The sequence below is a fragment of the Herpailurus yagouaroundi genome, unplaced genomic scaffold (genome assembly GCF_014898765.1).
Source record: "Herpailurus yagouaroundi ecotype Mexico unplaced genomic scaffold, PumYag 199, whole genome shotgun sequence".
Lineage (NCBI taxonomy): Eukaryota > Metazoa > Chordata > Mammalia > Carnivora > Felidae > Herpailurus > Herpailurus yagouaroundi.
Window position 1 is genome coordinate 23,253,200 of NW_024412430.1, and position 72,089 is coordinate 23,325,288.

Here is a 72,089-nt window from a genome sequence, read left to right on the forward strand (position 1 = left end):
AGTAATATTCCATTGTATGAATATACCACATCTTCTTTGGTCATTGGCCTCTTTGTCAATCTGTCAATGGTCATTTGGCCTCTTTGCATAATGTAGCTATTGTTGACAATGCTGCTATAAACATTGGAGTTCATGTGCCACTTCGACTCAGCGTTAGTGTATCCTTTGTGTAAATACCTAGTAGTGCAATTGCTGGGTCCTAGTTCAGTTCTATTTTTGGTTTTTGTAACGAATCTCCATACTATTTTCCAGAGTGGCTACACCATTTTGCATTCCCACCAGCATTGCAAAACCTTTGCCTTTGCATCCTTGCCAACATCTGTCATTTCCTGAGATGTTAATTTTAGCCATTCTGATAGGCGTGAGGGGATATCTCATTATGGTTTTGATGTGTATTTCACTTATGAGGAATGAGGTTAAGCATCTTTTCAAGTGTGACCAATCTGGATGTCATGTTTGTTAAAGTGTCTCTTCATGTCTTTTGCCCATTTCTTCACTAGATTATTTGGTTTTTGGGTGTTGAGTGTGATAATTTTTTATAGATTTTGGATACTAACCCTTTATCTGATATGTCACCTGCAAATATCTTCTCCCATCCCATTCACTTGCCTTTTAGTTTTGCTGATTGTGTCCTGTGCTGTGCAGAAGGTTTTTATCTTGATGTCCCAATAGTTTATTTTGGTTTTTATTGCCCTTGCTTCTGGAGACATGACAAGCAAGAAGTTGTTGCGGTCAGGATCAAAGAGGTAGGTTGCCTGTTTTCTCCTCTAGGATTTTGATGGTTTCCTTGCTTACATTTAGATCTTTCATCCATTTTGAGGTGTGTGTGTGTGTGTGTGTGTGTGTGTGTGTGTGTGTATGTGTGTGTGTGTTTGTGTGTGAGTGAGAGAGGGAGAGAGAGAGAGAGAGAGAGAGAGGGAGAGAGAGAGAGAAGTTTAAGAACATAGTCCAGGTTCATACGTCTCACTGTCCAGTTTTCCCAGTACCATTTGCTGAAGAGACTTCTTTTTCCTTTGGATATTCTTTCCTGCTTTGTGAAAGATTATTTAGCCATATGTTTGAGGCTCTATTTCTGGGTTCCCTATTCTGGTCCTTTGATCTATGTGTCCGTTTTTGTGCCCATACCATACTGTCTTGATTGCGGCTTTCTAATGCACCATAAAGTCCAGAATTGTAATGTCTCCATCTTTGTTTTTCTTTTTCAACATTACTTTGGCTCTTTGGGGTCTTTTCTGGTTCCATACAATTTTAGGATTGTTGTTTCTAGCTTTGTGAAAAATGCTGGTGTTATTTTGATAGGAATTGCATTGAATTTGTCGATTGCTTTGGGTAGTATTGACATTTTAACAATATTTGTTCTTCTAATCCATGTGCATGTGATTTTTTTTTCATTTTTTTTGTGTCTTCTTCAACTTCTTTTATAGACGTTGTATGGTTCTTTTAATTTTAAAAAAAAAATTTTTTTTTTAACGTTTATTTATTTTTGGAACAGAGAGAGACAGAGCATGAACGGGGGGCGGGGGCAGAGAAAGAGGGAGACACAGAATCGGAAACAGGCTCCAGGCTCTGAGTCATCAGCCCAGAGCCCGACGCGGGGCTCGAACTCACGGACTGCGAGATCGTGACCTGGCTGAAGTCGGACGCTTAACCGACTGCGCCACCCAGGCGCCCCTCTTTTAATTTTTTTAAATGTTTATTTATTTTTGAGAGAGAGTGAGCGAGCAAGCGAGAGCGCATGACCAGGGGAGGGGTAGAGAGAGAGAGGGAGACACAGACTCTGAGGCAGGCCCCAGACTCTGAGCTGTCAGCACAGATCCCATCGAGGGACTCAATCCCACAAATGCAGAATCATGTCCAGAACTGACGTTCTTAACGCACTTAACCAACTGAGCCACCCAGGAGACCCTCTATTGTTTTAACTGTATTGATCTTTTCCCTCTTTTGTTGGGTTTATCGCTGGGTATTTTATGGTTTTCAGTGTAGTTATAAATGACATCAATTCCTTGATTTCTCTTTCTGTTGATTCATTACTGGTGTATAGAAATGCAATCAACTTCTGCATATTGATCTTATATTCTGATACTTTCCTGAATTCCTGTATGAATCCTAGAAGTTTTTTGGTGGAGTCGTTTGGATTTTCCATGGAGAGTATCGTGTCTGTGAGCAGGGAAAGATTGACTCATCCTTGCCAACTTGGACACCTTGTATTCTTTTTGAGGTCTGATTGCTGAGGCTAGGACTTCCAACAGTATGGTGAATAATAGTGCTGAGAGTGGACATCCCTGTCGTGTTCCTGATCTTAGGGGGAAAGGTCTCAGTTTTTCGCGATTGAAGATGATATTAGCTGTGGGACTTTCGTATCTGGATATTCTCATGTTGAGGCACCATACTTCTATCCCTCCTTTCATGAGGTTTTTTTTTTCCAGCAAGAAAGGATGCTGCTGCATTTTGTCAAACATTTATTCTGCATCTATTGAGGAGATCATGTGGTTGTTATCCTTTCTTTTATCAATGTGATGTATTACATCAGTTGATTTGCAGATATTGAATCTATTCTGCATCCCAGGAATAAAATCCACCTCATTGTGCTGAATAATTCTTTTTATGTATTGTTGGATCCGGTTTGCTACTTTTTGTTGAGAATTTTTGCATCCAGGGTCATCAGGGAAATTGGCCTGTAGTTTTCCTTTCTGGTGGGGTCTTTGTCCAGTTTGGACTCAAGGCCATGCCAGCCTCATAGAATGAGTTTGGAAGTGTTCCTTCCATTTCTCTGGCCATGACCTTATCTTGTTCTTTCATTTGGGATGCATTCCTCTTGTCTTGGCATTTTGGATGAGTATTTGCCTTCTCTGTTACCAAAGCTCATTATGTTCCCTCCTCTGAGATGAATGGCTTTATGAAGAGGAGATCATCTAGCGTCCAAGGCCTGGCACGTCACGGATTGTCTTTGGTGTGTGTTGCATGCACTGTTTTGTGTTCTGGCTGCACTATCCTTCAAGCCAGTTGTATGAGCAATGTATGGTCCTTGGCGAGAATGTGGTAAGAATTACCTAGGTCTGCTCCGATTTGCTTGTTAAATGAGACTTGAAACGATTTCCACTAGAAGTGAAGCAGAACTGTCTGGTCAAGGGAGGTGGTGTGGTCATGGGCTTCCACTGGTGTTCTGGGGAATGGGCCAGCTCCATTGGGACTGAGGCAAGATTCAATGACCTAGGCCATTCTCTCCAAAACACAGGAATGTGGGGCTGGTGTAAGCATCTTAGGCACCCAGTGTGGGGATTGCCTTGTTTCCAGCAGACGGCTCTGTGTTTTTTTTGCTGGGGGGGGGGGGTGTGCAGAGCAGGGAAATGGCGCCAGGCAGCTCTTCTGTCCTAACTCTTTGTCCCCTCATTGTGAACACTGCTTCTCAGGGATGTTCTCCACGATGAGTGTATAATCTCCCCAATGTGTGCACCAGGCGTTGTACAGATCACTGTTTCAATGCCATCTGCCTGCAAGTTGTTTGCGCCTTCTCTTCAGGAGTAGGCCAGTGTCCTCAGGGCTGTATCCCAGCCAAGACTGCTAACCTTTGAAACTCCACATTCTCGGGGTGCCTGGATGGCTTGGTTAAGTGTCTGATTCTTGATCCTGGCTCAGATCATGACCTCTTGGTTGTGGGATTCTCTTTCCCTGTTGTCTTGCCCCTCCCTTGCATGTGCTCTCTTTGTCTCTAACTTGAATAAACTTAAAAAAAAAAATAGTGGCATGGAATACCTTATTTAGGCAAGACTGCCTCTGAGGGGAATCGCAGGGATCTATCAGTTAAATTTCCAGCATTGACTAGGAAATTCTTTGCTGACTGGTTAAAGGTTACATTCCTGCAGGAATGAAATTAGGTTTAGTGACATGTGGCCTTAATGTAAGTAACTCCATGATGGGCCTGTGATTTTTCTTAACATTCCAAACCCAAATTTTTACACATACATTTTTTTCATTAAATGTATAGCCCTAAATAAGATTTTAGCCATCTACTGCCAGCCCAAAGATCATATCCTGTGAAACTGTGACTATCTCCTAATCATAGGTGAAGATCGACTCTGTGGCTCTAAGATCTTTGTGACTCTAAGTTACTTTGATCTATGTTACTAAGATCTTTGTGAGTATAGGTTACTGCTGGCCTTTTGAAGTCTTTGATGCAGGGACTCCCAGTCAGGTTGCTGAGCCATCACTTAGGCACAGAAGCACGCTTTCCAAGTCACCCCACCCTAAAGCGTTGTCTTTCCCTCTGGTACTTCTGGGACGTACCCTTTGGCAAGTCACATATCCTCATGCAAACATGTCAAATGGGCACAGAGAAAGCTGCTTGCCTGTGACTCCCCCTTCATGGTCACATCTTATCCTTCTGAAACTCTTTGAACTCCCTATCGTTCTTCCAGTCTTTGAATAGCTCTTTGATTTGGAAATATTTGATTCTCTTGTATTCCTGCTAAAAATATGCGTGAAAATATTAAAGCAAGGGTTCTTAACAATAAGTGAGCCAGTCACAATGCTTCACCTGGCCGCGTGTATGTTTTTATTTTTGACAATGTTCAGGCATGATGTGACATACATCCTGTAAAATCTGAGTATCATTCATTATCTAGCATAACCACCTTTATTGAAAGCCATTCAATGACATGCTCGTTCGAGATCAGAAAAACACTTAATTTACATACCACATAATAGAGTGGTATATACATACGTTATTATCTTAAAATATGTAAAGTAGATGTTTCTATGAAGTGTTTATCATGCATTCAGTTTTATGTACCATGAATGCTATTATTTAAATTAAACAATAGTAAGAACAACAAGAGTAGGTACATGTCCATCATTAGTAACCAATACTGGAACTAGTTATATAATCTTATGTGTTGAAAAACCATGGTTACTAATAATATTTTCTTTCATGATGGGTTTCTAGTTACCAAAAAAAATTGGGAAGATAATACTGAGTATCCACATACATCAGACTGTTTTCTCACTATTGATGTCATAATGGTTGGTACATGATCACAATCAAGGTATCAAAGAGATATGGTAGTATGAAGTAAAGTTTATATTTGTATTCAGATTGCTTTGGTTTTAAACTCTCCTAGCCCAGGCTCATCCCACCTGGCACATTACAGTCATCCTGTCTCCTTAGGCTCCACTTGGCCATGACAATTTTTAGATTTTTCCATATATTTCATAATCTGCAAAGTTTTGAGGGTACGTTTGTAGAATGTATTTTGTAGAATGATCCTTGGTTGGGATATGTCTAACGTTTGTTCAAATGCTTAAGCCAGAGTTATTGTGTTTTGGAGCAGAAGATCCAGAGGCATAGTGCTGATATGCCCAAATTTGAAAGACCCCCAAGAACAAACCACCAGAGTCCAGAGTCAAAGCCAAGAGGCAAGGGTCGTTTATTGCAGGTTCGAACCCGGACCTCTGCGCACTCGTTACCGGTGATGCTAAGAGGTCCCGAGCAAGGATCTTACAGCTTCTTTTATAGACAGGCACAAACAAGTTAGGGATTTTTTTTTTGGTGGTTACAGAGCTGTTATTGGTTGACATTTAAATTTGAACACTCAGCAGAACTTGATTGGTTCTGCCTTTTTTTCAAACCACTCAGCAGAACTTGATTGGTTCCCACCTTTAGGTCAGACCACAACCGGGCACACCCTGGCTGGTTCTGGGAACGGCGGGGGGAGGGGGGGAGGTCTTTTCTTTGCAGTTGTGAGTACACCTGGTAATTTTTCTCTTAGACTCACATTCCCCCCTTTCTTTGGTGCCTTAAGAGCCAATCTTGGATCTTATGTGTCTGACTCAAATGTTTCGGTAATGATACGTTGGTACTGGGTCCTAAGGACCATCAGTTGGATCGTGTTAACTCAGTCTTTGATAAAGGCAACTAGTTTATTAATAATAAAAGGCCCAAAGGTGAGGAGGAGAAGGAGGAGTATAAGGGGCCCAGCTAGAGCAGAAAGCAGGGTGGCTAGCCATGGGGACTGATTGAACCAAGACTCAAACCAGCCTTGTTGTTGTTCTCATTCATGCTTCCGTTTGGCCAGGCCTTCTCTAACTTTAGCCATGGACTCTCGGACTACTCCGGTGTGGTCAGCATAAAAACAACATTCTTCTCTTAAGGCTGCACATAAACCTCCCTGTTGGAGGAAGACTAGATCTAGTCCCCTTCGGTTCTGTAGGACCACTTCAGAAAGGGAGGTGAGAGATTTTTCGAGGTGCGAGATTGAGTCCTCAAGTCTGGCTATATCCTCATCAATGGTTGCCCTTAGGCTAATGAACCCCCGGTGCTGGATGGCTAGTGATGAGATCCCTGTTCCTGCCCCTATGGTACCAAGGCCAAATAAGGTGGCCAAGGTTATGGCCATAAAGGGTTCCCGTTTTGTTCTTATTGACTCTCTTGCTTCTGTCCCTTCTGTCCACAGATCATAAACAACATTTTCTCGGTGGTAAATAACCTTTGGAAATACTGATACCATGATACAACATTCGGTTGACGAATTAAAAACATTTCTGCTAACACATGGGGTGAGCCCTGTCTTAGAACAAATCCACCAACTGTCAGGAGCTGGAATTATCCATTTAGATTCATCTATAGAGTAATTAGTCAGGGCACAGAGCTGGATATGGCTAGAGGGGACCTTTCCTATACAAGTCCCATTGCCAGTGACTGCTTGCAGTGTGAGGCCGGGGCCCTTTCGATTCCACTTGCAAGCTGCTGGCGACTCTTCTCCTGATTGTGAAAAAGGGGCAGCTAGACCTATGGCTTCATAGAAGGGGGGTTTTATATCATAACATAGCCAGCAGGCCCTTGTTGCCTCAGGGTCCGATTGGTTTAAGGCCTCATACGCTGCTGTTAGCAATTTCCATAGGGAGTCTATGCCTTCTGGGTTCTGATTTTCTTGGACAGCTTGTGCATTTACTCCTGGGGTAAGGATGGGGGTCTTGCTGGAGGGAGTAGTGGAGATCTGCCCGGGGATAAGCTTATCTGTTTTTTTTTTCTCCAATACCTGATTTGGCCCCACTGGTTGTACAAGAGGGGAGACTTTTAATTGTATTTGAATGGCAGTCCCAAAGAGGGGATATTTATATAAGTAGAGTCTCCAAGTGAGTCCTGAGACCCGTCGCCTGTCTTTTTTTCCTTCCTCTGTAAATCTTACATGAATAAGGTTACAGTTTTCATCATACCTGGTACAGGTACATGGTCGGACATAGGACATTTCAATAAATTGGGGTTTTACTTCCCACTTCCATTCTCCATCATTGGAGGTGACCCAACCCCAGGCTGCACGATAGAGGGTTTCAAACCCTCCACATGTGCACCTCATCGCCCCCGTCCTAAATCCCAGACATGCATAAAATCCATTTCTACTTATTGATACCCTCCTTTGCAGTTGCCTCCATTTACCTCCTTCCATTTCTTCTAATGGACTAACTTTTTCTAAATTAAAATATAAATCTGGCCACCAGGTATTTAATGGGGCAGTTCCTAGGGTTTTGTTGTAGATTTCACGAGTCTCTAAGTTAGTAATTTCCCATGTCAAATTATAGGGGGTGTGGGGGTTTGGATTTACAGACAGAATTTGCAGAACAATCAAGAGAAGGGCAAGTACCATAGTTATGGCTCAGTCCATTGGCGGCGTAGGGTCAATTTTAAAGGATTGTTCTTAGTCTGATCAACAGTCCAGGTTGTCTTTGAAGGTCTGATGAGGTCTGAGAACGGGTCCACTGGTTTGGCGTGGGCAAAATGGATCCAGGTGGTGATTCCGTCTATTTTGATGGCAGTAGGCATTGTCAGGATGACCTGGAAGGGTCCTTTCCACCTGGGCTCCAGAGTTCCCTGCCGATGACGTTTGACGAGGACCCAATCCCCTGGCTGGAATTGATGTGGAATAGGCAGGGGTCCAGTCTCATAGAGTTCCTTTAATTTGGGCCATACATCTTCATGGACCCTCTGCAAGGCTTGTAGGGAGAACAAGAATTCAAGACTATTATCGTTCTCAGCTTTGACAAGGTTATCTTTTAGGTTAGGGATGATGGGGGGTGGTCTACCATGTATTATTTCCTAGGGCGTGAGTCCCAGTCTGTATGGGGTATTACGCACCCTGAACAGAGCGTAGGGGAGAAGGACCACCCAATTAGCGCCAGTCTCCATGGTCAATTTGGTTAGGGTCTCATTTAATATTCTGTTCATTCTCTCTATCTGTCCTGAGCTTTGGGGTCGGTATGCACAATGTAATTTCCAATCAGCCCCAAGTATGGAAGCCAGTCCCTGACTTACCTTAGAGACGAATGCAGGTCCATTGTCTGACCCTATCATTACTGGAAAACCATACCTGGGCAGGATTTCTTCTAGGATCTTTTTGGCTACAATCTACGCTGTTTCATTCTTGGTTGGAAAGGCTTCAGTCCATCCTGAAAAGGTATCTACAAAAACTAGCAAATACTTATATCCATATTTTCCTGGTTTTACCTCAGTGAAATCTACTTCCCAATAGGTCCCCAGTCTGCTCCCTCTTTGTCTTACCCCTGTTGTCTGAGGATTGCTACTCGCATTGTTGAGTTGGCACACTGTACATTTAGTGACTACTTGATCGACCTTATCAGAGACATTTCTGATTTTTAGTCCAGTCTGTCTCAGTAAGTCCAACATTCGCTGGGAACCTAAGTGGGTGCTGCGATGGATCCGCTCTAGATCTTGCCATCCTAGTTTATCTGGGAGTATAATGCTGCTTTTGGAGTCTCTCCACCAGCCATCTTTGATTCGGGTCATAGGAAGTTTACTCATCCATTGAATGTCGCTTTCTGAATACTCAGGGCTGGGGGGCAATTCCCGGGGTCTGGGGTCTGGCAGCTGTAGGGTCAGTAATTGCGCAGGGGGCCGAGCTATGTTTTTTTGCAGTCTGATTGGCCAAATTGTTGCCCCAGGAAACTGGATTGGTTGTCTTCTGGTGTCCTGGGCAATGCACAATCGCTAGCTTTTTGGGTTCCCATAGGGCTGCTAGCAGGGCTAGAATCTCTTCCTTATTTTTGATGTCTTTCCCTTCGGCTGTGAGGAGCCCCCGTTCTCTGTATATCGCCCCATGTACATGAGCGGTGGCAAAGGCATATCGGCTATCAGTGTACACGGTTAGCTTGTTGTCTCTTCCTAATTTTAGGGCCTGGGTTAAGGCTATTAGTTCAGCCTTCTGGGCCGAGGTTCTGGGGGGTAGGGCTTCTGCCCAAACCACCTTGGTTTCTGAAGTTACGGCCACCCCCACATACCTTTGTCCTTGGTGAATGAAGCTGCTTCCGTCGGTAAACCAGATGGCGTCCGCATCCAATAATGGTTGGTCTTGCAAGTCCTCCCGGACCCCATAAACTTGAGCCAGTATGTCGGCACAGTCATGAAGTGGGGTTCCCATGTCTGGGTCTGGCAGCAGTGATGCTGGCTTCAGGGCCATTGGGGGGAGGTGAAGATGACCCTCTGACTTGCAGATCTGAGCCTTCTTTGCTGAGGCGCGGTAGCCTAAGATTCCCAGAATTCGCAGGAGACCTTTGGTTCCCTGGATGCAGGCTTTGGGCGTCTCAGCAGCTATTAAGAGATCATCAACATACTGTAGGTGAGTTATATTAGGGTGTTGTTGTCTGTACTCACTTAAATCTTCGTGTAGAGCCTCGTCGAACAGGGTCGGAGAGTTTTTGAATCCTTGTGGCGGTCTGGTCCAAGTGAGCTGGCCATTTATGTCCCTGTCTGGATCTGTCCACTTGAATGCAAATAGCTCTTGACTTTTAGGCACTAGTGGTAGGCTGAAAAAAGCATCTTTTAGATCCAGAACAGTATACCATTGTTTTTCTGGGCTGAGGGCGCTCAAGAGAGTATAGGGGTTAGGAACGGTTGGATGTATGTCCATCACCCGCTTATTGACTTCTCTCAGGTCCTGCACTGGTCTGTATTCCCCGCTGTTGGGTTTGCGCACGGGCAGCAGGGGGGTATTCCATGCTGAGTGGCAGGTGTGTAGGACCCTGAAGTCAAGGAGGCAGCGGATATGCAGTGTGATGCCATTTTTGGCTTCTGCGGGCATGGGGTATTGGCGCACATGGACGGGGTCCATCCTGGGCTTGACCTCTATAAATAGGGCTGGGCGATGTTTTACTAGCCCCATACCACCCGTTTCTGCCCACGCATCTGGGAAGCGTTGAAGCCAGGGCTCGATGCCCTGATCCAGAGGAGTGGGTTCCTAATGGAGCCTATATTCATCTTCTAGTTTCACAGTGAGTACAGATATGGGTTGGTTGTGGAAGTCAGTCACTGTGGGTCCCCCCGGTTGGAAATGAATTTGGGCCCCCATTTTGGTAAGCAAATCCCTCCCCAACAGGGGGCAGGGGCTGTCGGGAATGACCAGGAAGGAGTGGGTTACCTTCCCAGTTCCTAAGTCCACAGTCTTCTGAGTTGTCCAGGGGTACTTCTTTATTCCAGTGGCCCCTTGTATGATTTTTCAGATAACTCTTCCATGTGGCTTGACCAGAACTGAGTGCTGTGCCCCGGTATCAACTAGGAACTGGACCAGGGTCCCCTCCACTTGCAATGTTACCCTAGGTTTGGGGAGGGGATCCGAACCCCGTCCTCCCTATTCTGTGTCTTGGGTAAACAGTATGGGGGCTATTTTAGGCTGCCATTGTCCTTGGCTGGGGCGGGGTTGTTTCTTCTTGGGGCATTCTCGTATCCAATGGCCTTTTTCTTTACAATAGGTGCATTGATCTTTATCTAAGTGCCGCCTGGTAGGGCGTGTTGTTTGAGTGCCTTCTGGGGGTGGCTGCTCTTTCTGGACTGTAGCGGCCAGGACTTTAGTCATTTTCTCTGTGGCCTTGATCTGTCTCTCTTCTGGGGCGTCCCTGTTGTTGTAGACCCGTTGTGCTATATGGAGCAGATCCTGGATCTGTTTACCTTCTAAATCCTCTAGACTTTGGAGTTTTTTCTTAATGTCAGGAGCTGCTTGATTTACAAAGGACATAATGACAGCAGCCTGGTTCTCAGGGACTTCTGGATCCATGGGGGTAAACTGCCTAAAGGCTTCCATTAATCTCTCTAAGTAAGCAGCTGGACTCTCTGCCTTTCCCTGTATGACCAAATATACCTTAGCCAAATTGGTGGGCTTGCGAGCTGCAGCCTGGAGACCCGCCATCAGAGTCTGGTGATAAGTGAGTAGCCTTCCCCTACCTTCTGCCGTGTTGTAGTCCCATTCATCCTATGGAGGTCTGGTTAGGGGGAAAGCCACATTAATGAGGTCAGTGTTAGATGTCGGCTGACCATCGTCTCCGGGAACCAGCTTTCTTGCTTCTAATTGGATCCTCTCTCACTCCTCTGTAGTGAACAGGATGCAGAGGAGCTGCTGACAGTTGTCCCAGGTGGGCTGGTGGGTGAACATGACACTGTCTAAAAGAGCTATTAGGTCTTTAGGGTTATCAGAGAATCGAGCGTTCTGTGTTTTCCAGTTGTGAAGGTCACTGGTGGAAAAGGGCCAATACTGGAGTTGGGGGTTGCCTGTTTCATTGAGGGGTCCTATTTCCCGCAGGGGTAGGGCCACAGTGGAGTCGGGGAGGCGAGGGTTTGGCTCACACTGGGTGCAACCGCGGGTTCAGCCAGCTGGCCCCTCGTGGTTGGTTTCATTTTCAATGGGGCCCAGCACAGCTGCTGCCTCCCGTCCTACTGGTCCCGGCGCAGCTGCCGCTTCCCGTCCTCCCAGTTCCTCTAGGGGGGCAACTAGTGGGGCGACTGGCGGGGCAGCTGCTGTGGGCAGGGCCTGGGGTACGAGGGGAGGGGGATGATAGGGTGGAGGGTCTAGGGATAGTAGGTCCTGACTATTGGGCAATATGGGATACAAGGGCGCGGCTGGTGTCCTTGATTTTGGGGGATCTGCAGGCCGCATGGCAAGGACCTTACACATTCCCGAGGATAGGAAGGGGGCCAACCAAGGGGGTGGATTTTCCACTAAATTCTGCCATACAAGAATGTAGGGAATCTGATCCGGGTGTCCCTCGCGACCCGGTAGAAAAATCTTTGATTTCACCCTAGCAATTATAGGGAGGCAGAAAGTTCCTTCGGTTGGCCATCCAACGCCGAAGGTTGGCCATTCGGAGCGGCAGAGGGTTATTAATTTTCCCAGCCAGATGTCTAAACTCAAATTCTGTCCTCTGGTTCTAAAATCCCTGAAGTTAGCAACGAGGAGAGAAAGAGGAGAGCTTTGAGATTGGCCCATCTGTATCCTGGAGGTGGAGGAAAGGATTAAAAGGAGAAACAGTAAAGTTATGAGGATTTCTGGCTGGGCCAGGCCAGGTCACCTGTGAAAGAGAAGGAGTTTAACACTTAAAGGTTATAGAATAGAGAACACAACACTTAGATCGCTAGCGTGTTTCAGGTGTCTGCCACCCGAACAGAAGAATTCCGATGGGCCCAAAAAGGTGCCCCAGATGGGCGCCAGTGGATGTCTCCTACTGGACCTGACCGACTGCCCTATAGCGCGTCCGCCAGGGCTGTGTCAGTCACCAATATAGATCCCGCGCGGGAGAGCCAGAAAGAACAAACAGAAACGGACAGAGCCGGCTCACTTACCGATTGGTTTCAGGGACGACCTGTTGACTTGGGGTCTGGTGGGCTTGGGGGGATCCCGGACGAGCCCCCAAATGATATGCCCAAATTCAAAAGACCCCCAAGAACAAACCACCAGAATCCAGAGTCAAAGCCAAGAGGCAAGGGTCGTTTATTGCAGGTTCGAACCCGGACCTCTGTGCACTCATTACCGGTGATGCTAAGAGGTCCCGAGCAAGGATCTTACAGCTTCTTTTATAGACAGGCACAAACAAGTTAGGGATTTTTTTTGTGGTTACAGAGCTGTTATTGGTTGACATTTAAATTTGAACACTCAGCAGAACTTGATTGGTTCCCGCCTTTTTTTCAAATCACTCAGCAGAACCTGATTGGTTCCCGCCTTTAGGTCAGACCAAAACCGGGCTTGCCCTGGCTGGTTCTGGGAACGGTGAGGGGTGGGGGGAGGTCTTGTCTTTGCAGTTGTGAGTACACCTGGTAATTTTTCTCTTAGTCTCTCAGTGCCATCCATAATTATCACTTCACATAAAGTTTGTTTACTCTGAAGATTGGGCTCTTTTTTGGTTCCATAAAAATTTTAGGACTGTTCTCGTTCTGTGAAAACTGCTGTTGGTATTTTGATGGAAATTGCATTAATTCTGTCAATTGCTTTGGGAAGTATAGACATTTTCACTATATTTGTACTTCTGATCTGTGAGTATGGAATGTCCTTCCATTTCTTTGTGTCATCTTGAATTTCTTTCATCACTGTTTTATGCTTTTCAGAGTATAGGTTGCTCACCACTTTGGTTAGATTTATTCATAGATAGCTTATTTTTGGTGTACGACTGTAAATGGGACTGTTTTCTTAATGTCTCTTTCTACTGCTTCTGTATTGTCTAGAAATGCAACAGATTTCTGTACAATGATGTTGTATCCTGTGACATTGCTGAATTCATTTATCAGTTCTAGCAGTTATTGGGTGGACTCTTTAGGGTTTTCTATATACAGTGTCGTGTAATCTGCAAATCGTTTTGTTTCGTTTGTCTGCTGGCTGTGGTTGGACTTCCAGTAATTTGTTTACTAAAAGTGGTAAGAGTAAACATCCTTGTCTTCTTCATGAACTTACAGGAAAAGCTCTCAGATTTTTCCCCATTAAGGTTGATTATAACTGCAGGGTTTTCATAGATAACCTTTATTATGTTAATGTATGTTTCCTGTAAACCTACTTTAGGGGGCTACATGCATGAATGGATGTTGTACTTTGTCAAATGTTCCTTTCTGCATGTATTGAAATGACAGTATGCTTCTTTTCTTTTAACGTTTATTAATTTTGAGAGAGAGCGTGAGCAGGGGAGGGGCAGAGAGAGAGGGAGACATAGAATTCGAAGGAGGCTCTTGGATCTGAGCTTTCAGCACAGAGTCTGACGCGGGACTTGAACTCAGGAATCATGAAGTCATGACCTCAGCTGATGTCAGACTGTTAAAGGATGAGCCACCCAGATGCCCCGATCATCTGGTTCTTATCCTTTCTCCTGTTTATGTATTGTATCACATTAATTGATTTGCGAATATTGAACCACTTTTGTAGCTTGGGAATAAATCCCACTTAATTGTGGGATATATTTACAGTTGTTATATCTTCTTTTTGGATTGTACCATTTACTGTTATATACTGTCCTCCTCTGTCTCTTGTTATGTGCTTTTCTTAAGTGTATTTTTTCTGATACAAGTATTGTTACTCCAGCTTTCTTTTGACATTCATTTGTGTGATGTTTCTCTATCCTCACTATCATTCTTGAGGTGTAAAGTGGGTCACTTGTAGGCATCTGAATCTGTTTTGTTTTTTCATCCATTCTTACTCCCTACATCTCTAGATTGGAGTATTCACTCCATTTCCCTCAAAATTGATTGATATGTATATATGTATTGCCATTTTACTGCCTGTTTTGTTGTGGTTTCTAATGATTTTCTCTGATCCTTTCTTGCCTTTCTTTCACGTATTGCTTATTTTCTTTAGTGGTATATTTTGATTTATCTCTATTCTTAGCATATTTATGACTGGTTTTAGTATATGGCTACTGTTAGGTGTTTATATAACCTCTTCTGCATTTAGCAGTCTGTATTAAGTTGATGGTCATTTACCTTTTAACCCATTACTTTCTCCTCCCTAGGTTTTTGGTAGATGTTATTATATTTCAAATCCATTTCTCTGAGTTCTTTAACTGATTTTTTCCAGAAATGTTCATCTTTTACTTGAATTGTGTCTTCTACCTCTATACTGTCACTGTTGGTCTCTCCTTTCCACTCAAAGAATCCCTCTTAATATTTCTTGCAGGACTGGTTTAGTGGTACAAACTCCTTTAGGTTTTGTTTGGGAAAGTCTGTGTCTCCTTCATCCTGAAAGATAGCCTTGCTGAATAGAGTATTCTTGGCCGCTGATGTTTCCATTCAGCACTTTGAATATGTGATGTCACTCACTTCTGGCTTGCCAAGTTTCTGTTCAGAAATATGTAGCTAGCCTCATGGGTCTTCCCTTGTAAGTTAAGGACTGTTTTGATGCTTTTACGAGTTTTTCTTTATTCTCACCCTAATTTGTAAATTTGTTTACAATAGGTTTGTGTGTTGGCCTGATTTTGTTGATTTTGATGGGAGTTCTCTAGTCTCCCGGATGTGGATGTTTGTTTCCCTCCCTCAATTAGGGACGTTTTCAGCTATTATTTCCTCAAATAAATTATCTGCCTCATTCTCTCTTCCTTCTGGGACCCCTACAATATGAATACTATTATCTTTCCTGTAGTCACTGAGTTCCTTTAGTATCATCTCATGTTGCAGAATTCTGTTCTCTCTCTTTGGTTTAGTGTGATTAATTTCCATCACTCAGTCTTCGAGGTCACTAGTTTGTTCCACTGCTTCTTCCATCACTCTGTTCATTCCAGCAAGCATGTTTCTCCTTTATTGTGTCCTCAGTGTCTGTGTTATATCTTATCTCTGTCAGGGGTCTCACTCTTCTACTCATTTTGCAACTCCAATGAGTATCCTTATGATCATTGCTTTAAATTCTGTATCAGGTATGTTATTTGTATCTCTTTGGCTTACATCTCTGGCTGTGGCTTTGACTAGGTCTTTCATTGTAGATAAACGTCTCTGTGTGTCCATTTTGTTTGTCTCCCTGTCTCTATTTCTCTGTGTTAAGAAAGTCAGCTGTGCCTTCTGATCTTGAAATTAATGCCGTTATGAAGAAGAGGTCCTGGAGTCCTCAGCAGTGCACGTCTCCATTTATAGGACCTGGACCTTCAGGAGGATATCATATGGGTATTGCTCACTCCCTGCTGTTGTGTCTGGGTTACTTTTCCTTTCAGTGCAGGGGTCTGCACTGATTGCATGCCTGTTGCGGGCTGTGCTTGCTCTCAGTGGTGTCAGTGGGACCCAGGCAGGCCAGCTGAGTCAAAAATCAAGAATCAGCATGAATACATGTGTCTCCTGTGGCCTGGGCATTGTGTAAAATGCCATGTTTATGTTGCCTCTCTACACAGGCAGGGACCTGGCTGTCACTCATCCTTCTGGATCACCCAGTGCTGGGTCAGCTGACCTCCAAAGCGCCAGGATCTAAACTCAAGGGAATTCAGCACCCCTTGGTTTTAATGCCAAATGTTATGGAGATTAGTCTTCCCTGTGTCTGCTCCCTGGTGTGAGGGCTCACTTTCTTTGCTCCTTCTGCAGGCATCCAACCTCCACCTTTCTGACCTTCCTAACCTTCCTGATGCAGCTTCTATTTATGTGTGGAGTTTGTTGTGCCAGTCTTGGATCCCTCTCTGGTTCATGGACTTGGATGTGGAAGTTATATAGTTGAAAACATGGGACAGGGTGAGCTCAGGGTCTGCTTACTCTGCTATTATTAATTTTTTAAATGTCTTATTATTTTGGATTTTTGAGACATGGGCAGACAGACTCATCTCACCCATGCACTTCAGGATTTGAAAGGAACATTCCCACATTTGCTTCTAGTATTTTGTGCTTTGAAACTCTCTTTAATGAGGTATAATTTACATATAACAAATAGCCTCAAATTAAAAGCTATTAAAGGCATTATAATTTGATGAGACTTGATCTCATGGATACAGCACCATGAAGTCATATGGTTGCTCTCTAAACCTTAAATCATGATCCCTTTGTGTCTAGCGCTAATGTTGCTTTTGAAGTAAGGACTTTTTTTTTTTTTTTTTTTTTTTTTTTTACGTTTTCAGATATTGCCCAGGTGTCTGAATACCTGCACTAGGGTACCTACCTCCTTTTCTGATAGACTGTATTCCCGTAAGTATTGCAGTCAGTCTACCTTTGGACTTTATCCTATGTTGTATCTTTCAGTCTGTTCACGTAATTTTGTTGCAGTACTTTAATGCTGAGGGATGCATAATTGGATTGATTTTCACTAAATGGTACAAGCTGCAGTTCCAATCATGACGGAAAGCACATGCTTCCTGTGTTAGGTACTCAAGAGTAAGGCAGATACCCTGGGCACTTGAGCTGAGTATATCACTCTGTGTTTTTGCCAGCCCTCTTCCCTTCCCTGGTCTCGTTTTGGTCACACAGAAATGTAGGTGAAGTCAGCAGAGAAGGGTCCCTTCTCTTCCGTTTGTCTCTCAAACACCCTGTCACTACCTTCTGCCTGTCCCTTTCCCTGACTCAATTCTCCAGGCCCACTGCTCCACTCTAGCCATGATCAGGGTGTCCTCCAGCTGCTGGCCTCTGCTCTGGCCATCGCTCAGTGAGGAAACTACAGGAGGATTATGTAGTTCATGGGTCTGATCAAGAAATCTCTGTTCCTCAGAGTCCTCCTACACGTGGTGCTGTCTGTGGAGACCTGGCATCCTGGGCGTGGGTCTGACCCTCACTCCTCTCTACAGTCACTGCTGGTCCCTCATCCTTCTCCACCATTAGAATTCAGCCATTTCCTAAAGACAGATACCTCTCTGTCTGACCCCAAGACACCATGGAGTCAGGGGATATTTCCAAAATAATTGAGCATAAGCACCCCATCAATCTAGATATAGGAAGTTCCCATCACCCCGGAAAACTCCCTCAGGCTCCTTTGAAGAAAGGGTGATCTTGCTTCTATCCTCCATCACCACCATTTCTGCCACTTTGTTACCTGTGTGTATAGGAACCCCACTGTGTGCACTCAATGGGGAGTGAGAGTAGATGGCCCTAGAAGCAGACGCTGACACAGAGACAAAACGATGAAAGGTAGATTAGGGGACAGTAGGAAGGAGAAAGTGGAGGGGACAGGATGGGCAGGGAAAGCATTCAGGTAGATCTGACACCTTCTTAAAATGTGTATACAAACACGATTGTCTGTCACCGTGAACAGTCCTCTTCAAATTTCAAAAGAGTTGTCCTATAAGGCAAAGAGATTTTGGTTTATTTCCCTGTGGTCTTATGTTTTCCTACATGCATTCTGTCTTCTGTAGTTTATCTGTGGCCTCAGATGAACACTGTAGTGTGTGGCTGCATCTGTGAGATTATGTGTAATAGAAAATGATTGTCTTCAGATCTAGGTCTCTGAATGTACACATTCTCATAATTATCTTTTCTTTCATTGTGTGGCAGGGCCCGAATTATAATAGAAAAACGAGGGACATTGTCTTATTTTTTAAAACAGTGATTCCCACTCCCTGGGCTGAGTTGTTAGCAGTCTTAGTTTAACGAACTCCCGTGACCATCTTTTTTGGAGGATCATTGTGTGGAGATATCTTAATTGAAACTGCGAGAAGCGTGTTCCCAGAGATTTTGCAGATGCCTTATACACTGAATGTCTTCTTTTTCTCTTGTTCTTAGAAACAAATATTACCCCTGTTTTCACAGATAACACAGCCAAGGCTCTGTGTAGGTCCCACTGAGAACTGTATTAGGGCTGAGACAGCAGGAACACAGGCAAAGCCTCAGGATATTGTGTGAGAAGTTTGAGGAGATGCAAAGCTGTAGTCAGGGTGATGACAGGGGTCCAGCAGTGGTGGCATCTGGCCAGCCCTGAATTGTAGGATGACTCAGCTGATCTAGACCCTGTCTCCACTTTTAGTCTCACTGAAAGATATGAACTTGGGCATACAGCATTTTCATAACACCAAGTTAAATTCCCATATCTCCAGGGCTCTTTTCCCCCACAAATATCCAGAACCTTCAGGAAAATCCAGGGAGACAACAATCCTTTTAGATGATTACCTGCATGCACTTTGGCAACACACTGACATTTTGGAGATGAACACTGCATTGTGCACTGAGAGTGATCCCAAATAGCAGTTCCTTATGGTCCTCACACTACCTGCTCAGGCTGTGGTCAGGAATGACCTCCAACTGCATCTCACTGACCCCAACACCCTCCCCTCTGCACCTCCTCAAACTCCGCATACTGTGCTCAACTTCCCTTCTATTCCTGTATGATTCAAGGTTCCCCCGGTTTTGAACTGGATCCTTCACTGGTGTTTCCATTTTGATGATCACAAGGTCTGCATCATTTAATGAATGTCCCTCTTTCACACAGGACGCCTGATGCTCTAAAAGTTAGGGATGCACCTCATTCATTACAGAACCCAAAACATTGTGTCTCCAACATACGCACCAGTACTGCTGATATGTCTGCTTTTGTGTAAAAAATCCTCTTTCATTTGACAAGAGAAATGTATAGCTCACTGTATTACAGGGACGTGACACCACCCATTGTATGCATGTCCTGAGAAACTTAAGATATGCTACAGTGTCCTCAGTTTGTAAATGGATTGCCAAGACTCACAACCGTCTCTACATCATTGCCACAAAGTCAATCATGAAGAAGATGAATATACTTTACCAGCTACTCATCCAGTTCAGGTCATCTTAACAAATAGAGTAGGTGGAGGAGGGGGATGTGGCCCCTAGCCCATGACTGGTGGTGAAGGGTGGTCCATGGGGTACAGCCTGCAAGGCAATCCTGGGAAAGGACCAGGACTCTTGCATACAAAATAGCCTGCGGAGAAGAAATGAGAGGTATGTTCATAGGATAGAACAGAGCACTAACACCAGCAAAAAGCAGAAACCCAAAGAAGCAGTGCTCATATCCTACCACCACCAGGTTCTAAGAGGGCAGCATCAGCGCCAAAATCTCTACCCATACTTTGGGTCCTCACTTTGAGGTGAGGAATGGATGTGATTGGGATAAACTAGTGTCCCCATGTGTCTGGAAATGTAGAAACAGCAAGGGCCCTTTTCCTAGAAGATTTATAGGCTGAATACTAAATTAACAAAGTAGCATATTCCAAATAGGAAGGCAACTATGTCCAGGATCACACTCCACCATTCATCCCCTCCACCACAGAGGCTTTTTATTGTGCATGTGAAGAACTACAGAATGAGAAGGAATGACAATGCCAGTGTCCACACATGGAATCATAGCCCTTGTGGCTCAAAGTTCTGCCTCTAAGCCCCTGCCTGTGCCCAAACTACTGTCCCGACAATGGGGTCTCCTCCTCCCTGGAAGTGCTATCCATGGGCACAGAGACATATGGGGAGATGGGGATCCGAGGGCCTGTAGAGGACCTGGGAAAGCATGCTCTTAGAGAAACAGGTAGCCTATATATGTTAGTTGGGTTCAGCTAATTTATTTGAATTCAGAGGTACTTCTCAGCTTAAGTACAGTACATTTTGCAGGGTAATTGTGTTCCCTGGAAAAATGAGCTGAAATTCTAAAAGACAAAATTAATACAAATGCACTTTGTTTTCATGTTTTAGCTGTACCTGTGACACAGGACACGAGAGAATGTGCTCATGTGAACACAAGTGAAGGACACCGTGGGGAATTGCCACACAGGTAATTTTGGATTTTTTCTCTTCACAACTTAAGTTTCAGTGCATGTTTTCTATGACAAATATGCCACCTCCTATAGTTCAGAGTATTTGTGTCCAGGGCACACCTGAGGGGATTCTGGACAGCATGTTTACCAAAATGCTGATGCGTATGAAGTTTGCTTTGTCTAAAACCATTCTAAATGACACATACAAAAATATAAGTTGCGGTGAAGGCAGTTCACATTTTCAAATTATAAGGATACCCACAGATTTTTCTGACCACGTTAAAACCCTCAATAGAAGGAAACAGGAGAGGAAAAAACAGCAAGAGCAATGATTCCACATTGAGGAGATCCACAAAGAATGAGGCAAGGTAGGAGACTTCCAAGTGGAGTGTGGTGTCATCCTCCTTGATTTATTCCGGGAACACATTGGAAAAGCCCTATGGTCCCCACCTTTAGGCACGCTTAGCTGCTCAAGTTACCACAAACAGATGCCAGCTGGAAAACGGAATCCCATAGGCTCGGCGGTAAAGGTTTTGCATTTGGGAAAAAAAAAACAAAAACAGCAGACAGACCATATGACACACAAACCAGAGACAGTGGCAGGAGAGTGTCCTATACAGAAAGATGTGGCTGTCCGTAAAGACTTAGAACTGAAAATGGCCACAGCGTTTACTTTGTGCTTCTCGGCAGTTTTGGCAGAGCCAGTGTTGATGTCACTCTTGGTTGTGATACCTACTTCTGGATCTGCAAAAAGCCCCAGAAGGGTTGGAGGTTTATTCTGATTTGAGTAGACTGTTTGGAGATCAAAAACAAAAACAAAAGACCCTCCCCTTATACTTCCGACAACTTAAACTCTTTGCCCTAGTGAGATCCCAAATTACATGCACAGGGTGTCCCACATGCCTCCGGTGATCCCCAAGAAGAACTTGAAGAACCATCCCTTATAACTTGATGAAGACTCCTAAAAGCCCTGATTCAGATGTATTCATCACTCATCGAACAACTATGGATGGCTGGGGGCACAACTAGATGGACATACATTACGTTGTGCCTCATGCCTCACAGATCCCAGCACGTGGACTGTGTACAGGGCATTTCTGCTGAAGCGCTATGTCTGATTTACTGCATACAGCCCCATTCCTTCTCCACAAGAGACGTCTGTACCAACCCATGGTGGGGGAAAGGACAAAGATGAGATCCTGAGAAACTTGAGGAATATGGTAATGGCAGCAGACACATTCCCCTTGCATCACAATGGTCTGTGGTACCGCCTCTGCACCTTGGCCCAAGACCTAACAGCAACAAAAATAAGGTGAGTGTGTTTTACAAGTCAACTCCTAGTGCTTAGATCATCTTACCAAGTGTTGCAGGTGGAGGGGTTCCGGGTGGCCCCAGGGCCACCAAGGTTCAGGAGGTGGACATGCCTAATAGTCCATGGGGGCGGGGCATCTCCAGGGTAGGGCATGCAGAATCGCCCAGTTAACGGAGGAGGTCCCCAGGATCCAGACTGCCCTGCAGAACAGAAGTGACAGCTACATCCATATGCCAGACAAGAGAACCAATACCAAAATCAGCTGTAACCCAGAGAAGAATGTGTCAGCACCTGCCACCTTCTATGCCACCAGGATCCAAGAGAGTAGCATCAGTACCTGAAAACTCTGTCCCTGCCACGGATACCACCTACAGCTTGGGGTAGTAGATGCAAGAGGTTAACCTACTGCCACCACACAACACTGCCCATCTCTGTGGAAGTAAAATGGCAAGGGTTCTGTCCTAGAGGCTTAACAGAAGTAATTACAGATTAATGAAGTAGCATTCTCCAGAAAGGCAGCCATCGATGTCCAGGTTCACCCTGCATCCCTCCTCTACAGTGACTCCAGATGTTCTGCTTTTGGTATTTAAGAACACACACACACATACAAATGAGTGGGAATACACGGCTCATATTCTGCTCATGGAATCACAGCCACTCCAGGCAAAAAGTTCTGCAGCCGGACCCTCATTGTGCCTCCTCTGCTCCTCTCCCTGAGAAAGGAGTCTTCCCTCTTGAAATGTTGTCAAAGGCCTCGGAGACCTCTGGGGAGTGGAGGATGCCTGGAATCTTGCAGGGGAATGAGAGTCTTCTGGAAGAACAAGTTACTTGTGGTGAATGTCTACAAAGCTCAGATGTGTTCATCTTAATTCATAGGGAATTATGACTTTAAGCATTCTACAGGACACAGAGTAATTATGTGCAATGGAAAAAAATAAGGAGAAATTCCCATAACAGATTTCATGCAAGTGTTTTGGTATAAAACTCCTGGTATGTGTCATGAGACTGTATCAGCTCTAACAGTCACTGGGGACACAACCAGAAACTGCTCATACAAACACAATTGAAGGACACAGTGTTCAAACTATTTTTACCTAAGGTACAGCTGGAAGGATTCTGGGCAAGTCATTTACTAACAAAGACAGGAAGGTGATGAGTGATTACATTGACTTTATCTAGGACCACTCTAAATGGCACAGGGCACAAAATATAAAGTTGGAGTCATGATGTCATTTCTAACAGGTTCATCTCGTAGCCAGAATCAAGAAAGGAAGACACAGCAGCCACAATGTTCCCACAGAGGTGAGGTCTGGAAGGGGTCACCCAGGCCAGGAGACTTCTGTTTGGAGTGTGCAGTCATCCTCCTCTCATTATTTCTTGAAACTCACGGAAAAACCTTAAGGCACTCAGTCTCTAAGTGCTTTTGGCTTCTAAACTTACCACAGAAAGCTGACAGACTAAAAATTGAGAAGTCTGTTGGCTCCTGGGTTATGAGTATGTATTTCGAAAACAAAGAAGAAACAGACATATCACACAACACGCAAAATGAGACAAGGCCGGGAGAGCATGCTGTACATAAAGATGAGGGTTTCCCAAAAGAGTTACAACTGAGAATGGCCCCGGCATTTACCTTGTCCTTGTCTGCATTCTTGGTACAGCCAGAGCCGCTGTAACTCACAGAGATTTCAGCAGTTTCTCAATCTACTAAAGACCCTAGAAGGGACAGAGGTTTATTCTGCTTTTAGAGGACTGTGCGGAATGAAAATCATTCCTCAACTCATTCCTCAAATATCTTAAACTTTTCCCTACAGTGAGGTCCCTGACCAGAGGCAGAGGGTATCCCACATGCCTCAGGTGACCCCCAAGAATAAGGGAGAGAACCATCCCCTCACCTTGATAAAGACCTCACGGTGCCCTAGTTCATGTTGTTTTGTAATTAATCACATAACTGTGAACAGGTCAGGCACAGCCAGCAATTTAGAATTCATCAGTAAAACAGTTTTCTCAGTATACATCATGGGAAATCACGATTTCATTCCAGATCAAGAATAAATATGAGGATGCTTGGATTCAGCATCCGACTCTTGATTTTGGCTCAGATCATGATCTCACAGCTTGTGAATTCAAGCCCAGCGTTGGGTTCCTCACTGACACTGTGGAGCCTGCTTGGCATTCTGTCTCTGCCTCTCTCAAAATAAATAAACTTAAAAAAAAGAATAACATTGAGAATACTGGTTTGGTGTATATCCTCAATGAGTCAAGAAGGGTGCATTTCTTCAGACTTCAGGCAAATTGTTCAATCTCTCAGCTTATCTACAAGCTGCCTTCCACATGAGAGCAGTTAGTATATGATGAAAGACTAATTTGACACTATTGAGAAAAGAAAAACTGTGAGAAGTTAGCAGTGAAGCTGCAGAGTTGCACTGATACCATCAGAGGATTAAGCTAAGCTTTATGGAACTTGAATTGAGGGATGTAGGGCTACAGTTCCCAAAAACAAACAAAAAGAAAGACCATTAAAACTAGTGAATAAATGACCTTCTCCTCAAACTAGTCTTCATATTGAGTCCGGGTGGGAAGAAGGATGAGGCCCATGTCCTGTCATCCTTTCTTTCCAGGCTCTTCAGACAGGGGGATGCTAGAGGAGGTGGGAGGGTCACCATCAGAGGAGAGGCATGAGCTCCACCAGTCACAGGGACAAGTGCCTGTCTGCGGCACCAGAGGAGAACACCCTTCTGTCACCCCTTCAGACCACCTGCCATCCTTAGTGCTTGTGATTCTTTCCAGACCACACGATGATCACCCACAGGAACAGGCTGCACAGCAGAAATTAGACTGCGGCACATCACAACGTGCTCCTTACCTCTCCTTGCAGGGTTCTGCATCTCTGGTCTTGCAGCCATTGGTTTCTGCCTTGTGTATCCCTCAGGCAGCCTCTTTGCTTCCATCCCGGCCAGTCTTGGATACAGAAAAATAATGGACTTCTATAAGAGTTGCAACACCGCGTCGTTTCCTAGACAACAAACAGTGCAGGCGTCATCCCTGGAAACACCCATAAAAACGCAAGTCAAATGACCACACCTGTATTTCAAGTAAGCGACCTCCCTGCCCTGCTCCGCCATCTCCCTGTCCCAGATCTGAGTCTTGATCTGGGGGAGAAAAAACACATCCACCTTCAGTCGTGCCAGACTGTGCACCAAAGAAAGAGGAGGAAACAAGAAAAGACTTACCTAGTTGTCCTGAGCATTCTTCTCATGAACTGCGATCTGAAAAAGCCAACAATGAAAAGCCCGTGGTTAGGGATTCCAAGGGTGACTACACTCACCCACGTGAGGTGCTAAGAGTTCAGTATGTCAGGAAGAACGCAGGTTACCTGGTATCTAAAGGTGAGCTCTGCCTGCTGTTCCCGTGTTTGTTCAATTTGTTGCCTGTGAGTTACAATTGCTCTTGTCAGATAAGGCCCAATATCGGGTATGATTTTAAATAAGCTGCCCATGTTCCCAACAACCTCATATCTGTCCCCTGATACAATTTATTATTACACATGAAACACTTTGCCCATGATTATCAATGTACAGTAGGATCAAAGCTATTGTTACATCCTTTCATTACTCATTCCATGCCTGTAGGGTTCAGAATTCATAGAATTCCTTCCCATTTTCAATCTTTGTCTAACTCCTCATGTGACAAGTGTCTTTTATCATAAAGATCTATTCTTCTATAACTTATATCCTCACCATGTTTCCCAGGGTTGCAAAGACGAGGGCCATGAAATGGCACTACCATGTTAATGGGTATGATTCATTGTATGACACACTGCTTTCCTACAGATGATGACAATTGACACCATCCCCGAGGAATGTTAGCATGGACAAAGTTTCCACGCAGTCTGGCCACTAATTGCGATCTGCAAATGTTTAGAAACTTAATTGTTTTATTCTTTCTAAAACTGACCTTTTTTATCTGTTAATACTCTATGCATATGTTGACTTTAAACATTGCAAAAAGATTAAAAACCAAAAAATGAACAGCGGTTTCATGAGCTTCTGGTAATTACTAGCTGAACTCACTTGTACTTGTTTATTTCTTCTGTAGCTATTTTTTTCCTATTGTTTATTTACTTTTGAGACAGACAGAGAGTGAGCACATGCATGAGCGGGGGAGGGACAGAGAGAGATGTAACAGAATCTGAAACAGGCTCCAGGCTCTGACCTGTCAGCACAGAGCCTGACACGGGGCTCAAACTCACGGACTGTGAAATTATGACCTGAGCTGAAGTTGGACGCTTAAACAACTGAGCCACCCAGGTGCCCTTTCTGGAGCTATTTTCAAATTTTACCTGCAGCTGCCAGCTGATTCTTCTTTGCCACCAGTTCACAGTGTCATTTTCAGCTTTCTAAGATGGGAAAGATACATACACAGTCAGGAACAAGGTCCAGAAGTTCCCCCTTTTTACCTCCCAGCACTCTTGAAGACCTATGCAAATATCCCTTCCCCAACTTCTCCCATAAATGCACAGACTGACAACCCAATCAGAGAAATGAAGTGAACACCCCATTTAAGTCCAAGAAAATTCAACTTCTGTCTGCTGCCATGTCTCTGCTATTGGAACTGTCTTTCTAGTTCTCTTGTTTCCTCTCCTTTATCATAAAGTCATCAAATAACATTGTACTTTGTGCCTTCCCAGAGTTGGTCTTTTGTTTGAGATGGTAAAGACTCATTTCATCAGTGAGTGAAAAACCATATCTGACCAACTGTACCCATTAGGATGAAGCAGGGGATCATCACTAGTCTTACACCTCCATGGGGAGCCCTGATTCTCAGGCCAAAAGTTGTACCATGACACAGGCAATCACATGAAAGACGACCTTCCAGAATATGGTTTCACTAACATTGCAGCTCACTCCCAGACATCGCTAGAGTTCAGGACTGCAACCCCTGCCTCCACCTTCAAAAGGCCAATCTTAGAACAACATCATCTCCAGAAGTAAAACCTGATAAGAACTGTCACACAGTCTGGGTTTACTTCCAGGAAACAGATTTCAGATGGAAAACTCCCAACTTCATGGAGCCAAATCTACTTTAACAAGACTCATTCCATTGATAGTGAAGGCAGCAAAAAGCAATGCTTGGCAAGGCTGGGTGGCTGTGTTGCCCTCAGACTATTCTCTTTGTGGTGTTGATTGAGACGGATTCAACTTGACACTTGATGTACTCAAGAATCACATGCAAAATTGAAAATCTCTTGGAAAATGACACAAAAGCACTAGACAGAGAAAGGCACATGCATTTCCTTCTGCCCTCTCAGGCAGTCCTTGGGCAAATGCTTGCTGGAGTGGTTGTAATGGAGTGGCTCTGTTGTAAGGGGTTGAAGATAGAGAGGTGGTCAGGGTGCTGTACCCACTCACAGAAAGAGCTTACCAGTTAACAAAAACAAGATGCCAGTGAGACAGAGCAAGCCCTAACCCCAGCTGTGGGAAGGACGAACATAAGGAGTCTAAAGTCCCCCATCTCCTCCTGAGAACAAAAGGAAATACTGTACAAAGAAGGAAACATGATTTAATGCACCAAATATCTGACAACCCCACGAAGACACACAAGACCAAGATGGAGAAGAAGGAAGCCCAGGACAAAGCCAGCCTGGCAGTTGAACCCAAACTCCCTAGGACTCATCATTGATGTGGGGGGCATACATTTGAATGGCAAAGAAGCTGAACAACTTTATGGGCACAGACTTAGAAGTAAACAAGTGTAGTTCAGGGGCGGCCAGCAAAGATGAGCCCTAGTGAACCTGCGGGCTTTGGCCAAGACTCAGAAGAGTTACACTTAAAAAATCAGGGGTCAGGAAACAACTTGACTTTCTTAGGGATTGGGCCTGCAGTGAGCAATCTCACTGGCAGAATGGATGCAGGGATCCAGTACTGCTGGTACCCCTACCCATTTTCCAGAAAGCAACTTCCATTGTTTATGCAGCAAGATAATTCAATTTTTTCCCCACACATTTTTGACCCATGTCTGGTCCTGGACAAAATTGACCTAATTGCTGGGTGACAAAACAGTGTGATGCAGTTGAAACCTATAGGACAGTGTAGGTGGATCCAGAGTCGATCCAGGTATTAATGTTATTAATGGTACCTTCCCTCTTCTGCCCCCAAAACATGGCACAATGTGTGACAAGCAGGACAGAAAGGAAAACGCAGGTTACATTACAGAAAGCAAGGTAGGAAGGGAAGGTGCAATTCTACCAAATGCATTGGGCAAAAATACTCTCGACCCAGTTCCAAAAGGAATACAATTATCTCTACTGGCTGCCATGTTCTCCCATACAATCCTGTCCTTGTGACAGTTCTCACATGAACATCTTACTTTTCTAAATTTTTTTTTAACATTTATTCATTGTTTGATAGAGACAGAATGCGAGTTGGGTAGGGGCAGAGGAAGATATAGAATCCAAAGCAAGCTCCAGGCTCTGAACTGTCAACACAGAGCCCGACAGGGGCTTGAACTCATGGACCATGAGATCATGACCTGAGCCGAAGTTGGACGTTCAACCGACTGAGCCACCCAGGCGCCCCCATCTTACTTTTTTGTAGGCACTTTTCCTTGTTCATAGAATTCTTCCAGGTTATGTGCTTTCTCCTTCAGCTGTTTGACTTTTGCTTCCTTTGTGGCTTTCACAGACCTCAATGCATTACACTTGTCTTCCAGGGCGTTTTTATTTTCTGGAAAAAAAAAAGGTGTTTTCATGATAAACATGCACATGACCTGAGTCTTTATTTTGGTGAGACACAAAAAGCGCAAGAACCATGAAGGCATGAAAGTATTCTTTCCCTTACCAATGCAAAGTCATTGCCATCCTATGAGGATTTCTCCCCAACAGAAAATATAACTTCTAGTTGACAGTTATTGGACCTCAAGGCTCTTAGCTTTACATCCTCGAATTCAACATTGGCACCTTGTGGTTAAGACAGATATGAGGAAAGACTTTCACGGAAAACGGATCACACAACAATTTGTACCTCACACAGCAAGATCGTGCATTGCAATCAACAAACACCTTGAGGCATGAATATAACTATAAGACAAAGATGATGGAAAATAGTTCATGTCTAACAACTCATGGCTTTCTTAGTGGTATACATATGTATGTATGTATGTATGTATGTATGTATGTATGTAATGTATGCCTGTTTATCCCCCCATTCACGTTGAAAATTTACTATTCAGCATTCAGAGAGAAAGAGACTATTGAGCACCTGGGTGGCTCAGTCAGTTGAGCATCGGCCTCTTGATTTTGGGTCAGGTCAAGATTGTAGGATCATGTGATCCAGACCTGTGTTGGGCTCCTCACTGAGCATGAATCCTGCTTAAGTTTCTCTTTCCCTCTGCCCTCTCCCCCACTTGCATGCCCCCTCACTAAAATTAAAAAACAAAATCATAAAGCATAATTTAAACATATTTTTAAAGGGAAAGGATTATACACTTTGGCTATCACCCTTTCTCTCTCAACTATATTTGGGTATTTTCTACATATCTTGGAGGGCAGAGTTGAATGATGTGATAATTACCTAGTTGTGAAAATAAAAGATAATTCCTAGTCCTTGAAATAGCAAAACTCATCTTGGCGGTCCTAGTAAAATTCCAGCTCATTGGTCAGAAAGAGTTTTGGCTCCCAGAGGCCCACTGTCTACTGTGGTAAATGGCAGGAAAATATGCTTTGCTCACTTCACCCAATGAACAAAAGGCCTCCAAAGCCAAATTACGGTAAAACTCAGCAGCCAACTCTTACCACTTCCTGTTTCTTCACATTTCTTTCTCTCTGAGTTTGCAAGGTAGCAAGGGCACTCTGAACGGTGTCATTTAAAATTTCATTAAACTTGGTGCCTTGGGGGCTCAGTCAGTTAAGCATCTGACTTCGGCTCAGGTCATCATCTCATGGTTTGTGAGTTTGAGCCCTGTGTCAGACTCTGTGCTGACAGCTCAGAGCCTGAGGCCTGCTTCGGATTCTGTGTCTCCCTCTCTCTCTGCCCCTGTCTCTCTCTCTCTAAAATAAATAAACACAAATAATTTTATGTTTACTTGTACTCCACAAGTACAAAAAGATAGAGATCATACCATGCATAGTTTCAGACCCCAATGCTATGAAACTCGAAATCAACCACAAGAAAAAATTTGGAAAGATAACAAATACTTGTAGACTAAAGAACATCCTACTGAACAATGGATGGTGGAATGCAAGCTGCTGCAGCCACTCTGGAAAACAGTACGGAGGCTCCTCAAAAAGCTAAAAAGAGAACTATCCTATGACACAGCAATTGCAATACTAGGCGTTGATCTAAGGGATACAGGTGTGCTGTTTCGAAGGGACACATGCACCACCATAATTATAGCACCACTATCAACAATAGCCAAAGTATGAAAAAAGCCCAAATGTCCATTGATGGATGAATAAAGAAGATGTGGTGTGTGTGTGTGTGTGTGTGTGTGTGTGTGTGTGTGTGTGATGGAGTATTACTCAGCAATCAAAAAGAATGAAATCTTGCCATTTGCAACTACATGGGTGGAACTAGAGGGTATTATGCTAAGTGAAATTAGTAGTCAGAGAAAGACAAATATCATATGACTTCACTCATAGGAGGACTTTAAGAGACAAAACAGATGAACATATAATGGAAGGGAAACAAAAATAATATAAAAACAGGGAGGTGTACAAAAAGCGCACACATAAATATGGAGAACAAACAGTGGGTTACTGGAGGGGTTGTGGGGGGGGGATGGACTAAATGGGTAAAGGGCACTAAGGAATCTACTCATGAAATAACTGTTGCACTATACGGTAACTAATTTGGATGTAAGTTGTAAATAATAAAAACTAAAATTAAAAAAAAGAATGAATGGGTGAACCACGAAGTTAAAGGGAAAATTAAAAAGTACATGGAAGTCAATAAAACTGATAACAGCACAGCCCAAAACCTCTGGGATGCAGCAAAGGTAGTCATAAGAGGAAGTTTAGCAATCCAGGTCTTCCTAAAGAGGGAAGAAAAGTCTCAGATACACAACCTAAGCTTATACCTTAAAGTAATGGAAAAATATCATCAAATAAAAACCAAATCCAGCAGAAGACAAGAAATGATAAAGATTACAGCAAAACTCAATGCTTTCAAAACTGAAAACAAAAACAAAAACAAACAAAAGCAACCCCCCCCCCAAACAGTAGAACAGATCAATGTAACCAGAAGCTGGTTCTTTGAAATAATTAATAAAATTGATAAACCACCAGCCAGTTGGATCAAAAAGAATAAGAAAAGGACCCAAATAAATAAAATCAAGAATGAAAGAGGAGAGATCACAACCAACACAGCATAAATACAAACAAGAATAAGAGAATATTATCAGCAATTATATACCAATAAAATGGGCAATCTGGAAGAAATGGACAAATTGCTAGAAATATACAAACTATGAAAACTGAAAAAGGAAGAAACAGAAAATATGAACAGACCCATAACCAGTAAAGAATTGAATTAGTAATCAAAAATCTCCCAAAAATCAAGAGCCCAGGGCCAGATGGCTCTCCAGGGGAATTCTACCAAACATTTAAGGAAGAGTTAACACCTATTCTCTTGAAGCTGTCCCAAAAATAGAAATGGAAGGAAAACATCCAAACTCTTCCTATGAGTCGGCACTACCTGGATTCCAAAAATAGACAAAGATCCCACTAAAAAGGAGCAGTATAGACCAATTTTCATGATGAACATGGACGCAAAAATCTTCCACAAGATATTAGCCAACCAGATCCAACGACACATTTAAACATTATTCACCACGACCAAGTGGGATTTATACCTGGAATGCAAAGCTGGATCCATATCCACAAAATAATCAATGTGATTCATCACATCAATAAAAGAAGGGACAAGAACCACATGATGCACTCAGTAGATGCAGAGAAAGCATTTGACAAAATACAGCATCCTTTCTTGATAAAAGGATTCCACCAAAAAACTGCTAAAATGATCCATGAATTCAGCAATGTGGCAGGATATAAAATCAATGCACAGAAATTACTTGCATTCTTGGACACAAAGAAGCAACAGAAAGAGAAATCACAGAATCAATCCCATTGACAATTGCACCAAAACCCATAAAATACCTAGGAATAAATCTAACCAAAGAGGTGAAAAATCTGTACAGCGAAATCGATAGAAAGATTATGAAAGAAATTGAAGATGACAAACACACAAAAACGAAAAACATTCCATGCTCCTAGATAGGAAGAACAAATATTGTTAAAATGTCAATAGTACCCAAAGCAATCTACATATTCAATGCAATACCTATCGAAATAACACCAGCAATCTCCACAGAGTTACAACAATCCTTCAATTTGTATAGAACCAGAAAAGACCCTGAATAGCCAAAGCAATCTTGAAAAAGAAAACCTAAGTAGGAGGTATCACAATCCTGGACTTCCAGCTGTATTACAAAGCTGTAATCATCAAGACAGTACGGTACTGGCACAAGAACAGACACTCAGATCAATGGAATAGAATAGAGAACCCAGAAATGGACCCACAGATGTATGGCCAACTAATCTTTGACCAAAAGAAAGAAGATCCAATGGAATAAAGACAGTCTCCTCAGCAAGTGTGCTGGGAAAACTGGACAGTGATATGCAGAAGAATGAGCCTGGACCACTTTCTCACACAAAAAGACACTCAAAACGGATGAAAGACCTAAATGTAAGATAGGCAGCCATCAAAATCCTCAAGGGGAAAGCAGGCAAAAACCTCTTAATGTTGGCGTCCACAACTTCTTACTCAACATGTCTCCAGAGGCAAGGGAAACAAAAGCAAAACTGAACTATTAGGACCTCATCAAAATAAAAAGCTTCTGCACAGAGAAGGAAACAATCAGCAAAACTAAAAGGCAACCAACAGAATGGGAGAAGATATTTGCAAACGACATATGAGATAAAGGATTAGTATTCAAAATCTATAAAGAACATACCAAACTCAACACCCAAAAAACAAGTAATCCGGTGAAGAAATGGGCAAAGACATGAGCAAACACTCCTCCAAGGAAGACATCCAGATGGCCAACCGACACATGAAAAAATGCTCAAAATCACTCATCATCAGGAAAATACAAATCAAAACCACAATGAAACACCCCCTCACCCCTGTGAGAATGGCTAACATTAACAACGCAGGCAACAACAGATGTTGGCGAGGAAATGGAGAAAGAGGAACTCTTGCACTGCTGGTGCACTGCTGCACTGACTGGCACTGTTGGTGCAGCCACTCTGGAAAACAGTATGTAGGTTCCTCAAAAAATGAAAAAGAGAACTGTTCTACAACCCAGCAGGTGCACTAGTAGGTATTTATGCAAGGGACACAGATATGCTATTTCGAAAGGACACGTGAACCCCAAAGTTTATAGCACTACTATCAACAATAGATAAAGCATGGAAAAAGCCCAAATGTCCATCAATGGATGAATGGATAAAGATATGGTATATATACATACATATATACATAATATGTATATGTATGTGTGTGTATATGTATGTATGTATGTATATATATATAAACATGTATATGTATATATGTATATACACACACACACACACACACACACACCACACACACACACACACACACATACACAATGGAATATTAGCCATCAAAAAGAATAAAATCTTGCCATTTGAAACTACATGGATGGAGAGCCTCCTGGGGCCTAACCCTAACCATAACCCTAACCCTAACCATAACCCTCACCATACACTTAAACCTATGTAGCACATGAAATGTAAACCAATCCACAGCCGCACATGTGCCCTCACTTCAGCCCTCCATGGAATTACAACATTGGTGTCGCTTCGGCTTTAGCGACTTCCCTATACTGAACCCTTACCCTAGCTAATTGTCTATCTCCATGGGGACCTAATTCCAAAGTCTGACAACAGCACGCAAATGGGTTCGAGAATCTGTGCAACAATACTCAGCATGGAACGTGGAACATCACCATGTCTTTTGCAAAGTGTGATTGCAGCTGAACAACAGGATTCCTGAGGCCTATTCCAAGGGTGGCCCAAACATCTCTCTGGCCTTGGATCCTAAGAACTGATACTGACTGGCACTCTCCCTTCTGTACTGCTCTCAGTCCTTCTGGGAGACAACTGCACTGTTGTGGGTTCAGTGCCTGGGCCTCCTGGGACCTAACCCTAACCCTAACCGTAACCCTAAACATAACCCTCAACTTACACCTAACCCTATCTCTAACTGAACCCTATACTTGACCCCCACCATCACTAGGGCCCTCAACACAGCCCTCGAGGGAGATAATGAGAGTGGAGTCGCTTCAGCCCAGTCGACTTCGTTGGACTGAACCCTAACCCTAGCTAAGGCTTTCTCCCCATGGGGACCCAATTCTAAAATCTGACAATAGCACCCACAAGGGTTTGAGAATCGGTGCAACAATACTCAGCATGGAACGTGGAACATAACCATATCATTTCAAAAGCACGTCTGCAACTGCACAAGAGGATTCCTGAGGCCTACCTGAAGGGTGGTCCATACATATGCCTGGCCTTGAAACGCAAAGACTAATCCTGACAGGCACCCTCCTTCTGTCCTACACTCAGCCCTTCGGGGAGACAATTGCTCTGCTGTTTGTTCAGTGCCTGGAGCTTGCTGGGTTAGGACCTAACCCTAACCCTAATCGTAACCCTAATCGTAAACTTCAACCTACACCTAACCCTATCTCTAACCCAAACACTACACTTGACCCGCACACTCACATGGGCACTCAGTTCAGCCCTCCAGCAAGATCAGGAGACTGGAGTCTCTTCAGCCATGGCCACACTGCTGGAACTAACTCTAACCCTATCTAAGGCTCTGTACACATTGGGACCCAATTCCATGTCTGACAACAAATCGCACACTGGTTCAAGAATTGGTCCAGAAATAGTTCACATGGAAGTTGGAACATCACCATGTCACTTCCAAAGCATTATTGCAGCTGCACGGGAGGATTCCTGAGGCCTACCCAAAGGGTGGCCTATACATTTGTTTGGTCTTGGAACCCAAATGCGAAGACTGACGGGCACCCTTCCTTGTGTACTACACTCAGCTCTTCAGGTTGACACCTGCTCTGTTTGGGGTCAGTGTCTGGAGTCTCGTGGGACCTACACCTAAACCTAACAGTAACCCTAACCGTAAATGTCACCCTACACTGAACCCTATCTATCTCATTAAGTCTACACAAGACCCACAGCTTCGCATGTGCCCTGACTTCAGAGCTCCATGGATTTACAACACTGGAGTTGCTTTGGCCCTGGTGACATTCCTGGACCAAACCCTAAACCTATCTAAGTGTCTCTCCCCATGGGGAACCAAGTCCAAAATCTGACAATAGCGTGCACAAGGGTTTGAAAATAGGTGTAGAAATACTTGGCATGGAATGTGTATCATCACCATGTTATTTCCAAAGCGCGACTGCAGCTGCATGACAGGATTCCTGAGGCCTATTCGAAGGGTGGCCCATACGTCTCTCTGCCTTTGGATCCTAAAGACTGATACTGACCAGCACCCTCCCTTGTGTATTCCACTCAGCATTTGGGGATACAACTGCTGTGCTGTGGGGTCAGTGCCTGGAGCCTCCTGAGACCTAACCCTAACCCTAATCATAACCCCAACCATATCCTTCACCCTACACCTAACCCTATCTAGCACACTAACTCTAAACCAGATTCACAGCCGCGCATGTGCCCTCACTTCAGCCCTCCATGGAATTTAAAACACTGGTGTTGCTTCGGACTTGGCGAACTCCCTGTACTGGACCCTGACCCTAACTATGTGTCTTTCCCAATGGGGACTCATTTCCAAAGTCTGCAACAGCACATACATGGGATTGTAATCGGTGCATAAATACTAGGCATGGAACGTGGAACATCACCATGTCATATGCAAAGCACGACAGCAGCTGCACGAGAAGAATCCTGAGGCTTACCTGAAGGGTGGTCCATATATTTATCTAAAGTTGGAACCCAAAGACTAATCCTGACCAGCACCCTCCATTGTGTACTCCACGAACCCCTTCGGGGAAACAACTGTTCCCTGTGGATCAGAGCCTGGAACCTGATGGGACGTAACCCTAACCCTAACTGTAAACCTAAGCATAAACCTAACGCTACACCTAAACGATCTCTAACCATAACCGACACTTGACCCTCAAGACAGCCCTCGAGGAAGATCACAAAACTGGAGTCGCTGCAGCCCTGGTGACTTCCCTGGACTGAACCCTAACCCTAGCTAAGGCACTCTCCCCATGGGGACCCAATTCCAAAGTCTGACAACAGCACGCACATGGGTTCGAGAATTGGTGCAGAAATACTCAGCATGGAACATAGAACATCACCATGTCATCTGCAAAGTGCGACAGCAGCTGCAAGAGAGGATTCCTGAGGCCTATCCGAAGGGTGGGCCATATGTTTGTCTGGCTTTGGAACCCAAAGACTAATGCTAACAGACACCCTCTCTTCTGTACTGCACTCAGGCCTCAGGGAGAAAACTGCTCTGCTGTAGAGTCGCTGCCTTCAGTCACCTGGGACCTAACCCTAACCCTAACAGTGAACCGAACCATAACCCTCACCCTAAACCTAACAGTATCTAGCACACTAACTCTACAGTAGACTTACAGCCACACATGCTCCCTCATAACAGCCCTCGACTGAATTTACAACAGTGTTGTTGTTTCAGCCCTGGCAACATCCCTGGATGAAAACCTTACCCTAGCTAAGGCTCTTATCCATGGGCACCCAACATCAAAGTCTGAAAACACCAAGCGCCTGGGGTCCAGAAGCAGTGCAGGATCACACGGGATAGAACCTGGAATCTTAGCATGTCGTTTCTCAGGCCCAGCTGCAGCTGCCCGAAAGGATTGATGAGGCCTACACGACCAATGGCCGATACAGTTGTCTGGAATTGGAACGGAAAGACTAAACCTGAACGGCATCCTCCCATGTGCCCTCAACTCAGCCCTTCGGGGAGACAACTGCACTGCTTTGGGCTCAGTGCCAGGATCCTCCTGGGACCTAACCCTACCCCTAACCAGAACCCTCAACCAAAACCTAACCCTATGTCGAAACCTAACCCTACACTTGACCCACACTGTCATAGGCCCTCACTTCAGCCTTTGAGGGAGATCACGAGACTTGAGTCACTTTGTACCTGGTGACATCCCTGGACCGAACCCTAACCCTAGCTAGGGCTCTCCAATGCCTGGGGTCCAGAAGCAATGTAAGATCACTCAGCATAGAACCTGGAACATCACCAAGTCATTTCCAAGGCCCGACTACAGGTGCTCGAGAGAATTCCTGAGGACTAACTGACGAGTGGTCCATAGAATTGTATGGTCTGGGACCCAAAGACTAATCCTGACTGGCACCCTCCCTTGTGCCCTCAACTCAGCCTTTCAGGGAGACAACTGCACTGCTGTGGGTTCAGTGCAGGGAGAATCCTGGGACCTAACCCTAACCCTAACAAGAACCCTCAACAGAAACCTAACCGTATCTCAAACCATAACCCATGACTCACACCGTTGCATGGGCCCTCAATTCAGCCCTTGAGGGAGATCACGAGACTGTAGTCACTTCGGCCCTGGTGTCGTCTCTGGACCAAACCCTACCCTAATTAAGGCTCTCTCCCCATAATGACCCATAGCAAACTGACAACACCACATGCCTGTGGTCAAGAAGCGGTGCAGGATCACTCAGCATAGAATCTGGAATATCACCATGTCATTGCCAAGGCACGGTGGCAGCTGTCGAGAGTATTTCTGAGGCCTACCAGAACACTGGCCCACACTGTTGTCTGGCCTTGGAATCCAAAGACTAATCCTGAGGGCACCCTCCCTTGTGCCCTCAATTCAGCCCTTCAGGGAGTCAACTGCACTGCTGTGGCTTCAGCACCTGGAGCCTGTTGGGACCTAACGCTAACCAGAACCCTCAACCAAAACCTAACCCTATCTCGAAAACTAACCCTACACTTGAGCCACCCCATCGCATGGGCCCTCACTTCAGCCCTTGAGGGAGGTCAAAAGACTGGAGTTGCTTTGGCCCTGGCGACGTCCCTGGACCAAAACCTATTACGAGCTAAGATTCTTTCCCAATGGGGACCCACTACCAAAGTCTGACAACACCAAGTGCCTGGGGTGCAGAAATGGTGCAGGATCACTCACCATATGATCTGGATCATCACCATGTCATTTCCAAAACCCAGCTGCAGCTATCTGAGAGGATTCCTGATGCCTACCCAACCAGTGGCCCATAGAGATGTCTGGCGTAGGAACCCAAAGACTATTCCTGACCACCACCCTCCCTTGAGCCCTCAACTCAGCCCTTTAGGTAGACAACCACACTGCTGTGGGTTCAGTGCCTGGAGCCTCTTTGGACCTAACCATAACCCTAACCCCAGCCAGAACTGCCAACCAAAACCTAACCCACTCTCAAACCCTAACTGTACACTTGACCTGTACCATCACACAGGCCCTCACTTCAGCCCTCAAGGGAGGTCACGAGACGGGAGTTCTTTCAGCCCTGGTGATGTCCCTGGACCAAACCCTAACCCTAGCTAAGGCTCTCTCCCCATGGGGACCCAATACCAAAATCTGACAACACCACGTGCCTGGGGTACAGAAGCTGTGCAGGATCACTCTACATAGAACCTGGAACATCACCATGTCATTTCCAAGGCTGGGCTTCAGGTGCTCAAAAGTATTCCTGAGGCCTAATCGACCAGTGGCCCATAGAGTTGTCTGGCCTTGGAACCCAAAGACAAATCCTGACCGGCACCCTCCTTTGTGCCCTCAACTCGGCCCTTTGGAGAGACAAGTGCACTGCTATGGGTTCAGCGCCTTGAACCTCCTGGGAACAAACCCCGAACCCTACTCCTAACCCTAATCAGAAACCTCAACTGAAACCGAAACCTAACTCGAACCCAAACCCTACAATTGCTCCGCATCGTCCTATTGGCCCTCACTTCAGACCTCGAGGGAGATGAAGAGACTGGTTTCGCTTGGAGCTGGTAACGTCACTGGACTGAACCCTAACCCTAGATAAGGCTCTCTTGTCATTGGACCCAATAACAACGAATGACAACACCACACGCCTGAGGAACACAAGCGGTACAGCATCACTCTGCATAGAACCTGTAATATACTATGTCCTTTTGAAGGACCAGCTGAAACTCTAGAGAGATTGCCAGAGGGCTACCCGCCTAGTGGCCCATACAGTTGTCTAGCCTTGGAACTCAAAGACTAATCCTAATCAGCACCCTCCAGTGTGCCTTCAAATTAGACTTTCAGGGACACAAATGCAATGATCTGGATTCAGCGCCTGGTGTCTCCTGGAACAAAACTTTAAACCTATCCCTAAACCTAAGCAGAACCCTCAAGAGAATCCTAACACTATCTCAACCCTAACCCTACAGTTGACACGCACTGTCGCAGGGGTTCTCAATTCAGCCCTGGAGAGAGATCACGAGACTGGAGTCGCTGCGGCCCTGGCAACATCCTAGGCAAACCATAACCCTAGTTAAGGCGCTCTACCCATGGGGACCCAATAGCAAAGTCTGACAAAACCACACACCTGTCGTCCAGAAGCGGTGCAATATCACTCAGCATAGTACCTGGAACATCACGATGTCATTTCCAAAACCTGGCTGCAGCTGCCCGAGAAGATTCCTGAGGCCGACCAGACCACTCTCCCAAACAGTTGTCTGGGTTGGAAACAAAAGACTAATCCTGACAGGCACCCGACCTTGGAACCTCAAATAAGCCCTTCTGGGAGACAACTGCAATGCTGTGGGTTCAGTCCTGCAATGTCCTAGGACCTAATCCTAAAGTCTAACCCTAACCCTAACACAAACCCTAACCTTAATCCAACCCTAAATCCTATCCCTATCCCAAACCATGACACTAACCCTACCCTAGCCCAAACCCCAACCGCAACCATAATACTAACCCGAAACCCAACACTGTAACCCTGAACCCTAAACCCCAAATCCTAACCCAAATCCTAACTGTAGCCATAAACTTAAACTGTAAACCTGAACACTAAACTCTAACCCTAATCCCTAAACCATAATTCCTAAACACTACCCCTAAACCAAACACTAACCCTGACCTAACCATAAATCCTAACCATTAACACCAAACCCCAAAAACCTAACCCCTACCCCAAACCCTAAACTCCAAACAATAAACCTTAAATCCTATCACCTATCCCCTGACCCTGACACTACCCTGACTGTGACCCTAACCCTTAAACTAATACTGACACTAACCCTAACACCTAAGCTCTACCCTAACTCTAACCATCACCCCAACCCTAACCCCTAAACCCTAAACCTAACCTTCACCATAATCCTACCCTTTTAACTCTAACCATCTAAACCTAACCCTAACCCCTAACCGCTAACCCTAACCCCTAACCCTAATCCCATGGACAGTCCTTCATCACCAGTCATGGGCTATGAACCACCCCCCCACCTCCTCTTTTGGGCAGATAACCTGAAGTGGATTAGGGATTTGTAAAGCATATTCATCTACTTCGTGAAACACTTTGTGGGAAAAATGTAGAGATGGTTGTTAGGGCTTGGAATTCAACTGCAAAACTGCCTGAGGACTTTGTAACATATCTCAAGTTTCTCAGGACATATGTTCAATAGACTGTATCATTTCCCTGTAATGAGGTCAGCTTTAGGTTTCTCTTGTCAAAAAGAAAGAGAACTTTTACACAAAGACAGATGTATCGAGCGTACTGGTGCATGTTTTACAGACAGTGTTTTCAGTTCTGTGAAGGATGGGATGCACTCCTAAGTGTAGGTGTATTTGGTATCCTGTGGGAAATGGGGCACATGCATTATATGACACAGACCTTGTGGTGACCATAATGGAAGCACCAGTGAAGGAGTGGGGGAAACTTGAATCACACAGGAATAGAAATTTGAGGAATTTGAGGGCAGTAAGCAGAGTTTGAGGAAGTGCAGAGGGGAGGGTCCTGGGTTCAGTGAGATGCAGTTGCAGCCCATTCCTGACTACAGCCTGAGCAGGGAGCATGAGTTCCACATGGAGCTGCTATGTGGGATCACTCTCAGTGCACAATGCAAGGTTCCTCTCCAAAATGTCATATTTGTCAAAGTGCACCTAGGTGATCATCTAAAAAGTTTGTTGTCTCCCTGCTGAAGGTTCTGGATATTTATGGGTGAAAAAATGCCCTGGATATAGAGGAAACTTAACTTGGTCTTAAGGAAATGCTTGTCTGCCTAAGTTTATATCCTTCAGTGAGACTAAAAGTGAAGACAGGATCTAGATCAGCTCAGTGCCTGCATTGGCCTTCAGCCTGGGTCAACCTGCAATTCAGGGATGCCCAGATGCTACCCCTGCTGGACCCCTGACATCACCCTGACTACAGCTGTGCATCTATCTCCTTAAACTTCTCTCACAATATCCCGAGGGTTTCCCTGTGTTCCTGCTGTCTCAGCCGGAATACCAATTCTCAGTGGGACCTACACAGAGCCTGAGCTGTGTTATTTGTGAAAGAGGGGTAATATTTATTTCTAGGGACATAATGAAAAGAAGACATTGAATACAGAATGCATCTGCAAAATATCTGGGAAATGTCCACTCACCCTTCTCACAGTTTCAATTAAGATATCTCCACACAAATGATCATCAAAAAAAGATGGTCACAGAAGTTCGTTAAACTAAGACAGTTAACGCCTCAGCCCAGGGATTGGGGATCGCCACTTTAAAGAAGAAGACAATGACACACTTATTCTATTAAGATTCAGGCCCTACCAAAGAAAGAAAAAGATAATTACGAGAATGTGTATATCAGAGTTCTACATCTGAGATATGAGACAATCATATTCCATTACATATAGACTTGCAGATGCATCCACACACTAAAGTGCTCATCTGAGGCCACAGATTAAGTACCAAAGAGGGAATGCATGTAGGAAAACATAAGACCATAGGGAAATAACCCCAAATTTCATAAATCTCACTGCCTTATACGACAACTATTTTGAAATTTGAAGAGGACTGTGTGAGGTGACAGAGTATGGTGACTATCTATCTTAAAAATGTGTCAGATCTGCCTGCATGCTTTCTCTGCCCACCCAGTGCTCTCCACTTTGTTTTTCTTAGTATCCCTTAATAGTACTTTCACTGTTCTGTCTCTGTTTCAGTGTTTGCTTCTAGGAGGACCTACTCTCACCCCCCATCGAATGCACACAGTGCGGTTCCTATACACACAGGTAACAAACTAGCAGAAATTGCAGTGATGGAGGATAGTAGCAAGATCGCCCTGTTTGCAGAGGAGCCTGACAGAGTTTTATGGGGTGATGGTAACTTGCTATATCTAGATGCATGGGGTGCTTGTGCTCATTTATTTTAGAAATATTCACTGACTCCTGGTGCTTGGGGTCAGATAGACAGGTACCTGGCCCTAGCATATGGCTGATTTCTAATGGTGGGTAAGGATCAGGGACCAGCAGTGACTGTGGGAGATGAGTGAGGAGGCCACACATGGAGTCAGATCCTCCCTCAGGATGCTATGTCTCACGGACAGCAACCTCGTGCAGGAGGGCTCTGAGGATCACATATTTCTTGATCAGTCCTGTGAACTGCATAATCCTACTCCAGATTTCTCACTGAGGGATGGACAGGGCAGAGGCCAGCAGCTGGAGGACACCTTGATCATGGCTGGAGTGGAACAGTGGGCCTGGGAGATTGAGTCAGAGAAAGGGAAAGGCAGAAGATAGTGGCAAGGATTTTGAGAGATAAAGGGAAGAGGAGAGAAGGCAATGTTTTCTACTGACTTCACCCACATTTCTGTGTGAACAAAAGGAGATTCTTGTCTCGCAGGGAAGGGAAGAGGGCTGGCAAAAAGACAGAGTGACAGTCTCAGCTCAAGTGCTCAGGATATCTGCCTTGATCTTGAATACATATCACAGGAAGCCTGTGCATTCTGTCATAAGTGGAACTGCAGCTCATACCATTTAGTGAAAATTAAAGCGATGATGAAGACCTCATCATTAAAGTATTGCAATGAGAGTATGTGAACATACAGAGAGATACAACAGAAGCAAAAGTCCAAGGGTAAACTGACTGCAAAACTTATGGGAATATAGACTATTGGAAAAGGAGATACCCCAATGCCAGCTTTCAGACACCTGGACAATATGTGAAAACGTGGAAAAAAAAGTAGTCCTTACTTCAAAAGCAACATTAGCATTAGACACAAAGGGATCGTGATGGAAGGTTTAGGGAGAAACCATATGATTTCATGGTGCTGTACCCATGGTCCTGTACCCTCAATCTCATCAAATTATACCCTTTAACTTGAGGCTTTGTTATATGTAAGTATACCTCATTAAAGAGAGTTTCAAAACATAAAATAATAGAAGCAAATGTGGGAAAGCTCCTTTCCAATCATAAAGTGCATGTGTGATATGAGTCTGTCTTCCCATGTCTCAAAAATCCAAAATAATAAGACATTTAAAAAATTAATAATAGCAAAGTAAGAGGACCCTGAGCTCACCCTGTCCCATGTTTTCAACTGCATAACATCCACATCCAAGTCCAGGAAGCAGAGAGCGATCCAAAGACTGGCAGAACAAACTCCACACCTAAGTAGAGAGAAGCTGCATCACAAAGGTTAGGAATGTCAGAAAGGTGGAGGCTGTCTGCCTGCAGAGGGGGCAGAAAAAGTGAGCCCTCACACCAGGGAGGTCACACAGGGAAGACTAATCTCCATAACATTGGGCATTAAAACTTAGAGGGGATGAATACCTTTGCGTTCAGATCCTGGAGCTTTGGAGGTCAGCTGACCCAGCACTGGGAGATCCAGGAGGATGAGTGATAGCCAGATCCCTGCCTGTGTAGAGAGGCAATGTAAACATGGCATTTTACACAATGCCAAGGGAACAGGAGACATATGTATTCATGCTGATTCCTAAGTGTGTTGGAGGACTTCTCCAACAATGAGGGAGCTCACAGGCACCAGTCTTCTCCTCCAGCCTCCCAGAATAAGCATAGAAGCACCCACAAGAGGGTGAGGCTGCACAGACTCTTGCTAACTAACCCATTAGCAGTGTGCCAGTCCCAAGGTTCACTAGGGGACTCACCAAACCAAGCCTGCTGGTCTCAGGGCAAACATTTTTCAAACCACAAGGTCACCCTGTCTGACAAGCTGCATGCATAGCTGCCACAGCAGACTGTGAACATCTGCACCTCACCCAGCTGTACATATCCAGGTACCCTCATCTGTCTCACTAAGCCACATGTCCTCAGGCACAGACATGCTCTGTGCATATCCTCAAGCCCCTAGCTTCCACCGCTGGTCCACAACCCCTAGGCACCAAAGGACATCGGGAAATATGGCATAGGACTAGTAGCCCTGTGCGATTTTGCTAACACTCCTGTCCTGTGCCCAAGTTATCCAGTGGGCATACCACCCCACAGCTGGCCTGCCTGGGTCCCACTAACACCACTGAGATAAAGCACAGCCCACAACAGGCAGACACCTGCAGTGCAGGTGCAGACACCTGCACTAAAAGGAAAAGTAACCCAGACACAGCAGCAGGCCGTGAACAATACCTATACGATAGCCTCCTGAAGGTCCAGGTCTTATAAACGGAGATGTGCGCTGCTGAGGTCTCCAGGATCTCTTCTTCATAACGTTATTAGTTTCAAGAGCAGAAGGTACAGCTGACTTTCTTAACACAGAGAAATAGAGACAGAGAGACAGACAAAATGGACACACAGAGATGTTTATCCACAATGAAAGACCTAGTCAAAGCCACAGCCAGAGATGTAAGCCAAAGAGATGTAAGTAACATACCTGATACAGATTTGAAAGCAATGATCATAAGGATACTCATTAGAGTTGTGAAATGAGTAGAAGAGTGAGACCCCTGACTAGAGATAAGAAATAATACAGTAGACATTGAGGACACAATAAAGGAGAGAGAAGCATGCTGGAACTAACAGAGGGATGGAAGACGCAGAGAAACAAACCAGTGACCTCGAAGACTGAGTAATGGAAATTAATCACATTGAACCAAAGAGAGAGAACAGAATTCTGCAACGTGAGATGAGACTAAGGGAACTCAGTGACTATAGCAAAGATAACAATATTGATATTGTAGGAGTCTCAGAAGAAAGAGAAAAGGGGGCAGAAAATTTATTTGTGGAAACAATAGCTGAAAAATGCCCTAATTGGGGGAGGAAACAAACATCCTCATCCAGGAGGCTAGAGAATTCACATCAAAATGAACAAAATCAGGCCAACATCCAGACATATTGTAAGCAAACTTGCAAATTACAGTGACAGTAAAGAAAAACTCTTAAAAGCAGCAAGACAAAGAGACCTTCACTTAGAAGGGAAGACCCATAAGGCTAGCTACCAGATTTCTGAACAGATACTTGGCAAGCCAGAAGCAAGTGACATCACATATTCAAAGTGCTGAATGGAAAAATCAGCAGCCAAGAATACTGTATCCAGCAAGTCTATCATTCAAAATGGAAGGAGACACAGACTTACCCAAACAAAAACTAAAGGTGTTTGTACCACTAAACCAGTCCTGCAAGAAATATTAAGAGGGACTCTTTGAGTGGAAAGGAGAGACCAAAAGTGACAGTATAGAGGTAAAAGACACAAATCAAGTAAAACATGAATATTTCTGTAAAAAATAGTTAAGGAACTCAGACATATGGATTTGAAATATAATAACATCTACCAAAAACCTAGGGAGGAGAACATAATGGGTTTCAAGGTAAATGACCATCAGCTTAATACAAACTGCTAAACGCAGAAGAGGTTATATAAATAACCCAGCAGTAACCATATATCAAAAACCAGTCACAAATATGCTAAGAATAAAGATAAATAAATTAAAATATTTCACTAAAGAAAATGAGCAAAACATGAAAGACAGACAAGAAAGTATTGGAGAAAATCATTAGAAACAACAAGAAAATGGGTAATAAAATGGCAATACATACATACATATCAATCTTTTCTTTGAAGGTAAATGGAATGAATGCTCCAATCTAGAGACATAGGGTGTAAGAACGGATGAAAAAACAAAAGCTGGAGTAGCAATACTTGTATCAGAAAAAATACACTTAAAGTACATAACAAGAGACAGAGGAGGATGTTATATAACAGTAAAGGGTACAGTCCAAAAGGAGATATAACAACTGTAAATATATCCCACAATTAAGTGGGATTTATTCCCAAGCTGCAAGGGTCGTTCAGTATTTGCAAATCAATCAATGTGATACAATATATCAACAGGAGAAAGGATAAGAACTATATGATCAGGGCACCTGGGTGGCTCAATCCTTTAGCAGTCCGTCGTCAGCTCAGCTCATGACCTCACGATTCGTGAATTCAAGTCCCACATCGGACTCTGTGCTGAAAGCTCAGAGCCAAGAGCCTCCATCGAACTCTGTATCTCCCCCACTCTTTCTGCCCGTTTCCTGCTCACACTCTGTCTCTCTCAAAATTAATAAACGTTAAAAGAAAAGAACCATACGGTCATTTCAATACATGAATAAAAAGCATTTGACATACTACAACATCCTTTCATGATTATAACCCCCTAAAGTAGGTTTACAGGGAACATACATCAATGTAATATATGTTTTCTATGAAAACCCTGCAGCTATAATCAATCTTAATGGAGAAAATCTGAGAGCTTTTCCTATAAGGTCAGGAAAAAGACAAGGATGTTTACTCTTACCACTTTTAATAAACATAGCACTGGGAAGTCCAAGCTACAGCCAGCAGATAAATCAAACGAAATGAAATCAAACAAAACAACATAAATTAAATTAAATTAAATTAAATTAAATTAAAGTAAGGTAAAGTAAAGTAAAAGTAAAAGAAAAACTAATCCAAATCTGTAAGAAGTGAATCTTTCACACTTTGCAGATTACATGACACTATATATAGAAAACCCTAAAGAGTCCACACAATAACTGCTAGAAGTGATAAATGAATTCAAAAATTTCACCGGATACAAAATCATTGTACAGAAATCTGTTGCATTTCTAGACAATAATGAAGCAGTAGAGAGAGAAATTAAGAAAACAGTCCCATTTACAGTTGTACACCAAATAATAAGGTATCTATGAATAAATCTATCCAAGCTGGTGAGCGACCTATACTCTGAAAATTATAACACAGTGATGAAAGAAATACAAGATGACACAAAAAAATGGAAGGATATTCCATACTCATAGATCGGAAGTACAAATTTCATGGAAATGTCTATACTTCCCACAGCAACTGACACAACTAATGCCAGCGCCATCAAAATAGCAACAACATTTTTCATAGAACTAGAACGGTCCTAAAATTTGTACAGAACCACAAAAGACCCAAATCTTCAGAGTAAACAAACTTTATGTGAAGTGATAATTATGGATGGAACTATGCCTCTGGATCTTCTGCTCCAAAACACAGGAGTCAGCCTAAGCATTTGAACAAACGTTAGACATATCCCAAATTCTACAAAATACATTCTACAAAAGTACCCTCAAAACTTTGCAGATTATGAAAAATATGGAAAAATCTAAAAATCGTCATGAGCAAGTGGAGCCTAAGGAGACAGGATGACTGTAATGTGCCAGCTGGGATGAGTCTGAAACAGAAGAAGTTAAAACCAAAGCAATATGAATACAAATATAAAATTAGTTAATACTACCATATCTCTTCGGGATATTGATTGTGATCATGTATCAACTTAGAGGACATCAATAGTCAGAAAACACTCTGATGTGTGTGGAGACTCAATAATATCTTCCCAATTTTTCTGGTAACTAGAAACCCATCACGATTGAAAAGATTATTAGTAATCATGATTTTATGTTTTCAACACATAATATTATATGACTAGTTCTGGTATTAGTTACTAGTAATGGCCATGTACCTATTGTTGTTCTTACTATTGTGTAATTTAAATAATAGCATTCATGGTACAGAAAACTGAATGCATGATATACACTTCATAGAAACATCTACTTTACATATTTTAAGATAATAACATATGTATACACCACTGTATTATGTGGTATGTAAATTAAGTGTTTTTTGGATCTTGAATGAACATGTCATTAAATGGCATTCCATAAAGGCGGTTATCCTAGATAATGAATGATACTCAGGTTTTACAGGATGTACTTCACATTATGCCTGAACAGTGTCCAAAAAAGAAAACATACATACACACGGCCAGATGGATCATTGTGACTGGCTCACTTATTGTAAAGAATCCTTGCTTTAATATTTTCACGCATATTTTTAGCAGGAATACAAGAGAATGAAATATTTCCAAATCAAAGAGATGTGCAAAGGCTGGAAGAATGATAGGGTGTTTTAGGGGTTTCAGAAGGAAAAGATGTGACCATGAAGTGGCAGTCACAGGCAAGCAGGTTTCTCTCGTCCACTTTGACAGGTTTTCATGAGGGGATGTCCATCACAGCATGTGATCTGCAAAAGGGTAAGACCCAGAAGTACCAGAGGGAAAGACAACGCTTTAGGAAGAGGTGACTTGGAAAGGGTGCTTCTGTGCCTAAGTGATGGCTCAGCAACTTGGCTGGGTGTCCCTGGGTCAAAGATTTGAGAAGGCCAGCAGTAACCTAGACTCACAAAGATCTTAGTAACATACATCAATGTAACTTAGAGTCACAAAAATCTTAGAGCCACAGAGTTGATCTTCATCTACGATTAGGAGATGGTCACAGTTTTACAGGATATGATAATCGGGCCGGCAGTAGATGGCTAAAATATTATTTAGGGCTATGTTTTTAATAAAAAAATCAACGTGCAAAAATATGGGTTTGGAATGTAAAGAAAACTCACAGGACCGTCATGGAGTTACCTACGTTAAGGCCCCTTGTCACTAACCCTAAATTCATTCCTGTAGGAATGTAACCTTTAACCAGTCAGCAATGAAATTCCTAGTCAGTGCTGGAAATTTAACTGATAGACCCCTGCCATTCCCTCAGGGAGGAAATCTTGCCTAAATAATGTAGTCCATGCCACTAAATTTGTTTTAAGTTTATTTATTTTGAGAGAGAGAGAGAGAGAAAGAGAGCACATGCAAGGGAGGGGCAGAAATAGAGGGAGAGAGAGAAGCCCATGACCACGAGGTCATGATCTGAGCCAGGATCAAGACTCGGACACTTAACCAAGTAATCCAGGCACCCTGAGAATGTGGAGTTTCAAAGGTTAGCAGGCTTGGCTGGGATACAGCCCTGAGGGCACTGGCCTAGCCCTTGAGAGAAGGCAGCAAACTACTTACAGGCAGATGGTATGGAAACAGTGACCTGTACATTCCCTGGTGCACACAGTGGGGCGATTATACACTCATCATGGAGAGCATCCCTGAGAGGCAGTGTTAACAAGAGGACAAAGGAGCTAGGACAGGCGAGGTGTGTGGGACCATTTTCCTCCTCTTCCCCACAGCATAGACACAGAGCCATCTGCTGGAAACATGGTCATCTCCACACTGGCTGCCTAAGATGCTTACACCAACCCCACATTCCTGGGCTCTGGTGAGACTGGCCTTCTAGGTCAATCAGGCTTGCCTCAGTCCCAATGGAGGTGTCCCCTTCCCCAGAAGACCAGTGGATGCCCATGACCACACCACCTCTCTTGACCAGACAGTTCTGCAGAGCTTCACTTCAAGTGGCAGTCATTTCAAGTCTCATTTAAAAAGCAGATCGGAGCTGACCTAGATAAAACTCAGCACATTCTGGCCAAGGACCATACATTGTCCATACAACTGGCCTGAAGAATAATGCAGCCAGAACACAAAACAGTCTATGCAACACACACCACAGACACTCCCTGATGTGTCAGCCCCTGGACACTAGATGACCTCCTCTTCATAAAGCCATTCATCTCACAGGCAGCTAACATAATGAGCGTTTGTAACACAGAGAAGGCAAAAACTCAGCCAAAATGCCAAGACAAGAGCAATGCATCCCAAATGAAAGAACAAGATAAGGTCATGGCCAGAGAAGTGGAAGGAACACTTCCAAACGCATTCTATGAGGCCAGCTTGGCCTTGAGTCCAAACTGGACAAAGACCCCACCAGAAAGGAAAACTACAGACAAATTACCCTGATGAACCTGGATGCAAAAATTCTCTACAAAAATTAGCGAACTGGATCCAACAATACATACAAATAATTATTCACCACAATGAATTGGATTTATTCCTAGGATGCACCACCAGTTCAATATCTGCAAATCAACTGATGTGATACATCACATTGATAAAAGAAAGGATAACAACCATATGATCTTCTCAATAGATGCAGAAAGAGCATTTGACAAAATGCAGCATCCTTTCTTGATGAAAAAAAAGCACTCATGAAAGGAAGGATAGAAAGATCTTGTCTGAATATCAGTATGTCCAGATACAAAAGTCCCACAGCTAATATTATCTTCAATGAGGAAATACTGAGAGCTTTCCCCTTAAAATCAGGAACACGACTGGGATGTCCACTCTCACCACTGTTATTCTACAAACTGTTGGAAGTCCTAATCTCAGCAAGCAGACAACAAAAAGAAATACAAGGTGTCCAAATTGGCAAGGAGGGTCAAACTTTCCCTCTTCGCAGACATGATACTTTCCAAGGAAATCCAAAAGACTCCATGGAAAAACTGTTAGGACTGATACTGGAATTCAGGAAAGTCTCAGGATATAAAATCAATATACAGAAGTTGATTGCATTTCTATACACCAATAATGAGTCAGCAGAGAGAAATCAAGGATTGATGTACTTTACAACTGCACTGAAAACCATCAAATACCCAGGGGTAAACATAACCAAAGAGGTAAAAGATCAGTACACTTAAAACAATACAGGGGCGCCTGGGTGGCTCAGTCGGTTAAATGCTGACTTCGGTTCAGGACATGATCCCGCATTTGTGAGTCTGAGTCCTGTGGTGGGCACTGTGCTGACAGCTTGGAGCCTGGAGCCTGCTTCAGAGTGTGTCTCCCTCTCTCTGTCTTTCTGACCCTCCCCTGCTCATGTGCTCTCTCTTTCTCTCTCTCTCTCTCTCAAAAATAAACAAACATTAAAAAAATAAAGGAACAAACCATACAACGTCTATGAAAGAAATGGAAGAAACATAAAAAAATGGAAAAACATTCCATGCTCATGGATGAGAAGAACAAATATTGTTAAAATGTCAATACTACCCAAAGCAATCGACACATTCAATGCAATCCCTATCAAAATAACACCAGCATTCCTCACAGAACTAGAACAAACAACCCTAAAATTTGTAGGGAGCCAGAAAAGACTCCAAATCGCCAAAGTCATGTTGAAGAAGAAAACAAAACTGGAGACATTACAATCTGGACTTTATGGTGTATTAGAAAGCCGCAATCATCAAGACAGTATGGTACGGGCACAAAAACGGACACAGACATCAATGGAACAGAATAGGGAACCCATAAATGGACCCTCAAACATATGGCCGAGTAATCTTTGATAACACTGGAAAGAGTATCCAATGGAAAAACAAAAGTCTCTTCAGCAAATGGTACTGGGAGAACTGGACAGTGAGAAGAATGGACCTGGACTATGTTCTTAAACCACACACACACACACACACACACACACACACACACACACACACACACACCTCAAAATGGATGAAAGATCTAAATGTAAGAAAGGGACCACCAAAATCCTAGAGGAGAAAACAGGCAATCTACCTCCTTGATCCTGGCCACAACAACTTCTTGCTTGTCATGTCTCCGAAGCAAGGGCAATAAAAACCAAAATGAACTACTGGGGCCTCAAGATAAAAAGCTTCTGCACAGCAGAGGACACAATCAGCAGAACTGAAAGGCAACTGAATGAAATGGGAGAAGATATTTGCAGGTGACATATCAGATAAAGGGTTAGTATCCAAAATCTATAAAAAATTATCACACTCAACACCCAAAAACCAAATAATCCAGTGAATAAATGGGCAAAAGACATGAAGAGACACTTTAACAAAGATGGCATCCAGATTGGTCACACATGAAAAGATGCTCAATCTCACTTGTCATCACTGAAATACAAATCGAAACCACAATGAGATATGCCCTCACACCTATCAGAATGGCTAAAATTAACATCTCTGTAAAAGACAGATGTTGGCAAGGATGCAGAGAAAGGGAACGCTTTTGAAATGCTGGTTGGAATGCAAAGTGGTGTAGCCACTCTGGAAATAGTATGCAGATCCGTCAGAAAAACTAAAAATAGAACTACACTAGGCCCCAGCAATTGCACTACTATGTATTTATCCAAAGGATACACTAATGCTGAGTCGAAGTGGCACATGCACTGCACTGTTTATAGCAGCATTATCAACAATAGCTACATTATGCAAAGAGCCAAAATGACCATTGACAGATGAATGGATAAAGAAGATGTGGTATATTCATACAATGGAATATTACTCAGCAGTCAAAAAGAATGAAATCTTGCTATTTGCAACAACATGGATGGAACCAGACTTTATTATGCTAAGGAAAATATGTCAGAGAAAGACACACATCATATGATTTCTCTCATCTGTGGAATTTAATACAACTGATGAACATAGTGAAAGGAAAGCAAAAATAAGATACAAACAGAGAGGGAGTCAAACGATAAGAGACTCTTAAATACAGAGAAGAAACTCAGCGTTCCAGGAGGGTTACTGAATAGGGGTATGGGCTAAATGGGTGATGGGCATTACGGGCGGCACTTGGGATGAGTATTGGGTATATTTTGTACTTGACGGATCACTAAATTCTACTGCTGAAACTGTATTCCACTATAAAGTAACTAACTTGGGCTTAAATTTAAAAAAAAAGAAATATTAAAAAGAAGTAAAGAAATGTACTACCAGTCAAAAGGAAATAATATTTAAATCAGGCTCTTTGAGTGGAAATGAAGGACTAAAAGTGTTACAGACAAGAAAGGATCAGAGAAAACATCAAGAAACAATGGCAAAACAACTAGTAGAATGGCACTAAATATATACCTATCAATAATCACTCTAAATGTACAACGACTAAATGCTCCAATCATAAGACATTGGATAGGGTGTCAGAATGGACAAAACAAACAAACAAACAAACAAACAAAAACAACACCTATCTAGATGCTTCCTACAAAGCTTTATTTGGACTTAAGTCATCTTCAGATTTAAAGTGAGGGAATGAAGAAACATTTATTATGCCAATAATGTCAAAAGAAAGCCAGTAGCAATACTTATATCAGGCAAAATAACCTTTAAAACCAAGACTCTATTTTGGGACCCTTTGGGTAAATACCTAATAGTGACATTTCATGAACCCAGTATTTATATCAGCATTATCAACAGGGATCCATAGAGAAAGCCCAAGGATCCATCAACTGATGAAGGTATAAAGAAGTTGTGGTGTGTGTGTGTACGTATGTATACGCATATGTACATATGTACATATGTGTACGTTCATATATACAAACATATGTACAATGAAATATAACTCAACTTCAAGAAGAATGAAATCTTGCCATTTGCAATGATGTGGATATAGCTAGAATCTATTATGCTAAGTGAAATATGTCAATCATAAAAAGACAAATATATGATTTCACTCGTGGAATTTAAGAAACAAAACAGATGAAAACATGGGAAAGGGGCAGGAAAAGAGAAGAGTGGTAACAAACCACATGAGTCTCTTAATGTTAGAGGAAAAAACTGAAGGTTGATGGAGGGAAGTGGGTCAGCGCTGGGCTAGATGGGGGACGAGTATTAAGGAGAGCACTTGATGTGATGAGCACTGGGTGTTGTATGTAAGGGATGAATCACCAAATTCTACTCCCGAATCCGAGAATGCACTGTATGTCAACTATGACTTAAATTAAAATAAATGAATGAATGAATGAATGAATAAATAAAGGCATAACAAGAGATGAAGACGAACACTATCTCATACTAAAAGGAACAACCAAACAAGAACATCCTATGATTGTAAATTTTGATGCACCCAACATGCAATCACCAAGTATATAAAATATTTAACAACCATGAAGGAACTCATTTATTATAATGTAATAATAGTAGAGGACTTTAACACATCGCTCACATCAATGGACAGAAACTGTAAACAGAAAATCAACAAGGAAACAATGGCTTTGAATGACACACTGGACCAGATGGGTTTAACAGATATATTCAGAACACTCCATACTAAAATGGCAGAGTACATATTCTTTTCAAGCGCACATGGGACATTCTCCAGAAATGATCACATTCCAGGTCACAAATCAGAAGAAGAACAGCAGAAGGAAGGAAGTAATAGAGATTAAGGCGTAAATAAGGGATATACAAACCAAAAAGACACTAGACCAAATCAATGAAACCAGGGGCTGGTTCTTTGAGGACAGTAATCAACATGAAATCTTAGGCAGACTTTTCAGTAAGAAGAGAGAAAGGACTCAAATAAATAAAATCACAAATAAGAAAGGAGAAATAACAGTCCAAACCACAAAAATACAGTTAGAAGATAATATTACGAACTATATGCAACAAATTGGACACTGAGAAAAATGGACAAATTCCTATAAACACACAAACTATCAAAACTGAAATGGGAAGATACATAAAATCTGAAAACAGAAAGAAATCAAATCAGTAATAAAAAAAAATCTCCCCCCAACACAAGAGTTCTGGGCCAGATGGTTTAACTGATGAATTCTACCATCTATTTAAGGAAGAGGTAATATGTATTCTCCTCAAATTATTACAAAAAATAAAAAAGAAGGAAAACTTACAAATTCATCTTATGAGGCCATCATTACCCTGATACCAAAACCAGATAAAGCCTCCACTAAAACCAAAAACTTCCGGGACGCCTGTGTGGCTCGGTCGGTTTACTGTCTAACTCTTAATTTCGGATTAGGACATTATCTTGCGGTGCGTGCATTCGAGTCCCACGTTGGACCCTGCCATGACAGTGTGGAGCATGGCCAGGATTCTCTCTCTCCCTATCTCTGTGCCCCTCCCTCACTTTTATGTACTCTAAGGGAAGAAATAAACATTTAAAAAATGTTAAAAAAATTTTTAAATAAAACTGCAGACCAATAGCCTGATGACTATGTATGCAGAAATTCTTATTAAAATACCTTCAAATTAAAGTTAACAATACATTAATAGAATCATTTACCATAATAAAGTGGGATATATTCCTGGGCTGCAAGCGTGGTTCCACATTCACAGATCAATCAACATGATGCACCACAATAATAGAAGAAAGGATAAGAACAATATGATGCTTTCAACAGATGCAGGAAAACTATTTGACAAAATGTCACATCCATTCATGATAAAAACCCTCAGCAAAGTACATGGAGACTCAACCTATCTGCACATAATAAAGGTCATCTATGAAAAACCCACAGCTCATCTCATCCTCAATGGGGAAAAATTGAAAGTTTTTCCTCCAAGATCAGGGACAAGATAGGAATGACCCCTCTCACCACTGTTATCCCACATAGTATGGGAAACACTAACCACAACACTCAGATAACAAAAAGAAATAAGAGGCATCCAAATCGGCAAGGAAGAAGGAGCACTTTCGCTATTTGGAACTGACATGATGTGTTCTATAAAAAACATGAAAGACTCCCTTAAAAATCGCTAGAATTGATATATATGAACTTGACAAATCACAATATACAGAAATCAAGCTACATAGATGTATTGCATTTCTAACACAAATCATGAATTAACACAGAGAGAAAGTAAGGGATCAATCCCATTGACAGGCTCACAAATACCACAAGAAACCAGGAATAAACCTAACCAAAGAGGTGAAAGACCTGTACTCCAAAGGCTGTGAAACACTGATGAAGGAAATGGAAGAGGACACAAAGAAATGGACATACATTTCATGTTCATGGATGGGAAGCACAAAATACTGTTAAAATGTCTACATTCCTCAAGACAATCTACACATATAATGAAATCCCTATCACACTAACAAAAACATTTGTCACAGAACAAGAACAAATAATCTCAAAATTTGTATGGAATAACAAAAGTCCCCAAACAACCAAAACAAAATTGAAGAAGAAAAGCAAAGCTGGAGACATCACAATTCCAGACTTTAGGCTATATTACAAAGCTGTACTGATCAGAACAGTATCGTACTGGCAAAACAACAACAACAACAACAACAACAACAACAACAACAACAACAACAACACAGAGGCAGACATCAATAGAATAGAAACCCAGAAATGAACTCACACCTATATGGTCAATTAATTCTCAACAAAGCAGGAAAGAATATCCAATGGGAAAAAAGATAATCTTGGCACACATGGGTGGCTCAATCAACAAAGTGTGTGATTGTGAATTCAGCTCAGGTTATGATCTCAGGGCAGTGCAGAACATGAGTGGGATATTCTATTTCTCTCTGCCCCTCTTCTGCATGCTCTCTCTCTCTCTCTCTCTCTCAAATAAATAAATAAACTTAAAAAAAGGCTCCTCAACATATGGTTTTGGAAAAACTGGACAGCAACCTGCAAAACAAAACAAAAACAATGGACCGCTTTCTTACAACATACACAAAAATAAATCCAACGTGGATAAAGACCTATATGTGAAACCTGAAGCCATAAAAATCCCAGAGGATAACACGGGTAGTATCTTATTTGACATTGCCTTCACAAACGTCTTTGTAGATATATCTCTAGAGGTAAGGGAAACACAAGCAAAAATAATGAGACTTCATAAAAAGTAAAACCTTCAGTCACCAAGGAAATAATCAATAAAGCTAAAACATCAACAGAATGATATTTGCAAACGACATCGGATAAAGGATTAGTGCCCAAAATATATACAGTTATACAGCACCCAAAAAAGGAGACATCTGATTAAAAATGGGCAGACACGAATGGATATTTCCTGAAGGAAGACATATACATGGCCAAGAGACCCATGAAAAAATGCTCAACAATACTGATCTTCAGGGAAATACAATTCAAAAGTACAATGAGATAACACATCACATATGTCACAATGACTAAAATCAATGAAGGATGACACAGCAGGTGTTGCCAAGGATGTGGGGAAAGAATAACCCTCTTGCACTGTGAGTAAGAATGCAAACTGGTGCAGCCACTCTGGAAAACATCATGGAGATTTCTCAAAAAAAAAAAAAAAAAACAAAAAACAACCTGGAAATAGAAGTACCTTACAATCCAGCAATTTCACTACAAGGCATTTCCACAAAGAATACAAAATCTTCAAAGGGATACATGCACCGTGATGTTTACAGCAGCATTTTCTACAACGGCCAAATTACGGAAAATTCCCAAGCATCCATCAACTGATGAATAAATTGAGATGTGGTATATGGAATGTAATATTATTTAGCCGTAAAAACATGAAATCTTGTCATTTGCCATGAGCTGGATGGAGCGAGAGAATGTTATCCTGGGTGAAATAAGCCTTTCAGACAAAGACAAATACCATATGATTTCACTAACACATAGAAATAAAAGAAAACAAAGCGGGGGGGGGGGGAAGGAGACAGTGACAAACAGACTCTTAACTAGGAAACAAACTGAGGGTTTCCAGAGCAAGGTGGGGAATGGGTGAAACAGCTGCTGGGGATTAAGAAGTGCACCTGGGATGAGCACCGGGTGACGTGTGGAAGGGTTGCTCTATATTGTACACCTGAAACTAATACTACACTGTATCTTTACTCACTGCAATTTAAATTAAAGATAACGTACGTTAATGACAGGTACCTCCAGGTTTTCTGTAGTTTGCAATCACTTCACTAGGTTGGAAAAATAACCATGAAATTTTTTAAAAAGCATGTATGATGTGGGGGACAGTTTGTGCCCTTACCTCGGTCTCTGGTTCCAGCAGGACTCGGAAAGTGGGTCCCAGCTCATTCTTCTAGGAGTTTCCAGGACGAGCATTTCATGTATTCACGTCCTAACGGAATGCAGCTCCCGTTCTTCTGAATTTCTGTCAGGGTTTCTTCCCGGAAACAAGCCTGAATCTGGAACAAACCATCGACTTCATCTATGAGGTGATGTCGTGGGACCCCGCAATCCATGAGTCCTTTAATAAAATACGTCCGGGAAGTGGAGGAATGAAACACGGGAACAGCCCAGAAAATGCAAGGGCCTGTGCTGCTTAGCAACCAGCTTGCCCAGGGAAGCCACCCAGCGCCCATTCCTCAGCACTCAGTACAACAAGGCAGCTTCTCTCTGGCGACTCAGGAGATGCCAAGTTGCTGCTAAGCTCCCAAGGTCTCCCCTGGGGCAGGCGGCAGAACCTGCTGGAAATGCGGCTCTGCTCTCCGTACTGAGGCAGCGGCAGAGGCCCTGAGTCCTCTGGGAGCAATAGAAGCCCTTCCTGCTCTGAAGTGCCCTGGGTCAGAAAAGCCGATGGTGCGCCCTCTGCTGGCCACCACTGCCTAGGCAGAGGAACCCGCCCCTCCGGGTCTGTGGTGCTCCAGCTCTCTCTGCTGGCCATCATAGGCATTCTTGGAATGTGGAAGGCCCTGGTTGTTCAGCTGAGACACTGAAGGTGCTCTGTGCAACTAAACCTGTTCTCCACATTGGGAAAGGTTTTAATGACAGGGCCTGGGACACAAAGAAATCTTTTCCTTCTCCTTTCTTGTGAGTGAAGGATGAAACCGAATTTATTAACGCAATGACATCATTTGTAATGTTTTAAGCAATGTTCACATAAAAATAGACCGCCAGTTTACACATGCTGAGCAAGAGATAATTGTGTTTACCACCAAAATCTTAAGTTAGATAAGGAATGAACACCTTTGAGAGAGATACTGGCATCAGCTATGGAATGAATGAGTCTTAGGGATACAAGGGACAGCCAATGTAATGGAGTCAACCCTGTAATAATACTGTTGCATGCTTTCACATGATAGCTACACTTGTGCTGAAGTACAATATAATTTATAGACATATGGAATGACTACAATATATGCCTAAAACTCATACAACAAATGTGTGAACAATATTTTAATTAAAAATAGACATCCTTTACCCTATCTTTAATTTCTCCTTCTTGCCAATAAACTATCATTCCTGGGGCGCTTGGGTGGCTTAGTCGGTTAAGCGTCCAACTTTGACAAAAGTCGTGATCTTGCAGTCCATCAAAAGAAATCTGCAGTAGCAATACCTTTATCAGACAAAATAGATTTGAAAGAAAACTGTAACAAGAGACAAAGAAGGACACTATAATAATAAAAGATACAATCCAACAAAAAGAACAATTGTAAACATATATGCACTCAACCTGAGAGCATGCAAATACACAAAACAGTCCAAAACTAAAGAATTGATAGTCATCCAATAATAGTAGCACACTTTAACACCCCAATGACATCAATGGAGAGATATTTCTATCAGAAAATCAACAAGGAAGTAGAGACTTTGAATGATAGAGTAGACCAGATGGACTTACCCGATATTTTTAGACATTCCATCCTAAAACAACACAATACACATTCTTTTCATGTGCAAATAGAACATTCCCCACACTCGATAAAATATTAGGTCATAAAACAAGTGAAAACAAAATCAAACCGATCGACGCCATACCATGTGTCTCTTCAGACCAAAATGATATGAAACTAGAAGTCTACAACAAGAAAAAAAAATCTGGAAAAGGCACAAAATCATGGAAGTTAAATAACATGCTACTAAAATATCAATGGCTCACCAAGAAATCAAAGAGAAAATCCAAAAAAAAACATGGAAACAAATGAAAATGAAAACACAACAATCCAAACTTCTGTAAGCAGGAAAACTGCTTCTAACAGGGAAGTTTATAGCAATAAAAGTCTGCCTCAAGAAAAACAAAAACAAAACACTGAAGCAAACTCCATAAACTTATAAGTATAAAAGCCAGACAAAGGACAACAAAACTCCCAAACAGCAGAATGAAGAAAATTATTAAAATCACAAGAAATAAATGATATAGAGCTTAAAACTATGCACCCCATGCACCAAAAACGGATGAGGCAGTAGGTGAAATCCTATCATAACGAGAGAGGGCAAGGTGACGGTGTGAAACAGTCCAGAGCCAAGCTCGAATGGGGCGAGGTGAAAACAACCACCAGTGCAGACAGGGACGAAAAAAATGAGCACAATCCCACCCAGAGGGGAGGGCTGTGTCCATGCATGAACATCACCCCGCTCCAAGTGGGTGTGCAAGCATGACCTACTTTATGTCCTAGCCCTAACCCTAACACTAACCCAAATCCCAAAACCTAAACCTAACAGCTAACCCTAACCATAACCCTAATACTAAACCCTGCCCCTATCCCGAGGCCTAAACCCAACACTAACCCTACCGAACCAACAAAGTAAACATAACCCAAACTAACCCTAACCTTGACCAAAAAACTCTAACCCTAACCTTATAAATCTAACACTAAAGCCCTAACCTTAATGCTCTGTCTGAACCTGCTAACCCTACATTATAAAACTTAAAACTAACCCTAACCATAAAATTCAAACACTAACCCTAACGCTAACCGTTAATCCAATCCCCACACCCGTAACACCAACCCAAGTCCTAGACCTAGACCTCACCTTATCCCTAAACCTAATGCAAAAACTAACACTAATGCCATCAACTAACCCTAACCCCACCATCTAACCATTACCCTAACTCTCAAACCCAAACCATAACCCTAAACCTAAGGCTAACCCAAGCCCAAACCTAATGCCTAAACCTAACCCTAACTCCAAACCCTAACCCTTAACCATAACACTAAACACTAACCATAACCCTAAACATAACCCTAATGCATAAACCTAACTCTAACCCCTAACACTAACCCCTAACACCAACCCTAACCATAACCCTAACCCCTAACACCAAATCCAATCCCAAACCCTAACCTAAATGCACACGACACACAGGAATGATGTCACATCCACACTGGTGAAGTCCCTGGTCAGAACATTAACCCTAGTTAAGGATCATTCTAGATGGGGACCCAATTCCTATCGCTGAGAACACCACAAACAAATGGCCCAAAGCGGTGCAGAATTACTCGACATGGAACATCGAACATCATCATGACATTTCCAATGCCCGCATGGAGCAGCACAAGGGGGTTGATGAGGCCCAAGTGAAGATGGCACACACACGAGGCTGGCCCTGGAACACAAAGACTAAGCCTGAACAGCCCATTCCAATGAGGCCCACACACAATCCTCTGGGGAGACCACTACCCTGCAGAGGTTCAGCGCTTGGAGCTTCCTGGGACCTAACTCTAACCTTAACTGTGACACTCACATACCGCTCAAACTAAACCTCACCCCAACTCTAAACCTAACCCTACACATGACCCGCACCCGCACATGGACCCTCATTCAGCCCTCCAGGATGATCACAGCACTGGTGTCGCTTCAGCCCTTGCAACATCCATGAAACAAACCTTAACCTTGGCAAAAGCTTTCTCCTAATGGGGACCCAATTCCCAAATCTGAGGACATGATGGACATGGGGCCCAGAAGCGGAGAAGGATTACATGGCATGGAACCTGGAACATCACCATGTCATTTCTAAAGACCAGAAGGAGCTCCACAGGGGACTTCTTGAGGTCTAACCAAGGAGTGGCACTGGCACCCAAAACTCAGCCTGACTGGGACCCTCCTTAGACCCCTCTACTCAGCCCTGTGGGGTGATAACTGCCCTACTGGGGGTATAGTGCTAGGAGCCTCCTGTGACCAAGCCCTAATCTTAACAGTGACCCACAGTATACACGTGAACCTAAACCTCACCTCATCTTTAACACTCACCCTACACCTGACTCCCACCATGCGTGTGCCCTCACATCATCGATACAGGGAGATCACAGGACTGGTGTCACTTCAGCCATGGAGATTTCCCTGGCCAAAACTCTAACTGTAGCTAAGGCTTTCTCCATATGGAGACCGAATTTCCAAAGTCTGACAACAGCACACACAATGGGTTGAGAAGCGGTGCAGGATAATTCTGTGTGAAGCGTGGAACATCACCATGTCATTTCCAAAGCAGGGCTTCAGATACACAGGAGGATTCCTGAGGCCTACCAAAGAGTGCGGATATAGGTGTGGGGCCATGGAACGCAAAGACTAATGCTGACCAGTACCTTCCCTTCTGCACTACAGTCAGCCCTTCGGGGAGACAACTGAACTGTTGTAGGTTCAGGGTCTAGAACCTCCTGGGAACTAATCTCAACCATAAACAGAACCATAAACCTAACGCTACACCTAAACCTAACATGATCTCTCACACTAACTCTAAGCCAGACCCACACCCGCCCATGTGCCCACATTTCAGCTCTCCATGGAATTCACAGAATGGTATCGCTTCGGCACTGGCGACGTCCCTGTGCCGAACCCTAACCATAGCTAAGGCTGTGTCCCCATGGGGACCCAATTCCAAAGTCTGACAACAGCATGCACATGGGTTCCATATCGGTGCAGAAATACTCAACATAACATGGAACATCACCATGTCATATCCAAAGCACAACTGGAGCTACAACAGAGGATTTATGAGTTCTACACGAAGAGCGTTCCATACACTTGTCTGGACTTTGAACCCAAAGACAAATCCTTACTGGAAACCTCCCTTGTGTACTCCACTCAGCCCTTCAGGGGACAACTTCGGGGAGACAGCTGTACGTTAGGATTCCTGAGCCCCACCAGAAGGGTCACACATACATATGACTGGCCATGGAACCCAAAGACTAATCCTGACGGGCACCCTCCCTTGTGTACTCCACTGAAACCTTCGGGGAGACAACTTATCTGCTGTGGGGTCAGTACCTGGAGCCTCCTGGGACATAACACTGACCCTAACCATGACCCTAACCATAACCCTAACCATAACCCTCACCCTACACCTGACCCTATCTAACACACTAACTCTAAACCAGACCCACAGCCGTGAATGTGCCCTCATGTCACCCTCCATGGATTCAAAACACTGGTGTCACTTTGGCCCTGGCAATGTCCCTGGACTGAACCCTAACCCTAGGTAAGGCTCTCTCCCCATGGGGACCCAATTCCAAACTCTGACAACAGCACACACACGGGTTCAAGAATCGGTGCAGAAATACTCGCCATTGAAGGTGGAACATCAAACGTCATTTCCAAAGTGCTATGGCAGCTGCACTAGAGGATTTCTGAGGCCTAACCAAAGGGTGGCCCATATATTTGTCTGGCCTTGGAACCCCAAAACTAATCCTGACTGGCACCTTCCCTTGTGTACTCCACTCAGACCTTTGGGGAGACAATTGCTCTGCTGTGGGGTCAGTGTCTGGAGACTCCTAGCACCTAACCCTAACCCTAAACATAACCTTAAACATAACCCTCACCCTAAACCTAACCCGATCTGTAACCCTAACCCAACACTTGACCCGCACCGTCGCATGGGCCCTCACTTCAGCCCTCATGGGAGATCACGAGACTGGAGTCGTTTCAGCCCTGGCGACGTCCCTGGACTGAACCCTAACCCTAGCTAAGGCTCTCTCTCCATGGGGACCCAACACCTAAGTCTGACAACAACACGCGCCTGGGGTCCAGAAGCGGTGCAGGATCACTCGGCATAGAACCTGGAACAACACCATGTCCTTTCAAAGACCCGGCTGCGGCATCCTGAGAGGATTCCAGAGGCCTAACTGACCAGTGGCCCAAAGAGTTGTGTGGCCTTGGACCCAAGACTAATCCTGACCAGCACCCTCCCATGTACCCTCACCTTATTCCTTCGGGAAGACACCTGCACTGCTGTGGGTTCAGCGCCTGGAGCATCCTGGGTCCTAACACTAACCCTAAGCCTAAGCCTAACCAGAACCCTCAACTGAAACCTAATCCTTTCTCAAACACTAACCCTACACTTGACCATCACCATTGCATGGGCTCTCACTTCATCCCCGGAGGGATATCACGAGACTGGAGTTGCCTCGGACCTGGCAATGTCCAGGGACAGAACCTTAACTCTAGCTAAGGCTCTCTCCCCATGTGGACCTAATACCAAAGTCTGACAACACCACATGCCTGGGCTCCAGAAGCGGTGCAGGATCACTCAAGATAGAACCTGTAAGGTCCCCATGTGCTTTCGAAGGCCTGGCTGCAGCTGCCCGATAGGATTCCTGAGGCCTACTACACCAGTGGCCCACAGAGTTGTCAGGCCTTGGAACCAAAAGACTAATCCTGACTAGCACCCTCCCTTGTACACTCAGCCCAGCGGGGAGACAACTGCACTGCCGTGCGTTCAGCGCCTGGAACCTCCTGGGACCTAATTCTAACTCTAACCCTAAACGTAATCCTAACCAGAACCCTCAACTGAAACCTAATCCTATCTCGAACTCTAACACTACACACGACCTGCATCGTCACTGGGCCCTCAATTCAGCCCGCGAGGGAGATCACGAACCTGGAGTCGCTTCGGCCCTGCCGACTTCTCTGGATCTAACCCTAACCCTTGTTAAGGCACTAACCCCGGGGGGAACCAATTCCAAAGTCTAACAACAGCACACACACGTTTTTGAGAATCGGTGTAGAAATACTCTACACTGAATGTGGGACATCACCACGTCATTTCCAAAGCGCGACTGCAGCTGCACGAGAGGATTCCTGAGGCCTACCCGAAGTGTCTCCCATACATTTGTCTGGAATTGGAACCCAAAGACTTATCCTGACTGACACCCTCCCTGGGGACACCACTCGGCCCCTCAGGGAGACAACAGCACTGTTGTGGAATCAGTGCTTGGAGCCTCCTGGGACCTAACCCTAAACGAAACAGTAACCCAAACCATATCCCTCAACCTACACTTAACCCTATCTCTAACCCTAACCCTGTGATTCACCTGAAACTTCGCATAGGCCCTCAATCAGCCCTCTAGGAAGATCATGAAACTGGAGTCGTTTCAGCCCTGGTGACTTCCCAGGACCGAACCCTAACCCTAGCTAAGGCTCTCTCCCCATGTGGAATAAATTCCAAGTCTGACAACAACACGCACACGGGATCGACAATCAGTGCAGAAATACTTGGCATGGAACATGGAAATTCACCATGTCATTTGCAACGCGCGACTGCAGCTGCATGAGAAGATTCGTGACGCCTACCCAAAGGGTGGCCAATACATTTTTCTGGCCTTGGAACCCAAAGACTAATGCTGACCGGCACCCTCCCTTGTGTACTGCACTCAGCCCTTCAGGGAGACAACTGATCTACTGTGGGTTCAGAGCCTGGAGTCTCCTGGGACCTAACCCAAACCCTATCCATGAGCCAAACCATAATCCTCACCCTACACCTAACCCTATCTAGAACACTAACTCTACAGCAGACTCACAGCCACGCATTTTCCCTCACTTCACCTTCCATGGAATTAACAACACTGGTGTCGCTTCAGCCCTGGCAACTTCCCTGGACCGAATCTTAAACCTAGCTAAGGCTCTCTTCCCATGGGGTCCCAATTCCAAAGTCTGACAATACCACGCAGACGGGTTCGAGAATCAGTGCAGAAATATTCGGTATGGAGCATGTAACATCACCATGTCATTTCCAAAGCGCGACTGCATCTGCACAACAGGATTCCTGAGGCCCACCTGAAGGATTGCCCATACACTGATCTGGCCTTGAAACCCAAAGACTAATCCTGACCAGCAGCCTCCCTTGGGTCCTCCACTCAGCCCTTTGGGGAGACAAAGGCTCTGCTGTGGGGTCAGTGCCTGGAGCCTCCTGGGACCTAACAGTAACCCTAAACGTAACCCTAACCATAACACTCACCCTACACTTAACCCATTCTCTAACACTAACCATACACTTGACCCGCACCCTCCCATGTGCCCTCATTTCAGCCCTCGAGGGAGATCACAAAACTGGAGTCGCTTGAGCCAGGGCGATTTCTCTGGACTGAATCCTAACCCTAGCTAAGACTCTCTCACCATGGGGACGCAATTCCAAAGTCTGACAACAGCCCACTCAAGGTTCGAGAATCGGTGCAGAAATATTCGGCATGAAAGGTGGAACATCACTATGTCATTTTTTAAGGGTGACTAGAGCTGGAAGAGAGGTTTACTGAGGCCTACCCGAAGGGTGACCTATATATTTGTGTGGCCTGGAACCCAAAGGCTAATCATGACCGGCACCCTCCCTTGTGTCTTCCACTGCAGCCCTTCTGCACTGCCTTGGGGTCAGTGTCTGGAGGCTCCTGAGACCTAAACCTAACAGTAACCCTAACCAGAACCCTCAGGCGAACCCAAACCCTATCTCGAACTCTAACCCTACACTTGAAGCGCACCGTCACATGGGCCCTCACTTCAGCCCTTGAGGAAGGTCATGAGACTGGTCTCATCAACACTGGCGATGTCCCTGGATTGAACCCTAACCCTAGCTAAGGCTCTCTCCCCATGGGTACCCAATACCAAAGTCTGACAACCCCATGCACCTGGGGTCCTGAAGCGGTGCAGGATCACTCACCATAGAACCTGGAACATCACTATGTTGTTCCCAAGCCCCAGCTGTAGCTGCCCCTGAGAATTCTTGAGGCCTACCCGACCAGTGGCCCATACAGTTGTCTGGCCTTCGAACCCAAAAATTAATCCTGACGAGCACGATCCACTGTGCCCTCCACTCAGCCCTTCAGGGAGACAACTGCACTGCTGTGGGGTCAGCGCTTGGAACCTCGTGGGAACTAACCCTAACCCTAACACTAGCCAGAACTCTCAACAGATCCCTAACCCTATCTCAATTCAAAGCCTACTCATGACCTGCACCTTTGCATGGGCCCTCACTTCAACCCTCCGTGGAGATCACAAGACTGGATTTGCTTCGGCACTGGTGATGTCACTTGATCAAACCCTAAATTTAGCTAAGGTCTCTCCCCATGGGGACCCAATACCAAAGTCTGAAAACACCACGTGTCTGGGTGCATGAAGCGGCGCAGATTCACTTGGCATAAAAACCTGGAACATCACCATGTCCTTTCAAAGGCCTGGCTGCAGCTGCCCAAGAGGATTCCTGAGGCCTCCCTGAAGGGTGGCCCATACATTTGTCTGGCCTTGGAACTCAAAGACTAATCCTGACCGGCATCCTCCCTTGTGTACTCCACTCAGCCCTTCAGGGAGACAGTTGCTCTGATGTGGGGTCAGTGCCTGGAGTCTCCTGGGACATACCCTAACCCTAACTGTAATCCTAAACTAATCCTCAACCTGCACCTAACCCTATCTATAACACTAAATCTACAGCAGGCCCACAGCTGTACATGTGCCGTCACCTCAGTCCTCCATGGAATTCATGATACTGGTGTCGCTTCAGCCCTATCGATGTCCTTGGTCCAAACCCTAACCGTAGCTATGGCTCTCTCCCCATGTGACCCAATTCCAAAGTCTGACTACAACACGCACACGGGTTCAAAAATAGATGCAGAAACACTCGGCATGGAACCTGAAACATCACCATGTGATTTCCAAAGCGTGAGTGTGTCTACAAGAGAGTATTTCTGAGGCCTACCTGAAGAATGTCCCATAGAGTTGCCTGGTCTTGGAACCCAAAGACTAATCCTGACTGGCACCCTCCCTTGTGTACTCCACTCAGCCCTTCGTGGAGACAAGTGCACTGTTGGGGTTTCAGTGCCTGGAGCATCCTGGGACCTAATTCTAACCCTAACCTTAACCCTAACCATAACCCTCAACCTACACCTAACCCTGTCTCATTAAAAAGGACAACATCAGACTCATAGGGCTCCCAGAAAATGAAGAGAGAGACAAAGGGGTAGAAGTGTTAAGTCAGCAAATCATAGCGGATTTTTTTTTTAACCTGGGAAAAGGCACAGACATTAAAGTCCAGGAAGCACAGAGGACTCTCATAAGATTCCACAAAAATCCACCAGTAAAAGGAATATCATATTCAAATTCACAAAATACTCAGGCAAGGAAAGAATCATGAATGCAGAAAGGGAAAAAAGTCCTTAACCAACAAGGGAAGACAACAAAGATCAGGTTTGCAGCAGACCTACCCACAGAGGCTTGGCAGGCCAGAAAGGAGTGGCAAGATATACTCAATGTGCTGAATCAGAAAACTATGCCGCCAAGAATTCCTTATCCAGCAAGTCTGTCATTCAAAATAGAAGGACAGATTAAGTTTCCCAGACAAATAAAACTTAAAGGAGTTAGTGACCACTAAACAAGTCCTCAAGGAATTTTCAGGGGGACTCCCTGAGGGGAGAAAAGATGAAAAAAAAGAATAAAAAAACACCAAAAGTACCAAAGACTGGATAGCACAAAAAACACCACCACAAAATCCAACGCTACAAGACACAAAATGGCAATAATCTCATATCTTTGAGTACTCACTCTAAACGTCAATGGGCATAGATGTTCCAATCAAAAGACACAGGGTAACACAGTGGAGAAAAAAAACCAAGATCCATCTATATGCTGTTTACAAGAGACCCATATTAGACCTAAACACACCTTCAGATTGAAAGTAAGGGGATGCAGAACCATCTATCATGCTAATGGTTGCCAAAGAAAGACGGAGTAGCCTTACTCATATCAGACAATCTAGACTTCAAAATAAAGACTGTAACAAGAGATGAATAAGTGTGTTGTATCATAATTGAGGGGATCTATCCACCAAGAAGACTTAGCAATTGTAAACATTTATGCTCCCAATGTGAGAGTACCCAAAGATATAAATCAATTAATCACAAATATAAAGAAGCTCATTGATAATAGAACCATAATAGTATGGGACTTCAACACCCCATTATGACAACAGAAAGATCATTTCAACAGAAAATCAACAAACAAACAATGGATTTGAGTGAGACACTGGACCAGAAGGACTTAAAAGTTATATTCAGAACATTTCATCCTAAAGCAGCAGAATATACATTCTTCTCCAGGGCACATGGAATGTCTGCAGAATAGATATCATACTGGAAAACAAATAATCCCTCAACAAGTACAAAAAGTTCCAGATCATACTGTGCATATTATCAGACCACAATGCTATGAAACTCAAAATCAACCACAAGAAAAAATTTGGAAAGATAACAAATACTTGGAGACTAAAGAACATACTACTAAAGAATGAATGGTAGAATGCAAGCTGGTGCAGCCATCTGTAAACAGTATGGAGGTTCCTCAAAAAACTAAAAACAGAACTACGCTACGACCCAACAATTGCACTGCTAGGCATTTATCGAAGGGATACAGGTATGCTATTTGGAAGGGACACATGCACCACCCCCATGATTATAGCAGCACTATTAACAATAGCCAAAGTATGGAAAGAGCCCAAATGTCCACCAATGGATGAATGGATAAAGAAGTGGTTATACACACACACACACACACACACACACACACACACACACAAATGGTGTATTACTCGGCAATCAAAACGACTGAAATCTTGCCATTTGCAACTATGTGGATAGAACTGTAGGGTATTATGGTAAGTGAAATTAGTCAGAGAAAGACAAAAATCATAGGACTTCACTCTCATGAGGACTTTAAGAGACAAAACATATGAACACAAGGGAAGGGAAACAAAAATAAAATGAAAACAGTGAGGGGGACAAAACAGATTGGACTCATAACTCTGTAGAACAGACAGAGTGTTACTGGATGGGATGTGGGAGGGGGTTGGGCTAAATGGGTAAGGGGCATTAAGGAATCAACTCATGAAATCATGGTTGCACTATATGCTAACTAATTTGGATGTAAATTTTAAAACATAAATAATAAAATTTAAAAAAAAGGAATGAATGGGTGAACCAAGAAGTTAAAGAGAAAATTAAAAAGTACATGGCAGCCAACAAAACGTATAACACCACACCCCTAAGACTCTGGGATTCAGCAAAGGTAGTCATAAGAGGAAGTTTATAGCAATCCAGGCCTTCAAAAGAGGTAAGAAGGTCTCAGATACACAGCCCAACTTTATACCTTAAAGAGCTGGAAAAAGAACAACAAATAAAACCAAAACCAGCAGAAGACAAGAAATGATAAAGATTACAGCAAAAATCAATGCTATCGAAACTGAAAACAAAAACAAAAACACACACAGAAAAACAACAACAAAAAATAACCCCCCTCCCCCCCGCACACATACAAAACAGTAGAACAGATCAATGAAACCAGAAGCTGGTTCTTTGAAATAATTAATAACATTGATAAACCACTAGCCAGTTGGATCAAAAAGAAAAAGAAAAGTACCCAAATAAATAAAATCACGAATGAAAGAGGAGAGGTTACAACCAACACAGCAGAAATACAAATAATAAGAGAATATTATCAGCAAATATATGCCAATAAAATGGCAAATCTGGAAGAAACAAATTCCGAAAAATATATAAACTAACAAAACTGAAACAGGAAGAAATAGAAAATTTGAACAGACCCATAACCAGTAAAGACATTGAATTAGTAATCAAAAATTTCCCAAGAAAAAGAGCCCAGGGCCAGATGGCTTTCCAGGGGAATTCTACCAAACATGTAAGGAAGAGTTAACACCTATGCTCTTGAAGCTGTCCCCAAAAAAGAAATGGAAGGAAAACTTCCAAACATTTTCTCTGAACCCAGCATTACCTTGATTCCAAAACCAGAAAAAGGCCCACTAAAAAGGATAAGTATACACAAATTTTCATGATGAACATGGATACAAAAATCTTCCATAAGATATGAACCAACCAGATCCAACAATACATTTAAACGTTACGCATCACGACCAAGAGGGATTTATACCTGGAATGCAAAGCTGGTTCAACATCCATAAAACAATCAATGTAACTTATCACATCGATAAAAGAAAGGACAAGACCCACATGATCCTCTCAATAGATGCAGAGAAAGCATTTGACAAAATACAGCATCCTTTCTTGATAAAAACCCTCAAGAACGTAGGGATAGAAGGATCATACCTCGAGATCATAAAAGGCATATATGAAAGACCCGACACTAATATCATCCTCAAAGGGGTAGAACTGAGAGCTTTCCTCCTAAGGTCAGGAACAAGACAAGGATGTCCACTCTCGCCACTGGTATTCAACATAATATTGAAAGTCTTAGCCTCAGCAATCAAACAACACAAAGAAATAAAAGGCATCCAAATCATCCAGGAGGAGCTCAACATTTCACTCTTCATAGATGGCATGAAACTTTATGTGGCAAACCCACAATAGTCCAACAAAAAACTACTAGAAATAATACAGGAATTCAGCAAAGTGGCAGGATATAAAATCAATGCACAGAAATCTGTTGCATTCCTATGCACCAACAATGAAGCAAGAGAAAGAGAAATCAGGGAATCGATCCCATTTACAATTGCACCAAAACCCATAAAATACCTAGGAATAAATCTAACCAAATAGGTGAAAAATGTATACACTGAAAACTATAGAAAGCTTATGAAAGAAATTGCAGATGGCAAACACACAGAAAAGAAAAATATTGCATGCTCCTAGATAGGTAAAACAAATATTGTTAAAATGTCAATAGTATACAGAACAATCTACATAGTCAACACAATACCTATCAAAATAATACCATCATTCTTCACAGAGCTACAACAAAGAATCCTACAATTTGTATGGAACCAGAAAAGACCCTGAGTAGCCAAAGCTATCTTGAAAAAGAAAACCAAAGCAGGAGGCATCACAATCCTGGACTGTATTACAAAGCAGTAATCAATAAGACAGTATGGTCTTGGCACAAGAACAGACACTCAGATCAATGGAAGAGAATACGAACACAGAAATGGACCCAGAGACGTATGGCCAACTAATATTTGACAAAAAGGAAAGAATATCCAATGGAGTAAATACAGTCTCCTCAGCAAGAGTGCTGGGAAAACTGGACAGCGACATACAGAAGAATGAATCTGGACCACTTTCCCACACTCAAAATGGATGAAAGACACTCAAAATAGATGAAAGACCTAAATGTAACATAGGAAGCCATCAAAACCCTCGAGGAGAAAGCTGGCAGAAACCTCTTTGATGTTTGCTTCCACAACTTCTTAGTCAACAATTCTCCAGAGGAAAGGGAAACAAAAGCAAAAATGAACGATTAGGACCTCATCAAAATAAAAAGCTTCTGCACGGTGAAGAAAACAATCAGCAAAACTAAAATGTACCAACAGAATGGGAGAAGATATTGCAAATGGCATATGAGATAAAGGATTAGTATGCAAAATGTATAAAGAACATATCGAACTCAATACCCAAAAAAG

The 72,089-nt window shown here is 43.5% G+C and overlaps 2 long non-coding RNA genes across 2 annotated transcripts; both read left to right on the forward strand.

Annotated features, from left to right (window-relative positions):
• The first annotated feature begins 21,192 nt into the window (after positions 1 to 21,192).
• LOC121013795 (uncharacterized) lies at positions 21,193 to 42,682 on the forward strand. Its single transcript, XR_005782926.1, has 2 exons — positions 21,193 to 21,727; positions 41,986 to 42,682. It is a non-coding gene; the product is annotated as an uncharacterized LOC121013795 (long non-coding RNA).
• Positions 24,673 to 25,760, forward strand: LOC121013796 (uncharacterized). The gene is made up of 2 exons (XR_005782927.1): positions 24,673 to 24,819; positions 25,477 to 25,760. It is a non-coding gene; the product is annotated as an uncharacterized LOC121013796 (long non-coding RNA).
• Positions 42,683 to 72,089: the final 29,407 nt, after the last annotated feature.